The 72,089-nt window shown below is 30.5% G+C and overlaps 2 protein-coding genes across 2 annotated transcripts in view; both read left to right on the top strand.

Annotated features, from left to right (window-relative positions):
* LOC132751285 (BTB/POZ domain-containing protein 16-like) overlaps positions 1-2,716 on the top strand; it is a gene marked incomplete at its 5' end in the record, with an annotated part of 12,759 nt that extends 10,043 nt beyond the window's left edge. Inside the window, 3 exons of the mRNA XM_060741445.1 lie at positions 474-572; positions 1,405-1,593; positions 2,230-2,716. Of these exons, the coding sequence (XP_060597428.1) occupies positions 474-572; positions 1,405-1,593; positions 2,230-2,298 (357 nt within the window). The remainder of the gene's footprint in view (positions 1-473; positions 573-1,404; positions 1,594-2,229) is intronic.
* A 28,328-nt stretch (positions 2,717-31,044) lies between these two features.
* Positions 31,045-37,834, top strand: LOC132751286 (sushi, von Willebrand factor type A, EGF and pentraxin domain-containing protein 1-like). Its single transcript, XM_060741446.1, has 5 exons — positions 31,045-31,442; positions 32,579-32,645; positions 33,328-33,495; positions 36,453-36,629; positions 37,216-37,834. The coding sequence occupies exons 1-5, from the start codon at positions 31,122-31,124 to the stop codon at positions 37,233-37,235; spliced, it is 753 nt and encodes a 250-aa protein (XP_060597429.1). The 5' UTR covers positions 31,045-31,121; the 3' UTR covers positions 37,236-37,834.
* The last annotated feature ends 34,255 nt before the right edge of the window (positions 37,835-72,089 follow it).

Raw genomic sequence — 72,089 nt, 5'->3', positions numbered from 1 at the left:
CGGGTCACGGAAGTACTCAAATGATAGTTCTTACTGTTTACATGTTCTTTCAAATACCGCTACGGCAATTAAAATAATAGTAATTAAAGCATTTTTTCACACATTTAAACGCATACAAAGGCTGTTTGAACACTCGGCTGTGTAATTTACACCTGTCACTAAAGTTGATCGGAAATCGTCTTCGCGGCCAGAAAAGGTGTGAAAATGTCTCGAGATCGAACTTGTCAAAATAACCCAATAACTTCGACTTATTTGTGGTAAATATTACTAGATTTATTCCATACGGACCACGAAAAAACTTCGACACATCGAAAAACTCGACATATAAAATCTCGACTCATAGATAGGTTTTTATAAGGAATATATAAGGGAAAAAATCGGTACTTTCATTTTACTTCGACACATCGAGAAAATCGACTAATCGAAGTTCGACTCATAGAAGTTCTACTGTATTTACAATATTTCTCCTCCAGGAACCTCTTTACCACTCGGAGGTGTTTTCTCTTCATGGTTTCCATTTCGAATTGAAGGGAGCAGGATCTAAGGATGGAGTTTATTCTTTCTTTATGCAGGTAAATCAGCAAATTTGAAAAAGATGCATTATTTCAGACCAATGTATATAAAGTTAAGTGTTTCCCAAATGATAACACAAACTTTTTTCAGACTTGTTACTCACATCTTAAATTTTATCAGTATGTACATGTGCAGTCATATGACTAGCAAAAGAGAATTTCTTACATATATAAAGAAAATATTCTTTCACTCAACAATTAAAGAATTGCTATTGTCATTCCAACTTTCAAGGTCAAGACTTCAAATTCTGCAAACACGTCATTGTACTTAAAATATCATCAAAGAATGACTGCTTACTCTCTGACTCCATAGTCATGTTGTGCATTTATGTAAAAAGCTTTATTTATCCTTTAAGAATTAAGGAAGTTAAGAAATTGTTCATTTTTAGCTTATTTGAAGAATTAAAGCTTTTGTATGCACTTGAGATTTAGCTTCGGCATCATACATGCTTAGGTTTTCGCATGCAAGTTGGTATCTCTAAAACTACTGAAGAGAATAGGTTGAAACTTCATACACTTATTTGAGAGCTTAATAGGAGGTGACTCTCCAAGGCTTATAACTCTGCCATAAATTTTGACAGAATTATGGCCCTTTTTGAAGTTAGAAAATTCTTCATCATCAATCCATTGTTTTACTGTCAAGCACTGAGAATAGTCAAGAAAGCCGTCCTTCCGACAGCTCATGTTTGACTATGAAAAAACATACCCAAAAAATAAACATGATGGAAAGAGACCTTGTAGAATTGTATAATGCTTTATTTACACTCCAAGCTTGTATTGAATTATAAGTGTTTACAATGAAATAATGTAATGTTAATTAATATATTTGTAGAGACTGAAACCAGGTGACCCTATTTTGAGTTTCCGTCAATGTGAAAGAAACACGTTTTCTATGAGGGTAGACAGGGAGGTGAGATATTGTATAACAGCTCAGTACGTGAACAAGGAAGATAATAAGTCTGTTTGCACAGGTATAAAGAGTCAGAAGTTTGGACTTGGTGAGAAAACAAGTAAATCAGAGGTAAGCAACACATAATCATGTAAGGTGCATATTTGATAAAAAAAATATTTATTACATACTTACAAATAAATAAAAACTTGAAAGTATAGATGAAATAAAATGTATATTTTCATTTTCGTATTTTCAGTATAAATAATTAATTTTTCACTGCAATGAAACATATCTTCCAGTTTTTTTTTACTGGAGTCTTGGCAGATACTTTCTCCTAAATTCAGCTAATATACAAAATTTAAGGGAAAGTCTGTTAAAAAGAGAAAATGTATATAATAAACAGAAAAATTGAAGTTTTTTTCTATAAATACAGGATTCATTTTCATCTTGTGGAATGAAAATTATCTTTGTACACTCGTGGCTACTGCCACTAATGAAATATTTATACCGCTCTATGGAATAAATCCTGTATTTATAGAAAAAACTTTGGATTCTTTTATGTGAGGAAACTTTCCAGCCAACTTACGGAACTTCAGTGGTTCTGCTCAGATGCCCATTTGTGCCTGAAATAGTGCATAGTCTTCCCCTAACAGTAAAGCTGGAAAGTCACCATATAACCTATGTTGTGTTAGAGCTACCTAAAACCTTAACAACATCAACAAAATAATAAAATAGAATCAATCAAATTTTTATGTTGTATTTCAGATTTTACAGATGACAGATGTGAAGAAACCACTCTATGTCCAGTTTGCTTTGTTGTTTCCATCTTCATAGAATTACAGTTTGAAAATTAACTGCCAAACTAGTGAAAGAAGTGTCTGTCAACAAAGTTCTCCATTTTGTCAATATGACAGTGTTGAAATATGTTTATATATCAAAGAAGATAATGGGAATTGTTTTTACTTTTCCTATAGATATCTATGATATGATAATGTTGGAACCCTTTGGAAGTTTACTGGAAGGGATTTACTGATTGTTATTATTTAAGTTCTTATTTGTACTTTTGTGAATTATTAAAATACAAATTAAGCATTTCTGAACTTTGTCTGTAATTTATTAAACAAGAAATTCATCATTTCTGTATTTATGTCAAGTTTAATTCATTATTAATTGCATTATTAATTACATATTGACCCATAAGTTAACCATTTCTGATTTTTTATTAATAATGACATATGCATTCAATTCATTGACACATTAAATTAAATTAACAAATATTTTACTAGGCTCTAATAAATAATAAAAAACTTCACTTGTACTTTACACAGCAAATTATGAACACTAAATCAACACTATTTTTGTTTGACAGGGTATTTATTTTAATAATACACATAATTAAACTTTTGTGAAATTTGTTACTGCCAAGAGCTTGAGAACAAAATGACATTTAATTTAGATGAATAGTTTCAACCTTGAGCAAATTAAGGAGGGAAATCACTTACATGTTCACAGTTATTAAGACATAAACCAAATTCAGTATTAGAGCAGTATTTAAGAAGCATGCCTCCAGATTCATGCTAATTTTTCATGCAAATTTTGAAAATGTATTTAAAATTGAAATATTTTGAAATTAACAAAGAAAGTAATTTCCATATAATTACTGCAAATCAGTCATTAATTGCACATAAGATGTTGATTGTTACTTGATTCTTGAATCTTTTTTTTTCAAATTTTAGAATATTTTTCTCAAGTTTGACTTTCCTGAAATATCTTGTTAATCTGGAAGCATGGAGCTTTAAATTGAACGATAGATTCATTAGAGTTGTGTCCTGTGCCAAAATAATGTTGCAGTATTAAAATTAAGTAGTTTATTTATTAGAATTATTTGTATAAAATTATTTACCTTGACATGTAATATTTAAGATATTAGTTATCAAGTGCCATCAATATTTTTGTGAAAAACTTGATATGGATTAGATTAGAATTTATACAAAATTTACATTAGAAATTATGCAAAAACAATTTACTTAATCTTTAATCCTTAATAAAAAAAGCAATGTCATGCTTTCTTATTTCCATTTGTACTATATATGCTTTCATAATTATGTTCATTGTATTAAAGGTGAAAAGGAGATGTTGTAATTTTAAGTCATTAATTTTGAATTTAGGTCTTTAATTATGAATTAAGGTCAATGAATTTAGATGTGGTCATTTATTTTGAATTTAGGTCATTAATTTGAGTTTTGGGAAATAAATTTTGAATTTAGGTCATTAATTTTGAATTTAGTTCTAAATTTTGAATTTGGTCAAAAATTTCGATTTAAATCATTAACTGTGAATTCCATTTTAGTTTGGTCAATAATTTTGATTTAAATTTTGATAGGTGTTTATTGTTTTTCATTGAATCTAATAGTTTTGGTATCTAGAATTTTCTGTTTAAGTTTCTGCAAACATTATACTTGTTTTTATTATGCTGTTTGGCCAAACTGTGATAGGGCCTATGTGTATTTAAACTAATCTTAAATTGTTAATGTGTTTTTTGTATTGTTTTGAATAAATGGCTATTTTTTTTAAAGAAAACAGTTATATGTTTGTATCTACTTATTGTTGTTTGTTATTAGTGTCTGTTGTTTTTGTGTTGTTAGTAAATGCCTGCCTGATCAAGTGTGTACTTTACAATTATAACCCTTCATTAGCTCATTTTTATTTTTGTTGAAACTTATCAACATAAAACTGATTTTAAACAACTTTTCATGTATGGTTTAATTTTTTATGGTGATTTATTTTGTTGTTTTAGTTTACCATAGGGATATGATTTATATATATTTATATACATTATATGGGCACTAATTGCATACTTCTAACACTTTTTACATTGGGGTATGACATTAAAAGATGTCATCAGTACATAAATAAATACAGACTGATTTGTACAGGGTCAGCATAGGGGAAATATTTGCAGGTCTTATAAAAAGCTAAAAAAAAACAACAAAAAACGATAAATTTGACTGTTCACTGATGCCTGCTCAATATTAGTGTTTTGATTTTGAAATACCAATAACTAATAATGGTATGTTTCAATTTATAATTTGGACAAATTCATATTTTTACAAATTGAAGGGGTAAAGGTAAAAGTGTTAATCGGGGTATAGATCAGGTTATAGGTTGCAGGTGCCAAATTAGAAATAGAGTTTATGTAGCTTTATAAGGGTAACAATAGTTGTGTCCAAACTCTCAGGGTAAAAAATAAAGTATTTATTTAGTATTATATTTCAATCCATGACAAAATGAGACAATAAATTTATGCATTTTTTCCAGCCATTATTAAAACCTTATATATGTATTGTGATTTTATCTATATTTTAAATATTATTTGATTTGTCATTGCTCAACACAATCATTTCTGGTTTTTGATTGTTGTGTTTCACCAAATAAAAAGAATACCAAAAAAAAAATATTGTGTTTGTTTTATGTTTACCGAAGAATATTGATATACATAAATTTTTTAAATACTTACATAACCTCATGAAAAATGTACATTGATCATTGATTGCTTTGAAGAATATTAGAATATTGTAGATTTTGGGTATAATTATTTTACCAAATGGTTATAAGTTGAAAATTGTTATCATACAATATAAGAAATATATTGAATAGTAAAATGCGAAGAAGCACACCCGGACAAATGTTTACATAATGTTGATGTTTATTATTTGAGCTAATAATATTTCAATGCGTGCTATCATATATACTTCATTACTTTCAAAATGTTGCTTCAGTTGTAAAGTACAATTAAACAACATGCGGTATGTATAACCTGTTCTTGAATACAATCCGAGTCTTGAAAGCGAAGGTATTTCAATCAACAAAGTTCTAATGATGTAAAAGTGCCAAACACACAAAAAAAATCGACAACATCGAACATGTTGGTTGCATGTCAACTAAAGAAAATAGCACCGAATGTGAATTAAATTGAAATTAAGGTAGCAATATCTTAACATAATGGTATTTTTGCTCAGGGTTATGGACTCACCTTTTGGGAACTGAAGCAGGACAACAAAAATAAAAATTCTTTGAAAATAAAAATGATAGCATTTTAAGGAGTAATGTACTACTTAAGTAACTGGTATGAGCCGCGACATGACAAAACCAATATAATGAGTTTGCGACCAGCATGGATCCAGACCAGCCTGCGCATCCGCTCAGTCTGATCAGGATCCATGCTGTTCGCTTACCACATCTATTACAAGTGGAGAAACTGACAGCGAACAGCATGGATCCTGATAAGACTGCACAGATGGGCAGGCTGGTCTGGATCCATGTTGGTCGCAAACCCACTGTTAATTTTGCCATGACGCGGCTCAAATTAGTATCAATTATCCATCTACATACATAGATAACATTTCAATGTATTATCTACGGGATCACAGATGGGGACATCCTGGAAAAACAATGAACATTTCTTTGCAGGGGGCCATGAGTTAATTTAGTTTCTGTGCTTTTATGTTATTATTTTGCGGCCAAAAGGCATCTTTTTCTTTTGAAATTGTTTCTCGTGGCCATGAGATGAAAAAAATATAATCTCGTATGTCTCCCCTGTACAGTCATAAATTTCTGTCACGAAAGTACTTCCTATAAAAAATGTTCTTGTCAAAGATAATAAGAACAAATTTCTAAATATCACGTGCCTCTATAACATCAGTCTTGTAAAAGTTTTCCTCCTTCAAAAGCACAATATGAAAGCAGTAATCATATCATTTTAGGAAAGAAGAAAGAGGTTGTAAACGTAAAGTATGAATTTGCGTGACAAAATAAAAGGAACTTAAACGTAAAGGAATGATTAAGGCGATACAGCTGGCGTAAATAGCGAGTTCAATTACAATCAGATCTTGAATTTATCTTTTTACCAAGTTTCAAGTTTCAAGAGTTTATTCAGCATAAACATACAATATATTCATTGCCATACATATGATATAATGTGCATGTAATATGGCAAGAAAACAAACAAACAAACAAACAACAAAATAAAATAAAATACATTTGGTAACAATGAGAATAACAAACACACACACACCCACAAAAAAAAATATTATTGAGAAAAGTGTAAAGAAATAGTAATATGTATTTAAACAGTCAGATTTATCTCGTTTACATGTAGCTAGGTATAAATACTTTGCCAGTTTATTTATAATACTTTTTTGGCTAGATGTCATAATATTTCTAAATTTTTGGATACTAGGCCAAGAACAGTAATAATTAGGAAGGCAACGATATCTTATTTCTCTATAAAAGGGACACACTAATAGAAAATGATACTCATTTTCAACAACATTCATGTTACAACGTAAACAGATTCGTTCAGATCTTGGAATATTCCTGTGTCTACCTTCCTCTATCAGTAATTTGTCAGCAGAACATCTAAATCGACATAAAGTAGTACGATAATTTAAATAACTAACACATAACAAATATTTTTCCGCAACATGTTCATTTTTAAATATGCAATAAGTTTCTAATTTAGGTAAACTGTTGATTTCACTTTGCCATTGTTGTAAGTATTGATCTTTTATTCGTGCTATTAAAATATTTAGTTGATCATTTGTAATATTTTGATGATTCCATAAAAACGGAAAACCTAACTCATTCAACAAATCTCGTACATCACTGGACCACTTGTTTAATAAAACATCATTATCATTTCTCATACTATAAATTCTATAAATAAGTTTGTCGTTATTCTTAAGAATTATGTACCAAAATTTCAATATCCTTATCTTTCTATATACAATTAATGGAAATCCTCCTAATTCTCCATACACTGTTGTATTTACAGTTTGTTGCCTTACACCTAACAACTGTTTCAAAATTTCAAATGTACTCTTTCAATGTCAGGGGCTTTATGTAGCCCCCATATTTCTGATCCATAATTTAATATAGGTAATAATCATGGTATCAAATAATTTTAATTTATCTGGTATCTCAAAATTAACTTTATCAAATAATGCATTTAAAGAAACAAAGCTTTTAAAGCTTGATTAGCAAGCGATTTTTGTGCTTGATAAAAACGACCATTAGAAGAAAGCGTCACATGTAAAAGTTCTCACAACTTCTAGTTTTTCACTATCATAGAATATATCATAATCTTGAGTTCTGTTTCCAGATTTACAAACCATGACTACAGTTTTATCAGTATTAACAGTAATATTCCATGCTTTACAATACATGTTCATGTTATTTAACAAATTTTGTAGACCTTCAACAGTATATGAAAATAAAACAGTGTCGTCAGCAAATAATAACATAAACATCTGTATTTCATCTAGACTGAAAATATCATCAGATTGAGTCAACATACAATTATACATATCATTTATGAAAAATAAAAACATAAGAGGAGACAATGGCTCTCCTTGTTTCACGCCCATAAAAGTTTGGAAATCATCTGTCAAAGAACCATTCACCCTTATATATGATCTAACGTTGTCATACATAATTCGTAACATGTTAACTATTTTTGAAGAAGCTCCATTTGTTATAAGTTTATACCAAACACCGTCCCTGTAAACAACATCAAACGCCTTTTTAAAATCAAAAAAAGCTAAAAACAACTTCTTTTTTTTTTTCATTGTGTAATATTTTGTTTATGATAGAATTTAAAACAAAAATACAACCTATCGTACTTCTTCCTTTACGGAATCCAAATTGTACATCTGTCAATAAATTATTACTATCAGCCCATTTCCTTAATCTATTATCTAATAAAATTGAGAAAATTTTAGCAAAAACGCTTGTAAGTGTACCATTCTTAATAAAATAACACATTTACAGAAGAAATCGTTTTGCTCTTCAAGCCATTATGTAGTGTTTGAAACTGAAATCGTAACATGTTTCCGTAGCACTGTTTAAAACCATTTGTACTTCCGGGATAGGTTTTACACATTAAAAGTTTCTGCAATGCATTAATATAACACAATATTTTTTTCTCTCAAATAATAGTGTTTGTTTAGTAATTAATAATAATAATGTTTCTAGGAATGACAATCGCCTTTGGCAGCATGTATCGTTATATTGAGAAGGTGATTTGAATAATGGGAGACTTGTCGATAATTTGCCGGTCAGTCTTAAGTCTTAACATAATTTATAGCTGTGATTAAAAATGATTTGAATAAATAACTTACATTTTTCTTTTTGTTTAGTTTAACATTCTATTTATTTACATCAAATTTTTACGAACATAACCAATTACTTTAATGACATTATAATCGTAAATACTCTGAAGAAAAATGTAAGTTTTGGAAAATTATTATGAAAATTATTTAGTTTTTAAATTTAATTTCAAGTTTCAAGTTTCAAGTTTTATTAAATATATCTCAGTATGTAATATACATAGACATGAGAACAAATTCTAATAATACACGTAATCACAGAGGACAACTTTTATTTAAGATCTTGAAGGAATTTATACGAAAGTGAAAAAAAAAATCTATTCCGTAATTAATGATATTGATACCAGTCCATTCTAGTCATACTCATGGATTTTAATAATGCGCGACCCGGTCTGTAGATATTTTAATCAGGTTATTTGATTGGTCGATTGATTTACACACCGTGTAAACCCATTAATTATGTCATGTATAGGTCAGTCAGGTTATGCAGAAATTGTGTCATTGTGTCAGGTTGAGGTTAATATCATGGAAAACGTGGATTTTGTCTGTCTCGGACTTAATCACACGTAATCTGATTAAGGATAGAAGTTGACAGCTTCGTACTTGGTTATTAAATGTTGTCTGCGGTCTGTGGAAACTGGCAGTAATTCATTTTTGGAATAAATGTGAATCAGTGAACTGTGTCATTTTGAAATTTATTTGATGGATTAATTATAAGAGGGTCCGATTATAAGATGCTCACAATCTTCTGTTTGCATGCATAACAACTGTAGAAATAGGTAAGTGAATTTTATTTTTATTTATTATTTTTGTTGAGTTGTTTACACGTATAGGGATTGTGCATGCCGTCCAATTTAAAAGAATATTTTAGAATGGCAACACTTAATCTTAATTAATTGACTGAATCTCAAGTGTATGATCCTTTTCTATAAAGACGTCTCGAAAATGAACGAGTAAAAAAATAAATAAATAGATAAATGAATAAAATAAAACGAAATAAAAAAATGCCATTTTGGAAATAAGCATTTGATTCTCTATAATCGTAAACTACAATTACTTTTTGTATTTGATAATGGTGTTTCATAAAACACTGATAATAAGAAAAGAAAGAAATAAAGCATTTTTAAAATTCTTTTTCTAAATATCTTCAGGGCTTCAGTTCTTTGACCGGTTAATGACTTCTAATAATTGCCGTTTTCCACGTATAGTCTGCCTTAAAGGTAACCTAAAATTTCAATTTATATTTATGTGCATTTTTGTTGTATCAGCAAAATTATCAGCATTTGTATCCTTTTTTTCATCACTGATATTGTTCAAGTCTTCTCTAAAGTAGTTTTGTGTTTCTCTCATAGTGAGGTTTTGTTTTCCAAAGCAACGTCATTATTTGATGAAATACAAATATCGTCAATATAATTATGTAACTCTGGAGGAAAATAATTGTTAAAGGCACTTTATGCTCCAGAAATGCTTTTATTTCTCAAAAACTTTTATTTTGTACTTTTAAAGTGTCTAAAAAGTTACTCACTAGCCAATTACCTTAACCATCTTAATTAACTTAACAACCTCTTGCTATCATCTGGCAAATTTGTACTGTTATGTGAATTAGTATTCTGTATGGAAGTCAACATACTACTCTGTTTATATTTTGCTACTTTTATGACAAATTATTTCTCATTTATCGCTACTTTCTGATAAAAGGCATCTGACATGCCTTAAAACTATAAAATTCATGTTAGTCATTTCTGTTAAAGTTAAATTTTATTCGATTCTGAAGCATAATGTGCCTTTGAAATATGTAACATATTATGTTGATTAATGCATTAGTCTTTGCTCAACACCCCATTTCAAATTTTCTAAATAATAAATCATAATACTGACAAAATACATGTCATAGTAATGATTGTTTATCTTTTCGTTATTCGTGAGGTTTTAATGAAATATGTAACAAAAAAGACTTCGCTCACAGTAAAGTAAAATTGTCGAAAAATGGGAATTTTATAAAACAACCAAAGTGGCAAAACAGAAAATAATCCTGTTCATGGACGGTAAAGGTAGTGTTACAACGGTGAAATATTGAATTTAGAATCATCTGCAGATTTGTGCCCATACGGCGGGTTAACACGGAACCTTCAATGTAACATGTACGGCTTTCGAAATATACTAATGACAGAATATTTGTCAAATCACAATCAAGAAGGTAAAGTAGCTAATCTTTCCATTTCTTGCTTAAAGTCAAGATCTTCTACTTTATAAGTCTCTGTAAAATAGAAAATTAATACTGAATTCGTCGAACAATACTTTTTATAGACAACATGCACTCTTTTTGGAATTTCAAAAGGACATAGAACGTCAATCTTCTTGCTTTTTACAATGGCTTTTATGATCGAATGTGTGTTCAAATGCCCAAATGTTTTTCATGAGAACTGACATTGATAGACTTTAATGGTATCTGTGTTATACAATACATTAGTTATACTCCATGTTATTATGAAAAGTTCAACTAATGGAAAATATCTTTGTAACTGTCTATTATGAATAAAATTTCTCTTCCATCTTCCAGCTTTTAGTAAAAAAAACACACACACACTCACATTAAAAGTTTCCTATATGAATATATTGGCCCTTCGAAATTGCCTTCAAGAAATTTCTATAACTATTGTTCAAGATTTTTATTTATACAAAAGTTCTTCAATTATAAACTAGGAATGACAATCACTCTTCTAACATGTATCACAGTCAATCTTTCTGAAAAGTAAGTAATTCGCCGGGTTAAGATAAGGGTTTAAAGCTAACATCAAATTACATCAAAATGTATTTCTTTTTGGTAAAAGGTGATTATCTTACCGTCTTTGATCATATAATTATACATGTTTTAATAATAATAATCCTGAGAGGGCGGATGGAATAAGCATCGAATACATACACAGACCATGAATCTTTACACATCTCCAGGCTTGTTTCGGTTAGTGATCTCAAGTATGGTTGAAATTAGCGACAGTCGTGCTCTAGAGAATGGTAACTGAATAATAATTAGCAAATGTCTCTTGTCATGTCATGTTTCTGAAAAATTAGATAAGAAAATTGTTATTTAGTATCAATGTTTAGTTAAAACAAGATTTCTATCCTGTCAGACCTATATTATCAAAGTATCAGGCAGTCTGAATGCTTATATATATTTGACAAGGATATACAAAACTGGAGGTTGTTCAAAGAAATGTACTTTCAAAGAGTTTAAACAGGAAACGAATGCATTAAGATATTAAGTCAGAAGACTTATTTGGAGTTATTGTGTACTAAACGGACGCCAAAAACAAAATCATTACCGAGACTGTAAGGACACATCATGCTGTTGCCTATAAAGTTAGACAAATTCTGTATTGATTCTGATGTTTTCCTTTAGGCATATATATAAATAAATACATGTATGCTAATTCTACATTGAAAAACAAAGACGTTTTAAATCACCAAAAGATGGTAAAATTCTAACTAAGACATAAGCTGCATATTTTACGTTCACAGCTAAATAAAAATATTTTGACTAACGTTTAATTAAATTATTTTTGCACAGTTTTCATAATCATTTGTGAAGTGTTTGTTCACAACTGTGTCACATGCTTGCGCTGATAATAGAGTTATCACATGTTTTTATTATGTGATTTTTATTGCAGTACTCCATTACATAATATATATAAGTTAGTTCACAAATTCAGACGCAAGAGTATTTTTAAAGCCTAGGCATTAGTATAGAAATACAAAACATGTGACACAAAAAAAATCCCGTCTCATTTTTTTTATTTTAATAAGCATTGTAGGATGATTATGATTTATGTAATACGTGCATAAATGAAGCACATTATAACAATGCATGTTGTAATTTTTTTTCCCGCTCAATACGTAACTCATAGGATAGTTCCCAGACAAACGTGAACGGTGAAAAAATTAGCGAACACGACAACATTCCTTAGAATGACAAAGCCAAAGTATAATTCGATATTGTTATTGGCAGACTTGCATGCAAAATAAAAAGATGGCAATTATGTTAGTAATGCAACGTTAAGGCAAGCAGACAAAGATTCTAAAAGACATGAAAATATTTGCTGAAATAAATAAGTTTGAGGATTTTCATATCACTTTCTCTCGTGATTAGGTATCTTTGCATTATGACTAAAGTACCTGAGTGTATTGTCTTTCGGCAAAAGCTTTGAATTTTCAAATATTTCAATATAAACAATTGCTTTTAATAACTGATCATTCCGATGAATCAGACGATGAATCAGATGACAAGCGTATACGAAGAGATTATTTCATCTCAGTCATCGTAATTTACTTTTTATATCATAGTATTTTTAAGTACATGCCATTACTTGAGGTCCGTGCGCCTCTTTTCGTTGTTTTGCATGTCAAATACGTGTCACATTTATGAACAAATCTGCCTGAGTTTTTAAATGTAAATAAATCAAGTCGAACCGGAACATTTTCAGCATTTTGCCGTTTTGGTCGACTTCTAAGGTAGCTGCACAGGCTTAATTTTGTTTATGGTGGGTTTTACGTTGCATCAATACAGTATCGGTCATATGGCGACTTTCCTGCTTTTATTGGTGAAAGTAAATTAATTGGTTTAAACCAGAATCTCCCTTTTCGAAGAAATCTATCATAATCAGAACTAATGTGAATATCTTTGCTGTAATTTTGAAAGTGATCTTGAAATAACAAAATAATATATTTTTTTGTTGTATATACTTTTAAGCCAAAAGCAACCGTTTAACAAATTGTAAAACAAATAAAATAAAATACTGTTTGATTTGACATAGTCAGCGAATAATTATAATTTATATTTTTGTTGATAATAAAAGAAAAAGACACTGTCGTTTGACTGTGTTTTATAGTATGCTCACAGTCAAACCCACTGCTGTCTGAAGAATGGTTGGTAAGTCTGAAACGAAAACCTGTGATTTGTTGCAGCAATATTAAAAATGCTGTGCAATTGTTAAATTCTGAACTAATAAGATAAGAGTTCTGAATTAATTGAATGATCTATGTAGATTTACATATCTGTGCCTGTGAAAATAAATTCTTTTTTTTTCATGCATTATAACATCAAATTCTAAAATCAACACTCTTTTATTGAGGAATAGACTCTTTTCTGTTGCATACATTTTAAATCAAATATTACTAACGTGATTTATATAAAAATTATTCAAAATATTACATCAGTTTCATTAACCATTAGAGAGACCATTCTGGAGAAACGAATTTTACTTGTAAATGTAACGAGTTCAATATTTTTGACATGATCAAATCTTATCGATACAACGTTCTACTTTTAAAAGAAACGAAAACTTCAAAGAAACACAGAAATAAGGCAAGACAGAAATGAAATAAAGACACTTTTATGTAACTGACCCATTTCAAATTAGAAAACAAGATAATTGCGCATGTTATGCTAACTTTGGCATACCCCTTCACTGTTTGCTTTGGAATACCACCTTAGTTGGAACACGCCTCAATCTCTTGAAAATCATATTTCATGTCATTCTAATGAACAGTATTATCTGCGTTATTTCTAATAACCGTCTTAAATTTTAACGAAAATAGAAGTCTTAGATTCTTACGAAATATCAGTAAATCTCTTCCACTAAAAGCGCTCTGTCAAATATAATGAGAACAAATTTCATTTATCACACGTGTATTTGGAACATATTTCTTCTAAGAATAACTTCTTCTTCTAATAAATTCTTGAAATTTTACAGAAATAATTAATTTGTACATGGAACACAAACATTATTAAACTACATGACTGTGTAAATTTACTTTACAAACTAAATAACACAAAGATAAAGAAATGTTTAAATACGATAACTCAACAACATCACCAGGCGTGCGCGTAAGAACTAAGCCTTTACTCGCATTGCTTAGCAAAAATTAATTCCAAGAAGGGATTCGAGAGTGTGTTAATAAGCTTATAGCTTCAAACACAGTCGAAACCTGTACAAATTATTATAAACAAGGCAGTAAAAAGGTCAATTAAATCCATACATAACGGAATTTTTAAGGTAAACATGTTTTGAAACTATCTGACATATTGATATCAGCCTAAGTTGATGAACAACCTGCTTGGATCTATTTAAATGATTTTCTATTGCAGGTAGAATGAACAGTATATAATATTTGGCCCTTTCATCCGCGCAGGCTGGTCTGGATCCATGCTGGTCGCAAACCCATTATGTTGGTTTTGTCATGACGCGGCTCATTTATTTATTATCTCTGCGTGACATGCGGTTTAACCTGATGACAAGTAAAACCAAGCAACAGTATTTTCCAAACTTCACTGTCTGGCCTGAAATAATAGCTGTTATTTCAGTAGATTTGTAAAATTATATTCTTTAATCATAAATCATATGATAGTTCACAGACGTGAAAAATTGCATTCGTGACATTCTATAGATGACAGTCTATGTAGGCCTCTATTATTATTGAAAGAAATACTTATTCGCAACAGTGACAAATGCATAACATTAAATGAATTATTTCTACCTAGACTAAAATGAAAGAAACTGTGTTATACGACGATGTTATATGGTATTTGCTACTTGGTAAACATTTCAAATATGTTAATTCATTGTCTATCGGCACGGTTGAATGCAGTCCTTACAAATAGCAATTTGTCTTACCATCTTGAGCCGTCCGTGCTGTACATATACATATGCTTTAATTCATTTGGGCACGGCAGCTGTCTTGAGACGGCGTGTGTCCGTAAAATAGGAGAGAGCCGTACGATAATAAACGATTGGCGTTAGATGTTACGTTATAAACAGGATTGGCAGACAACATAAACAAGATGAACAAAGAAAAACATTCTGCAGGCAATGTAAATTATAAAGAAGTTGTTTTGTATATCATATCAGATCTAAATTAAAAGACAAAAAACAATGTAACAGATGCTTTTGACAAACATTGATGGAGTTTTTATATTATAGTTTAAGAATATCAACAGGGACATGATAATCAGATATGTCTGCAAATTTGAAAAATATCTTAATAATCTATATTGTCCGCAATATCTTTATTTGTTTAAATGATTGTGTATGTCGTTCCATGTTTACCATGAAAAAATATATAAAACATATATTAGTCATTCCATGTATCAAACTTCGAGTTATTTCATGAAAAGTGCATTGTGCCCTAAATTGTAAACAGTAGGCGGAGCTAAATATAAAAAGGAAACTTTAAGGGGATAGAAAGCTATGAAACGTAAAAATCAAAGACAAAATCTAAACACAAAAAGCAAGCAGCATATCACAATTGTAATACAGAAATTCATTTGGGAAATTCGGAATCACTCAACGAGAAAAATATTAAATAAGATGCGAGAAAAAAAAAAGAAAGAAAAAAAGGAAAAAAATGAACATCATTCTCTGAATGCTCTGATTGAATGTATGGGGTAAATAATCATCATGGCAAAAAATCGCTGATGAAACTATTAATGGCATACATGTAATGTAGGTTAATTTGAAATTAAATCTTTAGGAAAGATGTATTTAAAGAACTATGCCGTTATGTCTGCCAAATTGTCATTTTGCGCATTATATGTCTCGAATATGTACTATTTAATCTCAATATATAAAGCTGTAAAATATGTTTTATACAGATTACTTATGATACATTTTGAAACTTTTTGATTTCGACGGCGACGTTCCAGCTTTATTTGTGGAGGAAGACCTCAGATGTCCTTCCGTACATTATTTCAGGCACGAACGGGAACCTGAGTAGAACCACCGACGTTCCGTAACTAGCTTGATAGCTTCCCCATATGAAAGAATCCAAGGTTGCTATCGGAATTCGAACCCACAATGGTTTGAAGTCAATGAACTTACCACTCGGCTACGGCCGCTCAAAGATTTTAAGAATAGAAGAAAGGAAGTGCAAGATTCAAGTAATAATATAATTTTGGTTTGTGCAATTAACGGCCGATTATTCAGTATAAATCAACATATTACTTGCTACTGCTTGACTAACGCAGCAAGGACTTTCTGCATATTTTTACCTCTTTTTAGCAACTTACGTGGATTGTTACCACAGTTTGCAATGTGTGTACCTTCTTTGTACAATTTACATGGTTTTACTTCTAAATATATGATTTTACTTTCAAATATATCAAATATATAAATTGTCATGAAAAGTAGCATGAGTTTGGAAACATGATGCTTTAAAACGTCGTAATTATAAATATTGCAGGAAACAATTTGTATTTGAAGAAAGAAAAAAAGAATAGTGTCTAGTTGCCACATTTCATATCTTTTCACCAGTCTGGCCATAATCATAATAAAATAAAACACATATATTCTTCTATTATGGCTTCTAATTTCTGTCTGCAAAGGCTTTAATGGTATTTAACTTTGATATTTTATGTTTGTCAAGCCCAATTTGGTTATAGAACCTTATCATGATGAATATTGTTATACAGCCTTTGTGACGTTATAGGAACCTTATCCTTTGTTATACATGAGGTATTGTCCTTTATATATGTATGTATTTTGTCAGTTATAAAATATATATTGAACAAGTAGTCATAGGGCCTACGGTTTCATGGTCAAGCTTATGCTGCTATTTTAATTTCTTTTGATTTTTTGTTGTTGTTGATGTTATTATTTATTCTTTTGTTCTTGTTGTTTTGTTTTTTTGATAATAAAAGAACATTGTGGAAAATTTAAAAAAAAAATGAATAATTCAGTGAACCGTATATTATATTTTTTGGTAAAGATTTTCATTAGGAAAGCAACAAAAGAAAAAAAATACGCTCGTGTCAATTTAGTGGCACTACAGGCAATTTATTTTCGATCTACTCATCATGTGGTCCCTTTTTGTTGCTTAAGATTACTTTTAATTGTCCAACACGCAATTTGTATAGTTCTAAAGTATAATTTAAGTTACTTAAAACTTGGACCATTTTTTGTTTCATGATACTATCTTTAGATAATTTAACAAGGTTAATGAAAGTCTTATATTTTGTTTTCAAGAATTATCCAAGTTTAAACTTTGAATCTCATCTGAAACGCCATATTATGTTTTACTCGATTTTAGTACTATAGGGATTTCCTTCAATCTTGAACGCGTTGTTTCACGTCATACATCATGTACATGTATGGCAAGGTTTATTACACATTTCAAAATCATCTGTCCATGAGTATTTCATATATCGATTGTAATTCTGCACTTTTTTGTTATGATAATACAATGGCGGCGTGGCCGAGTAGTTGACGCGTCGAAATAGTAATCTAAGCATTGCTGGTCGCGAGGGTTGGTTCCTTAAGCAAAAACACTTTACACTCATTGCTAAGTACTGGTTGGTTCCAGGAACGGATTCGAGAGTGTTTCAATCAGTAAGCTTATAGCCTTCAACACAATCTAACTACAATAAAATAGTATAAATTATCATAAACACAATAATTCATCATTGAATGATATGTACTCTAGGCTTTTTTATATTAAAACTTTGCGTAGAAAACTGTCCCTATTTCCTTCGGTAGTAAGGAAGGTCACTCTTCCCTGACACTAATATCTTAATTACAAGGGTCTATATTTCAAGAATTATTCCCTGTTTAATTTACATGAATTTACAAATTCTTTTTTATTCCCATTTTAATATATGCATTTTTAGTGTTGTGCAATATTTGGAAATGCTTTTTTACCATATTTCATTTTCTCCACATCAATATTTAAATCAATATATATGTACTTAAAGATTTTCATAAATATTAAAACTGTTTGTTATCATCTGCAGAAAAGGGTTCGTGATATATTGCATGTCTTATATCCTGTCCGTTTGTCCCTCAATCGCACAAATCTGTCCTGAATGTCACTGGTACATAATTTTAGACTTCATTGGTGGATTGGTCTCATTAAGAAGAATAGGACAGAAGTTTTATTACGATCTGTACAAAGTACATCATCTACAAAACATTAAATTCACATACATAATAGCTGCATGAATCTCATCTTAAAAAAAATTGGATATCACATTCTTCATATACGATAGTTTCATGACACTACACAAACACGCGTATAGTTACGGGAAAATGTGCATTTACTCTATACTTTTATAAATAAATAAGATTAATTATTGAAAAAAAACACATTTGGAAAATAACATTGATTTTAATTTCAGGCTTGAATAGTTAAAAGTGTATACAAACCTAATGAACAGAGCTTCTTTAACATTTTTTTGATAAACGTATAAGCTCATTTTTATTTTTTGAATTTGATAGTTGAGTGATGGATTTCTGTAAAAGTAATCTTTTAAGCCTTATTTTCTTATACCATCATTACATTTAAATATACAGCTAAAATGGTATTCATCTTCAATATCTAAATAATGGCAACACAAACAATATCTTTACTTGCTAAATCTACCAGCGGAAGACCTTTCATTCTTAATCTACAAAAATAAAATCTAAGGTAATGTATTTAAAGAACAGTCATATTCGTAACGAAATTTAACATGTCTATATAATACATAAAACATGACTTTTTTTCAAGATTACTTACCCATTCTTGTTTGAAGAAATCATGATGACGGCATTTAAAATTCGGATAAAAACATAACCTTGTCTATATTGTCACACTTACTAAAATGTATGAAAATCCATAATTATTTATAATATTTCTAGTATTAGAAATCTAAGTTATCGCCTGTAATTGCTATCTTCAAGTGTCTAAGTGTAAAGTGTTTTTGATATTATAGTGTTTGAATTTTAAAGTTTAAATCAGAACTTAACTATTCATACTGTGAATATATAATGTATATCTCCCAAGTGGACCATAGATACTAGTATTACATGTACAATGTACACGTACTTAATCTAATTTTAAACAACATTATACAAATTTTGAAAGATATTCTTTCAATTTCCTTAAATTTAGAATAACCCCAAACTCACATGAATCATTTAACATTGGTGTAACGAGGGCATCAAACAACTGACATAATGTTTTTTGGACTAAGATCATACTATTTCCATTTACATAACAGCATGTTTAATGATTTAAAGGCTTTTCCCATCAAATGTTCTTGATTTAGAATAAATTTACCAGTATATTTAAAAATAGTACCTAGATAATTGAAATCATTAACAGCTTCGATTTCTTGGTCATCAAAGGTCCAATACTAAGAGGCTTAAAGCCATCATTTACAAAATACCATATTTTTGTTTTTGTTTTTGAAGTATTTAGGCCCCATGTATTACAATTAGAAAATAAGAGATTCAAAATAGTCTATATTTCATTTGGATTCTTTACTATAATAGCCCAATTTCATCAGCAAATAATAAAAGTATTTCAACAATGTCATCTAAAGTAGCAACCAGCAACCACGTGACGTCAGACTGACGTCAGATTTAAGTCAGATTCTGACGTCGGATGACGGTCGGAAAAACGGTAACCGTTGTATTTGAAAGTTTTTTTTGACGTCATAATCTTACGTCAGGTAGACGTCAGAATCTAACGAGTTTTTGGCCTTTTTTCCGACCTCAATCTGACCAATTTCCGACCTGAATCTAACCTTAATCTAACCATTTTCAGACATCAACCTTACCATTTTCCGACCTAAATCTGACCATTTTCTGACCTCAATCTGATCATTCTATGACCTTAATCTGACCTTAATCGCATTATTTAAGCGTTTCTTGCCTCAATCTTATTATTTTCCAAATCTTTCAAGTTTTTACCATCTTATAAATATTTTCTTGCCAAATTGAATCCTGATTTGAGAAAATTTCATTTAACTCTTTCTATCAAGTAACTTTCACTCATTTGACAAATGAAATGTATAACAAAAAACTTAAACCAAAGTTATGTTTATATGTTTTTTTATTTCAATTCATATCTGATACATAGTTTTAAGGCTAAATACCTTTCACAAATTAAACAAAATAAAACATAAAATAAGTTAATAACAAAACAGAAAGTATCACAAAAAACAATGACATAAATGAAACTAAGGAAACATATATACAAATATTAAAGAACAAAAAAAGATTTTGTACATTTATATCAAAGTTTGCCTAATCAAACAAAACAATAAAAAGATTAGAATTTTAGGAAAAGTTAAAAGATTGAAGTAATTATTTACATGACTGTTTCGTGCAATTATTTATTTAACAATATTTCTACTGCATTACTAACACATTAAGTGCTACTTTTGCATATTTCGACCTCTTTTTGATAATTGTTATCAATAATGTATAAATTACTTTCATTTTGGTTACTTGACAAAGTTATACTTTTAACTATGTTTCAAAAATATTTCACGCAAGGAGGATCATAGTATATCTTAAAAAAAGTATATTGGTATGTTTTATTAGGTTAAGTTTAAAATATTTACTTACATGATTATCTACAACTTTAGATCTTTACATACATTTATAGAATGTATTGTAATAAAAGTTCAATAATACACAATGAATTACAGCGGCTTTCAGCTTTTATTTTCTTCAGGAAAAACAATTCGATGTACTTTCAAAGTAAATTAGGCAACAATTCTATCTTACTTAAGTCAGAGATGTAGATAACCATGTCTCTGGAAAAGTGCATCACCACACTGTAAGCCTTCCTTAAAACATTATCTTATATTCCTTTGATTTGACATTTATTTGAAATGATTAATCTAAAGATAACGTATCTAACCTTTAGATAATCTGAAGGTCGCTTTAAAACTCCAGTTTAGTATGGATTATAGTATGTAATGAAATTTACAGAAATCATACTTTCCCATGTTTCTCCAACCTTTGAGAGTACAGTGCATGTCCATCTGAAATAAAAATTACGTTCTCCTTATGAAATATGATAGTAATGTAAGACTTCAAGTTTCAAATTAAAGATTTTTTTAATATTTGTTGATGATAAATGTATGTTTATGTTCTATGTTTTGTTAATTATGTTTATGTTCTGTTCTGATTGTTTGATTACTTTTTTCCAACTAGTTTAATGTAGCGTCATTTTATTAAAAAAAACATTATTAAATAATCAATCAGCTAGCTCTTTCATTTTTTTCCTTTTATTTACTAAAATGATATTAAAATTCTGGTATCAAACAAATAAGATTTGTTCTGAATTAAAAAATGGGGGCGATTTGGAAAAAAGCCGAAATATCTAAGGGCCGAAACGTTTTGGGTACTTTGGGGTCGAAACATCTTTGTACGAAATGACTCGAAATCCGTCTAAATTTATTCTCATTTCACTGATTGTTACGGACAAAAACATCACAATTTAACAAGAAAATGAAAATTTAGCACTCTCTTTGGTAGTGCTTAAAGATACACTATTAACTCTTCACGTATATAAAAAGAGCAGAATTTAAACATGCCAAATTTTAAAATGATTTATGTTCAGACATCATCGCGAAAATGTGTAACATTTTGCTTTAACAGTTTATATCATTATAGTTAAAGTTAAAAATGCTTGCAATCACGCAATTATATATCAAATATAACGTAGAACTTAACTGAACTGAATTTTTTGTTCAAGAAAATCTAGAATATCCACCCGAGTCCCGACTCTGTAACCCTGCCAACCGCCAAAAACGTACGAATTTATTTTGCCTTGCAAAGGCATCTCATGCCAAATAACAGTTAAAAAAATCTTAAATGATTACAACAGCAAAATCGAATTATTTGCTTGTTATTTTTTTTACTTACCTTCAGGTGATCGACCAGAACCTGACGTCTAACAGACATCGGTTTTATGACGTTAGATTTACGTCGTAGTTTGGTCGCCGACGACGCGACCAAAATCTTACGACAATCCGACGTTATTTTAACGTCACGTGTTTGTTGGGACACCTACTTCAATTTCTGACAGGAGATAATACTATAAGTCAAGTTCTTCTACAAGAAGAGAAAACAAAAGAAGAGACATTACTTGCCCTTGACGTAGACCTACAGCATATTTATATAAAATAATCAGGATAGCTAGAAAATGACTTAACACAAGAGACATATCACGTATTACACTGAGTTACTTCCCTTGAATTCTGCAATCAAAGTACATTTCTGTAAACAGAGTCAAAAAACATTTCATCACATCAACAAATTTAAAAAACATTTTTTACTATTCTTTAAATATTTCTAACTAATGAATTAAGAATAAATATAGCGCCTGAAGTAGATCTTCCCTTACGGAATCTAGTCAACCACAAGTGTAAGAACTGAATTTCCCGATACGGCCATTGATAATACGTATACATGATGATTTACAAAGATCTAACAGTTGAATACTACAAAATATAATGGACCTTGATTAAACATAGACTGCATACATACATGTACACATTGACTACACATAATAATATTTTGTTCTAGAACAATTTATAGAAATGTAATATTGGACCATGTATCTCAAACGTACAAACAACATTCTTTCGTATTTTTATGTCATGTTTTAAAAAGTTAAATATTATCAACATACTTATTAATGGTATTATAGACCTTCCATTATAGACCAATTTACGTATAAACAAAGGATGATACCACTTTAATATTATGAAAACGTTGAGCTATTATTGTTGTTTATTGGGCTCTTGCAGCCTAAGTGGAAGTTCAAAGTTGATATTTCAAACATTTTTCGAGTTATGTCCCGTCAAAAATTAACAAGTGAATCTAACAAAGGACAATAACTGAAAAAAAACGAAGGTAGAGTTACCATTCTGATACCCTTTTATCCGAACAGAAATGTGGGACGTTAGGACGGACAGATGTTCCAACATTTAGTGTTTCAAATCTTTACTTTGATGTTAATGAGCTTTTCTATTTATGAGATTCCTTCTTTTTGCAAATGATAAAATTGTGGACGGTAGAAGCTTATAACCTTATATTAAGCTTTTTTTAATTGAATATTTGCCTTGAAGGACAAACGGAAGGGTCGACGTTCTTACATTTGGGTTTAAAGTGGCTATCCCATTGTTCCTTTAAAGGTATATGGTCAAAATTGCATATATTTTACACTTTTTTTTTTATAAAATTTAATACGTAGATTTCAAAAATCATTTTGAAAAAGGGTTTTGTAAGCTCATTTTGTTAAAAAAAATGTGATTTAGTAAATCTTTTTCTTTTTTTTACGCGATCGGTAATTTCCGCCATCATTTCCGGTGATGACGTAGGAATATCCCTGTCGATCCGTGTTGAACTGCGCGACAGTCATTCAAACATTTCCCGCGTATCCATCAAAATAGCGAAGTGTCTGCTGTGTATACGTATTGTGTTATATTGCGTGTTTTTGAAGGTTTTGTAATAAAGGAAGGTGCATTTAAAGGATTTGCTTTTGTTTTATTTGATAATTTATCACAGTATTTCGAGTTCGTAACGAAAACATGGTGCACTGTGTGGCATTTGGATCCCTTAACAGAAGTGAAGGTGGAGAAAAGGTTTCTTTCTATTTTCGAAGGATGAGACTTTGAGGAAGAAGTGGACAAATGCGGTTAGATCGTTGAGAAATGTAAATGGAATGTTAAAGCCATTTGTGCCGACGAAAACGTCACGTTTTTGTTCTAGACATTTCAGTGATGAGTCATTTGTTCATCCACTAAGTATAATGAACTCAATTTGATTGAATTTAAAACTTTTAACTGTTGCAGAATGAAAAGTTTAATTACCCTAAATATAATATAGCCGCGTCAAAAACAAGTACGGAAGAACGAAAATTATTGTCATACAGAAGGGAAAATAAAAGAATAAACTAATAAGTGAAGCTCTGCACTCAGGATAATTTATTTCAAGATCAGTAAATATTTATATTGTTTGTCTTTTTAAATATTTGAACAAAAATATCGCTTACATTAAGTTATACCCGTGGAGTAGTCTCTTAATTTATATCTATAACAAAAGGAAGCGTTTATTTAAACAAAAATACATGAAAGAAAATGATATCAATTATATCAGCTGTTTGCAAATACGCTAACACTTGTTGTAATCAATTTAATTGTATAGACTTGTTTGTTCCCGTATGACAATGAAGAGAAAAAACTGTATTTGGTTTAAAAAAGACATCTGGAGACATTCCATATAATGTAAGGCATGATCATTGAGCTAGGATCCAAATTCAATATAATTATTCTACATTTATTGGGATCTTTCCCAAGCTTAACCGTGTTATCTTATCTTTTATTCTAGATTTATTAATGTAGCAAGAGTAAATACACATTTTCGCAAAGATATAAAGATATTTTATATATGGGATGTCGCAACATTTGGCATAAAGGGTATACATAAGTACACAAGAACGGAAAAACACAAGTACAGTACTTGTGCAGTACACAAGAACCAAGAAATTGAATTTATTGATTACATCATGCAGGTTAAAAACTTTGTTGGTATATCTATTTTGAGAAAAAATCATTGCTACAAATTTATAGTCCTTTGACTTGAGATTCTAGAATGCAATTTTAGACTCATTTTCTCTTTTCAAAAACATTTTGAGCGGGTAAAAAATGACAAATTAATTCTTTTTTAAAAATCCGTGTAAAATATATTTTTCTTCAAAATATCACAAGTTTGAAATAAATGAAGGTATTTCATGCCGAACAAATAAACTATTATCATTTATGGTAACGCTTCAGTGTGTCTTTCCTTAAGAATGTTACAGGTGTCCAAACTAAGTGAAAATGGAGTTATAAGCAGAGCTGCCGATGACGTCAGAAACGCATTGAAAGTGGATAACACCCTGGCAGAAAATCAAGTCACAATTTATATATTACATGTAATTTCTTTATTTGTATCGTAAATTTATCCACAATTGAGAAAATAAACTATCTTTTGTAATATTTTCTCATGCCAGAAATGATATCAATGCGGTAGGTGCATAAAAAAAGCTTTTTATTGACACTCATTCACTATAATTAAAGAAAGACATTAGCATGAAAACATTTAATTTCCAATGTATATAAGTAAGCCTTATCAACATGTTCTGTCATCCACTGTTGAGTTTATATACAAAGGGTTATTCTTGATATTTTATGTAATGTTAACTTGCACTGAAATGATATAAATTACGTTTACTGTGTGTCATTAAGATATTGTTTCTTCGATGCAACCATAGCATTTATCAATAACTTTTCCATCTTGAGAAAATATTATAAATAATATTTTTATGATATAATAGTATAAAAATATGATAACTGTTACAGAAACATTTTACGCAAAAATTATAGGGGTCACAAAGTCCGTTTTTAGTTACCTGTCCTTATTTGACTTTATTTATTTTTTGTGCAATTTTCGAGTGCAAAGAAATTCACAGTCAAGGTCAGGAAGGTCTTATTTTTCTTAAGAAGATGACTTTCTTTTTAGTGTTTGGTTTGATTACACTTTGTTCTTTACCTAATCGTATGCCAATTGTTTCAAAAATGTCTATTATTAATAAATATTTACTCGGTACTTAACCAAAGTTAACATGAAAAACATTGACCGATAGCAAACATAACGTTCGTTAGACATATGTAAGTTATCTGTCCTTAAAAAATGACCTGAAACAGCAGCCAAACTGAAGGGCATATAATTCGACTTGGGTTCCGCTTATGTTACTGTAGCATATGCGTTCAATATTTTTTCAAGATGGAAGAGTAATCAATGCGAAAATATCTTGTTAATGACACACACATTAAACGTAATTTATAATCGAACAACGTTCATAAATGTAGCGCGATTTTACATTATATGGAACTACTCTATGAACTCAACTGTGAGCGCCAAAACCAATGACTTGTATAAACATTGGAAATTAAATGTTTCATGTTAATTGCTCTATTTATATATCTATTTTATAGTCGTAATGAATGTAAATGGGCATCAACAAAACTCTTTTGGGTGCACCTACTGCATAAATATTTTTTTTTTCTGTCATGAGAAAAATATTACAAATGAGAGTTTAACGTCTCAGTTTTAGAAAAAAATGTACACTAAGAATAAAATGATAATAAAACAGTGGTCTTGATTTTCCGTCAGAATGTTAGCTCTTTATACAGCTGTCCTGCATCATGGACAGCCTCGAAAAAAATTTATGCTTACAACGACAGTTCTTTCTCTTCGACCTGTTTAGTTTGGACGCCTGTAACATTCTCAAGAAATGACACAAAGGTTTGATATTTGGAAAGAGTGATCCAGAGTGAGTCAAAATGATCATGAGCTCCTTCTTCTTATTTAAAACTTGAGATATTTTGAACAAAAAGAAAAGCAACAAGCATTTTCACGTTGTTTTTTTTAAAGCCGTCCCGCTTAAAACATTCTATGAAATGCGGAAGCGTGTCCAAAATTACTTAATGATATTTTCCAGTCAAAAAAAAATGCTATAGCAATTGAATTGAATTTATTTGCATACTGTAAATATACCAACCAACTTATAACCATTAAAGTTTATATTTTTGTCATCACTGCAGCAAACTGTTATCAATGGCGCCGGTAATACGGATTGGGTACTAAGCAATAAAGTTTCTTACCTAAGGAAATTACGACTTACCGCTGACGGGACTTGAACCTACACAGCCAGGAATCCTTAGATTTCTAGTCTGACGCGTTTGATCAAAAGAAATTATATAAATAACACAACTAATAACAACACTGCACCTTTACCCTCCTGGAACCGATATTGATTAACTAGTATACAGCCAAGCGAGGCTGAACATCCGTGCAGTCTGATTAGGCTCTGCACGGCTGATTTACTTGTTCTATCTTAACTACTACAATGTTTTGCAGAAACATCCCAAGATATCGCCCAGCCAGTGTTACACCCCTGTAACTAACGAGTATCATATACATGTATATAATAACTGTTTTATCACAATTTTATCGCAAAGTGCTTTGTAACAGATATAAGCAAAAAATTAATATATTCTGTGCTTTGCCCTCTCTTGTCAGTTTTTGTATTTTCTGATCGCAGATCAGGAAATGCAATGCTAACATTTAATCTCCTTACGACAAATCTAACAACAAGTAGTTCTCAAAACAGCTTAAAACTAGCGATGTAAAAGAAAGAAATATTTTTACAAGAATCCAACAAATTACAACGCATTCAAAGTTGAAAGGTAGCGTTGGCTTATAGAATTGTCAATAAATGCACAATCACAAATTACGCGAAAGAATATCATGTTTATCAATGAAAATCCTATTGTTAGCGATGTCGATTACCGAATACTTCAAATAAATCTGACTGTCGAGTAGTGGAATATATACATGCGAGAAGATTTTCGCTAAATTATTTACATCAGTGTTTAATAATAGGTTTATCATGAACAAAATGCCTCAAAATTAATAAGGATTACAAAACCTAAAATGGAAATTCTAAATTTAGAATTATTTTATTTTATTCAGGCTTCTTCGTATAACTTAACGCGCTCGTCTAGGGTGTGAGAGGTCTGGGGTTCAAATCCCAAACGAAGCAACTAATTTTTTTAATATTTGTTTAAGTGTCTTTTTTAAGGGAGTAGCCACGATATGCAAGGATAAAGCGTGGCTGTCATAAAAAATCAACATAAATGATTTTTTGATGCAACTCTAGTAATGCAAAATTCCGTATATATGAAACTCAAACTGTTATAGTAAAAAAAATCTAAACGCAGTCTCGGCATCTCGATGCCCTGCAAGATGAATTATAGTATATGAAAATAAACTTGCACAGGAAAATGCATACAGATATACAGTACGATTTAGATTGCAAAGATCAGAAAATACCACAGAGCTTGCAGCATTTTGATTTCTTATGTCAAATTAATCCATGAAAAAAATAACAATATTATACAGTTCTCAAATCCTTAGTGGAAGTATGTTGAATATAATGGTTAGCAAGTTACCATGAAAAAATAACAACCTTGCGATAATTTTGATGAGTATAGGTTTCAATTGAAATAGATATTATTTTTTCTTGCATTATTATACAACTATTGACTAGTGAGCCATTGAATATGATGTGATATTCAGCGGTAAATGTCAATATAGCATTTTACCGGTGAATATCACATAATAGTTATTGGATCATTAGACAATGATTGCTTTATTATATGATCAGCATAAGTTTAAAAAACACACACAAAAAGTTTTAAAAAAATCTGGAAACAAAGTGATCCCTCGGAAGCATTAATCACAGCAAAAGAAGATAAAATGGCAGACTCGGTTTGATTAAGTCTGTACATGAGGGATAATGAATAGGTGCAACATCCCCCACGCTTAATATTAAAAACAAGTTTTTAAGGTAATTTTATTACGGTTTTACTTTTACCTATCATAATGAAGTAAATATATTTTTAGAACGAGAAATATGCCATAAAGAGCAAAATGAAACAATTTTAAATAGTCTATGCTGTATGGTTATTGAATATGAGCCGGCTTCTATTTAAGATTAGAGAAATTTAGCCAGTAAATATGATACTACACTTAGTCATAACCTATTATGTATACTATTGTCTGTCTTAATAGATGCTTTTCTCATAGCAATTATTATCTCCCCTGGAAGCCAGTTTGAACCTTATTTAAAATATATGCGTATATTTACATTAATTTTGACCTATTTGTGAACAAAAGTAAAAAAAATAAATACCTTTTAACAAAAAAAATTAAACTGTCACATCCGAAAAATCACGATCTAATCCTCCGATGTAATATTTCGTAAAAACGGATTATTATTTCGTTAAAACGAATTGATATTTCGTAATAACGAATAAATATTTCGTAAAAAAACGAATTATTATTTCGTAATTACGAATTAATATTTCGTAAATACGAAATAATATTTCGTAAAAACAAATTAATATTTCGTAATTACGAATTAATTAATTTCTTTATTTCTTTCTTTTTTGTGTCTTATCTTAAATATGATGTATTTAATGTGGTTTCATTTCTCGTAAATGTTAAACTGATTTATTATTTTATCATGAATTAAATATACTTTACAATATTTGCAGAATACTGAAACAAATCTATCCTTCTAATTAGAGCATTCATATAACCTAAAATGTGCACATCCAAGTTTGCTTGAAATGGCCAATATTGGCGATAAAGCCGAGTCGTAGAAATCATGGAATACAGTATGGAGAAAACAAATAAAAATTAACAAATGAGTAAAATGACGTAAGTCAAGATAGCAAAGATGATATTCATTCGTGTACATCAGAATCCCTAAAAATCTGCGAGAATGCCCAAAACCGACCGGACAAACCAGTGCATTTTACTCAAGGGTGTCTCTAAATATCAAAAAAGTCATTATCTCAATAGAATCGAAATTCCTGATAGTCTGCAAACCTGATAGTCTGCAAAACAGTACCTAACTATAGTCGCAGACCTTGGTAAGGAATTACGGAGTGTTGCGAGGCAACAAAACTACGGTAGTCAATTCGATTGGCATCGAAACTAGAAAAAGTCTGGGAGAATATCATAGACAGTCGAAGACCTACATGTTTGCAAAAGTCTAGGAAGAGTCTTTATAAGTTTAAACATCATTTTATTCCATGAGGAATAAAAGAGGTGAAATTAAAAGTGAGAGTTGGGGCAACAATGAATTAGAGATGTATAATAGATTCAACAACAACAACAACAACAACAACAACAACAACAACAACAACAACAAATATTGCTTTAATTGATTTCATTCTTTCACAATTAATATCCAACGTTGATGACATTTCCCTCTTTTTTCAAATTTTAACGGCTGTGCAATAAAGCTATTTAAAAATTTCATAAATGTCATGTGAAGTTCTTCTATTCGAAACTAAACTCCACATAGACTGTCATTTATATACAGTGTAACTTCTGAATTCCGAAACTTTTAAAATCCGGAAACTTCTGAAATCCGAACATTTTTCAGGATCCCGAAATTTCTCTTTCTAATTTCTATTTAATTAATACCTCTAATTCCGGAACTTCTAAATTCTAAATTTCGAACGATTTTCTGGTAAAATTTGGGTCTATATCAGTTTGAATTTATTTTCAAAATCCTATATTAAGACAACACATGTATAATGTTCCACTTTCATTGTGGGTTAGTACTCTGTCCTCTTGATACGTATGATGAACAAATTGACACCCGGCAATGTTTTCTAATTTGTTCTGGACAAACTATTAATAAAGCAGTTGTTTGTTAAGTAAACACAGCAGCACAAGATAACATGACAATTTGAAAACATACTTGAGTCTTTGGTCTTTCATTCCTGACAGAAGAATACAATGGAGAGCATTTGAAAATAAATATTTACGGTTGCTAGTAAAAATATTATTCCGGTGAGGATCCTGCAAAATATTCAGCCACAATTAATGGTTTTACAAAGATATCCAATTTACATGAAACAAACTTTTAGGAGAACCCTCTTATACCTAACCGATACATAAAAGCGTGTCTATAAAACGCACGTACATTTCCAAATAACACTACTCTTGCGTTGTTCCGTTTTGAAAGCTGATGTCAAGAAATTGAATCATATCTCTTTTTCATTCATATTTCACAAGTCAAAAAAAACAAAGAAACATGACTTTAACTGCTAAAATAGTCCGAGTTGTAGTACTTTTATTATTTGTGACGAAGTTTTGTCTATGTAAAGCAAAAGCAAAAAATAAAGAGTTTTGCTTAGATGATGACGCTGTGATACATAGGATATTAGATTTATCTTATGTACAATGTCAAGAAGAATGTGGTAAGAGGCGACATTGTAAAGCAATCAACTACAGGCGGTCATTTAACCTGTGTGAGCTACTGGGGACCGATAAAGAACAAGGCAGTAAAGCAGACAAAGTCCAAAGAAAACAAGCGTGCATATTTTTGAAGAAAACGGAAATGTCAGATAAAGTCGTAAGTTGCTATCCTTTATGTATCTTTAAAGTTTCTTTTTTTCTGATTTATCACATACCCGTTAGGAACTTGCGACTCCGTAAAATGGTATTGCACGGCCGTGCATATATTCTTACCTTACGTCTTTTGCTTGATACAAACATAGTGTTAGGACGCACTAAATGTTAGCGTTATACATTGGGCGCGTCAATGAAAAATGACTTATTTTCACTTTAAACGTTTGTTTTTTAATTTTTGGTATGTGATAAATAGAATATTTAATGCGCGTAAGTTCATTATTGAATTGAATTTATTGAATTCGTTGGCTCGCATACTATAATTTTATCCAGCTCGTTCAATACATTCAGCATTTAACTTACATTCATTCAATATCCTCTATGTCGTAGAGGGTTTGGGATAGCATGTTGGTTAAGACATTAGTAGTAACTCATAGAAAGGTCCTTTGAGTAAATAGATAAAATGAATATCAACTTTTTTTAGTGCGCTATTAATAAAGACTTGTAAGAACCGTTTTTTTTTTCATTTTAAAATTTGAAAAGTTTGTCTTGAAATAACAAAAGGGTAAAGTAGATGACTTTGCAATATGTAAAAATAACGGAATTCAATCAAGTACCCCAACACTTTACTTATTATCATATTTTCAAAAAAGGAATTTAAGTACCCAAACACTATATATACTTATTATCATATTTTCAAAAGAGGAATTTAAGTTCCCTAACACTATACTTATAATCATATTTTCAAAAAAAGAAAAATCTAAGTTCCCTAGCACTATGCTTATTATCATATTTTCAAAAATGGAATTTAAGTACACTAAAACTATACTTATCATCATATACGAGGTAAATGTCAGAAATAGATAAATTAATTATTAATTAATTACAAGAATAGATAACGAATTCGTTACTTGTTACTCTGTGCACTTTTTTTATTTTAAGAATATCATCTTATATTTTGTCGATCACAGAGATCTTGTAATTTTCAAAAACAGCTTCTTTGATTAATATTCCGACACCACTTAAAATTTTAAAGCATTTATATGAATATGTGTGCGATCAATTCGGCGTCCATACTGTTACGTTTAAATCATTATATTTAAATGTTATTTTTCATTTTGAAACATCTGTTTTTTACAGATTAAGGGATGTGATTGTCCTGACGGGACGACCTGCAATCCGGTAACAAAGACATGCGTAGTAACTGGTTAAGTTATATTTTAAAATCTTGATGAACGACCTGTTATTTATGTTTTATTTTGTTATTGGTGGTGTTGTGTTTTTATGCCTTATTTCATTTCCTTTTTTCACCATAATATTCTTAAAGCTGAACCTTTTATATGTTTTATTTGTAACTTTTAAGTTCCGGACTTAAAATACAATACCTGTTTGTTTATTTAATTGAATGGTATTAACAATTTTTTTTATAAAAAGGGGACTGGCACCATGTTGCATGCCATACTAATATCTTTTTATGTCGAATTATTTTGACGGAATTTAATGTTATCAAAGCATATATATATATATATCTGAAAAGAAACGGAAAATGTCAAAGTTTCCTGATTCTAAATGGAAAAGAAATTAAAATACCCCCTGATGAAATGAAGTACGAAATATTCGATTACAATTACAACATACTGCCGAAATTGACTTGTTTTCTTCATATAGTTCATTATAATTGTTTACAAACGGGATCGGAATGGTTTGCGAATTGCACAGGAGATTCGCTGTTCTTTTTGTAAAAACATACTCTGATAATAAAACTATTTATAAATCACATGAATTCACGGATGATTTATATAAGATTATCAATAAATTACATTACTTACTTTATTAATTGATTTATTCAAAGATTGTGTTCACCAATGCTGAACTATTCATTTTTTTAGAATGCTCGAAGATTGTGGTAACCAATGCTGAACTGTTCGGTAACATGCACTCTATCGGTTCACGTGTGAGATTCAGGTGTAACAAGGGATACGTTGATGTGTCGAACGTAATGAATGCTGTTTGTGAAGCATCCGGTCAATGGTCATACAAACCAAACTGTATCAGAGGTGACGTCACATATTAGCATATTTAAATGAGGTTGTTTATAGGTACCATCTGAAACTCATATGATTCTCTCCTCTTACAAAATACCCCCCCCCCTGCATTCAATATATAATAGGTGTTTTAATTTATTTGATTATCTTAACGCAAACAGTGCAAAAGTATTTAAGTTTTTGTTTGATATCACATTTTATTGGTTATGCCAAGTCGGATCTCAACTCCAATTAATGCCGCAATTTTTAACTATTAATTGGTGCGTGCTTCAAAAGCTGTCCTTACCCACCTTTATATTGAAGAGACAAAAAAACAACAACAAAAAAAACAAAAAACAAAAACAAAACGGCAATGGCTCTACTCAGATGCCCTCATGTGCGTAAAATGTATGTATGTATGTGTGTGTGTGCGTGCGTGTGTGTGCGTGTGTGTGCGTATGTGTGTGTGGACTATGATTAATGAGCGTCCATCCGCCTGGTAAGACACAAAATGCAGCTTTCACTGTCGATTAAGGGCCCAAGACATTTCACCAGTCACGCACCCTAGTACCCCATCCTCGTGGACTCTGCCTACACTCCCCTCGGCTTTAGTCAGGACACATCGGCAGTTAACTTCATGCAAGCTAGGTCGTGCCGCATTAAACGTAACTTCGAGCTATAGCAAACATGCAAACTTGCGGTCTTACACGAAACATTGGTTCTTCCATCATCTGCCGATGCCCCGTGTCTTCGTCATCTGCCATATCCCCTTTCAAAATTCCATTTTATTTAGTTCCGCCCATTGTTTTCTCGTTTAGGGCACATGCATTTTTTTACTTGGGGACCATATGCCGCTTTTCATGGAATGGCACTAACGTGTCACATTGAAGGTTCCATGATAACCGCCATATGAACACATCTGCGGATGTTTCAAAATTCTAAATTTTACCAGTTCATATTAAATGTTGAATTCTGCTTAAGCCGGTGCTAGGGGGCGTGGACGGTAGTTTGCACTTGACAGTACCGTCCATGAACAGGCTCAATCAAACCGAGCCTGCAACATTTTCAATTTGCCGTGTTGGGCTTTCTTTAGGGATTCTTATTTCTCTCTATTTTCTCAACGACGTTAAGAGAGAAGGTATAACGCACACGGAAGAGCACCTAAGGTCTTTCTCCACCAGCAAAGTTGGAATATGCCATTTGACCTATACTGTATTGGTGCAACGTAAAACCCCAAAATATCTTGTTTGTAACTCATTCGCTACCACAGATTAGCAAAAATGTTAATGACATTTTATTTTTAGAATTTTGCTGAACAATATTGCATTTGTGAAAAATGCTATGCCACCGCATTAATACAACACTAAATAGTAATGTAGCAACAGAATGTTTTTTGTTTCTATACAATTGAGGAATAATTGCCATAATGCATAGATCACTGACCTATCTAATTCTTATTATCAGACTCGTGGTTAAATCTATTGTTTTTCAAATAAAAGATCAAAGTAGGAATCTATCAATGCAGATGAGTCTAGTGAATTTGGTGGTAAAGGTCACATTTCACATGGCCAAAATTCCATGACTGTACATCAAAGGACAACAGAATAAGGCACTTTGTCAAAATCTAGGCCAGCTGATATCAAAGTTTACTTTACATCCTACAAGAAACCTGATATCAAAGTTCAATTTTACAACTAAAACTGTGCACATAGTCCAAATTTCGTGGCTGTACATCAAAGGACAAGAAATAGGGCAAGGCAAATTTTGACCCTTGAGTTTAATTCAAACAATTCTGATACAATTCAGAAAACATTTGTTTTAGTTTCTGTTTTTATTATGTGCACATAACGAAAATCAATGCCCCCTGGCAGGTCCACTTTTGACACCAGGGGAAAAATTTGAACAACTTTGGTAGAGGAACTATGGATGATATTATAAAGCAAACATCAAAGCTCTAAGCCTTGTACCTTCAGACAAGCAGATTTTTTATTTTTTTACTATATGTACATAGTGAAAATCAATGACCCCCGGGAGGGGCCAATTCTGACACCAGGGCTATAATTTGAACAATCTTGGTAGAGACTTACTACACAAAGTCTCATGCGAAATATCTAACCTCTAGCCTTTGTCAATTCAGAGAAGAAGATTTTATTTTATACATGTAAGGAAAACTAGCAGGGCAATTTTAACACTAGGGGCATAATTTAAACAACTTTGGTAGAGGACCCGTAGATGATATTATATACAAAATATCAAAGCTCTAAGCCCTGTACCTTCAAGCAAGAAGATTTTTATTTTTTTACATGTACATGTGTAAAGTGACTGAAAATCAATTGCCTCCTGGGCTATAATTTGAACAATCTTGCTAGAGGTTCACTACACTATGTTTCATGCAAAATATCTTACCTCTAGCCTTTGTCAATTTAGCTAAGGTTTTACTATATACATATAAGGAAAACCTATGACCCCGGGGCAGGGCTAATTTTGACACTAGAGGCAAAATTTGAACAACTTTGGTAGAGTACCTGAAGATGATATCATATACCAAATATCACAGCTCTAAGCCTTGTACCTTCAGACAATAAGATTTTTTTTAACTATATGTACATAGTGAAATTCAATGAACCCCGGGGCGGGGCCAATTCTGACCCCAAGACTATAATTTAAACACTCTTGGTAAAGGTTTACTACACAATGTTTCATGAAAAATATCTTACCTCTAGCCTTTACCAATTTCGAGAAGATGATTTTCAAAGTTTTTTTACTATATACATGAAAGGAAAACCTATGACCCCCGGGGCGGGGCTAATTTTGACGCTGGAGGCAAAATTGGAGTACCTATAGATGATATCATATCTAAACTCAAATCGCTATATGCCACCGCATCGCAGATGATGTGGTAGATAAAAAGGCAATAATTGTCAACACAGAAAAAGTAAAATAAAATCTTTTAATAAATCGATTTTACTTTTTTCTCTCCTCCTAAAAAGATTGCGGTACAGCCCCAAACATTGAAAACGCTCATGTGATAAGTGGTGGTGATATAACGACAGAGGGCGCAGTTGTTCAATACCAATGTTTGTCAGGGTATACATTCAACGGCAATCCGGGTACCTTGACGTGCACAGCAGACGGAATATGGTTTGACCAAGCTAATGTCGTCTGCAGTAAGTAACTAAGTACATGGTTGTATTGTTTTTGTTTGACTATGTCATTTTGTGGTAATCCAATACGTAATAAAAAAATCATAAAATATGCTAAATAGTCGATAACCAGTGAAGGGCAGGATCCATATTTTTACATAGGAATAGTATACATATGGACCTTTCCGGTTTTTCGTAAGGGGAAATTTAGCCTAACCTTTTCCATTGCTAGGTCAACTGCTCACAAACAGTATCAAAACATACCCACGTGTCTCTTTGTGCAAACCAGGTCAACCAGTGACCATGTATTATCTCAGTGTAGCAATTGGATAACAAGTTAGCCAATTTACATAAAACTGTAGACTATGGAAAGGTCCATTCTTTTATATAGTTAAAAATGTACCAATGTAAAATGACAACGCGTAAATATGGAATTACATCATAAAAAACTGGTAAATAGATTTTTGAAAGGAAAAAATATAAAAATAGCAAATGACTTTCAGGTTTTTAAGTTAAAAAATGATGATACTTGTAGGAGACGTTCATGCAATTAGTTTATATAGATTACAATATTTCTAAGAAGTAATTATTTTCCTGCTTGTTTTTATAGATCAAGAAGAGGACGATTAAGAGATGGACGATCAACAATAACTTGAAAAGGAACAATACACACTTTCTTTTACCATTTCGGGTACATTTTACGTCTACAAATTCTTTACAGATTAGAATTCACAGTACACCTAGACGATCTTTCGCCTTTAAATTTTTCATCTGTTCATTCATTTTATATTCCACGATCAATAAACTCTAATATTTTCAACGCATTAGACTTTCCCCTATAAAACATACCATTCTAAAGAAATATAATATCACTCATACAAATTATCCTCATATATCATGAGTGTATACTTCTAATAATATGTGTAATTCTAAGAGATGCGGATGTTGTAACTTTTTATCGCACAGATCTACAAATAACCTCTATTGTCAATGAGAGAACATTTAATATTATTTTAAATACAGATATTGACTGAAAAGCAACTCATTTTGTTTATGTTTTAACTTGAAACACCCCTGGGTGCGGCATACAGTATGTTGGTCAGACAGGACGTTCTCTTAAAATTCGATTCCGTGAACGTTTTTTATAAAATGAGAAATCGCACAAAATTTACAACTTTTCTATATTAACATTTTCGTAAAGATGGTCATTCATTTTAAAAATGTTTCAATTCAACCAATAAAACAAATAATTTATGATTCTGATGCTTCTGCTAATTTTAAAATTAAAGTTAGACAATTATCAGAATAAAAATGGTTCAAGAAAATAAAATATGATAAACAAGATCGACAAGGAAAGGCGGCTTTCAATGAACGCAACCCCCACACGACTCAGCAACAAGAACCAGTGGCAAGGAGACCAGACGGACAAAAAACAAAAACAGGACAGGGCACAAGGCAGAGCACGGACAGGCTAAAATGATAAATATTTGTAACTGATAAGGAATTCAAAGAAAACTAATCAATGATTGATAATTTGTAACTGACAAGGAATTCAAAGAAAACTAATTAATGATTGAACAATAGGGCCACAAAATTAAATAGCACAGGGAAAGGGAACAGAAGTCCCGGGGGAGGAGGGGGGGCAGGGTTAATTAAAGAAATAAAACTAGGGGAAAAGGGGAAGATACAAAGCGTAGATGGGACGACACAAGCAAACAGTATGAAACAACATAGACATACATCTAAGGAACACAAAGGGGCACCGCCTTGGAATGGTCAGCAGCACATGTACTGCTGGGGTGTTTAAACCGGTTAATGGCGCACAAAACCTCACTCTTAGCCACATCATTTTCCTATAAACAAGAAGGTGTAAATAAAATGATTTCCCGCCAAGTAAAATTTTAACAGTTTTTATGGTTACAAAGGTTAAATAAGTAAACAACAAAAATGATCATGTAGAAACATATAAAAGTACACTCAATGGCCGAAACAAATGTACTCAATGTCCTAAAGGAAGACAAAGCAACAAGAAAATGACCTTCAAGGGCCCGACAAAGTAAGGCAGAAGACGAACATAAAGGCAATTCAGTCCCAAAGGGCTTTAAGAACTGTATCATAGAGTCTCCCACTTTGTTCGTCAGATGTAATCAAAAGAGGAAAGCGTAGTGTCCAACTGTAAAAGGGTTGAACACTTAGCGTGCAGTATGTCTTAAAATAGTATGGCCGTAACCTCTTACAATAAAACGTTTAATGATTTTAGTAAAAACAGCAGAAAAATTACCATGACCCAAAATCTTACAAAGTTTGTAAATCACATCGCCATAAAAACTAGACTGGCTAATCCCTTGTCGCAGAGAGTTTTTTAAATCACTATTGAATTTTGAAAAAATTAAATCAAAATTACGATTGTAAAATTTTATAAAATATTTCCGTCATTTATGATAGCGGCAGCCCTGTTTTAGAAGTTTGTTGGAAATGAAAATATTCCGCTCGTTGAAATCCTTTATGTTGCTACAAGCTCTAGTGAATCTTATTAACTGAGAAACATATACCTCGTAAGATATTGCATGGAATATGTCTCCATCTAAATGTGGATAATTAACTATACAAAACTCAAAGTCATCTCTTTTATCATAGAGTTGTGTGTGAATAGAATTTTGTTGATAGTAATATGAAGATCCAAAAATGATGTACTTAAACTTCAAGAGTTCGTTTTATTAAGTTGTAGTTCATGGGGATAAATGTCATCAGGTCCAACCCCCATGTTACTCAGAGATAATTAAAATATTGAACAACAAGATTAGTTAACTTTCATAATGTTTCATAAGTAATCGGTATAAAACATATTTTACAATTTTATATATTCTTTAAGAAATTGTCATTCAATGAAAGAAATTATTTGAATAATAGAAACCGTAATTTACTTTCATTTCAATAATCTAAGTTGTTACCCAGGAATAAACTTAAAAATCTAATTTACAAGATCTTCTTTCTGTTTTGTTTCATTATAAATTTCATCCTTCCTTTGTTAAAATTGTATTAATCAATGTTTGTTAGACCTGAAGTCTCAATCGCACTTTTCAATATCGTCGTATTAAAACAACTTTTAATAATAAACACTAAATTTCATCTTATATGATAGATATGGTTTCCTGTAGCAATATAATCAACACTATCTGAAATCATTCCTTCACCATAAACTTGCAGCATGATTGTCTTGAATAAATTTATAGTTCTGACTGCAAAATAATTTTGTAAAAACGATGTTGAAAATAGAATAACAGCGAGGTCTAAAATAAATGAAACAGCTTCTTTTGTTTCCTTAAGACAATTGTCAACCAATAATCTTTAATTAGATCTAATCTCATATCTTAATTGTTTATCTAAAGGGAAAGGTTTATAATCATAAACAGACACGTTAAACGTAGTCTAGAACAGGAAACACACTAAATAATGTTGTATGTCAAAGAGCTATTTCCTGAACAGTCACGATGTGTCTATTTACCCTTCATGTCAGGAGACATAATGTACTATTTATTTAGATGTTTGTTTATGATGTATGCTCAACAAAGTTTTGAAAACAACAACAAGATTAACAACAACAACAACAAAACCCCTAGTGGTTAACGCATTGGAACGTAAGCTTTTACGCTCACTGCTTGGTAAAAGTTGATTCCAGGAAGGGCTTCGAAAGTATGTCTATAAGCTTATAGCCTCGAACACAATCGAAAACATTGAACTCATTATAAAACAGACATTAAATAGGACTTTAAGGGTTAATACACTTTGAAACTATCTGACTTACTCATATTTGTAGTATTTGAAGTACAGCCTGTTTGGGTGTATTTAAATGATGCTATAATAAGCAGTATAAACAGAATTGATCTTTTCAATATTTTAATTATATCTGAGTAACATGGGGGTTGGACCTGATGACAAGTAAAACCAACAAGACTGGTTAAGATAACAGGACTTCCATGTGTGACATTTCATAAGCAGCCTGGAATGATAGCTGTTATTTTAGCAGACCTGTAAAATATATTCTCCACTCAAAAATTATACGATAGTTCGCAGAACGTGACAATTCATATAATAAAAACTCTATTATTATTGAAAGAAATACTTATCCGCAACAGAGACAAAATAAATAAAGTAGCATTATTTATTTCTATTTAAACTAAAAGAAAAGAAACTGTGTGATACGACGTTGTGATACGGTAATTGCTAGTTGGTAGAAATTTCTAAGATTTTTAAAAAAAAAGAAAAAAAAAAAAAAAGACAAAGCCCTACGAGAATTAACGGTGGGCGTTAGATGTTACTTTGCAGACAACATAAAAGAAAAACATTCTGCAGACAATAAAGACTTTAAATAACTTGTTTTCTATATCCCATAAGTTCTTTATTAAAAGTCAAAAACAATCTACCAGATGCGTTTAAATAACATTCATGAAAATGTAATATTATAGTTGAAAATACCATCAGGGACATGTCTGCAAATTTGAAAAATATCCTAATAATCTATATTGTCTGCAATATTCTTATTTGTTTATATGACCGTGTATATCGTCCAATGTTTACAATTGTGAAATACATAAAAAAAGTATAAGTCATTCCATGTAGCAAACGTATTTCATGAAAAGTTCATGGTGCCCTAAATTGTGAACAGGAGGCGGAGCTAAATATAAAAAGAAATTTTAACGGTATTGAAAGCTATGAAACGTGCAAATCACAGACACAAGCTTAACATAAAAGGCAAGCAACATATCACAATTGTAATACAGAAATCCATTTGGGAAATTTGGAATCACTCAATGAGAAAAATATTAAATAGGATTAAAAAAAGAATAAAAAAAGAAGAAGAATATCTCTGAATGCTCTGATTGAATGTACGGGACAAATTTTCACAAGAATTACTGATGAAACCATTAATGGCATACAAGTAATGTAGGTTAATCGGAAATTACATCTCTAGGAAAGATGTATTTAACCTTTTTGTCAGGGATTTTTACTATTTTCTGGAAAATCTTCTTAAATTTAATTTTAAAGAACTATGCCAAATCTGTTATGACTCCCTAATTGTCATTTTGTGCACTATATGTCTCGAATATGTGTAATTTAATCTGAGTGCACTTTCTCTAAGTAGGGTGCTTCTGCACATGAACAAATCCGAAATCCAAAATCGGTGGTGGGATTCGAACCCACAGTGGTGAATGGCAAGTTGTCTGATATCAGCCATCGTTACCACTCGACTATGGATGACAATTCCAGTTTATACCATAATAAAGAAGATTTATCGATTTACCTAGTATATTTCGTGATAAACGTGTAATTGATTCAGCTTCTTTATACTTAAAAAACTCTGAGATTCCAATTATTTGCTATAAATATAAGGAACCTGTAAGAAATATTATATTTAATTATAACAAGGCGGTATCTGACTAAGATGTTCAGTCTAATACTCCAACAACTTGAGACTGCAATACTTCTTAATTGTGGTATTCAGATTTTGGCCATGTAATCACTGGTAATTTTGATATAATTCTTGAAAGGACCTAAATGCAGAATTCCTTCTGAGATTGATTTTGCTTGTCGTAGTCAGATTACTGAGTCTATTGAGGATTTTTCGGTCAAATGGTGTCGCCGTGAAAATGCGGATAGTAATGCTCTAGTTACATGGAAACGTAACATCTTTAAAATTATTGATTCACGTATTAATTTTTATCGTGGTAATGAACATCTTCTTCCACCTAAACCAAGACTTACTTTAAGACATCTGAAATAGAATATTCTAGCCTTTCATTCAAAATTTGTGTTGGTGCCAGCGGACAAGGTGGCTAATAATATTATATAGTGAATATTTGTTGTTTGTGTGTAAGATGAAATTTTATTTCATCGACAGTATACTCTCAAGTGGGAGACTCTATGATGGACGGTTCTTAAAGCCCTCTGGGACTGAAGTGCCTTAATGTTCGTCTTCTGCCTTGCTTCGTTTGGCCTTGTATGTGATTTTTTTGCTCAGTCTTCCTTTAAGACATTGAGTACTTTTGTTATGGTCATTGAGTTTACTTTTATATGTTTCTATATGATCATTTTGGTGTTTTACTTTGTAAAAATAACGTCCGTTAGAATTTCACTTGGCGGAAGGTTCATTTTATTCCCTGCGGGCCGGAGCCCGCAGGGTATTGGTACGCGTTTAATTTTTGAGGCATGGGGGAGCACGTGACCTGTTTTCGGTACATGGAGGAGCATGTGATCTGTAAACCGTACATGATTGGTTAATTGACCTATTCAAAAACCTAGCTAAATACCGTTGCCCGGTACGTTACGGATTTACCTCTAGGGAATCATTGTATACAAATGACCGGTGTACACAATGCTAGGGAATTAGTCCGAATTACACCTAATTAAGAACATAACACTATTACGTGATATTTCTAATTTTCTATTATTATTTTACCGTTTAAGGTGGAAAAACTTGCATGATGTGTTTGAAAATTATAATTGTTTCTTTAATATCTATCTGAAATTTTACAGACAATAAATTGTTTATAGTGAAAATCCTTTGAATTAAAACATTCGTTTGTGGCATCTGCCATAATAGATAGAGATATTTTCTGCGTAAACTTGTGTGTTTACTTTATTTTATTTTATTATTTTTTGCACGGAATTATTCATACAATGGTATTTAATCATTTTCTTAAACAGAAATATTGTTTTATTTTCGACCAAGACCAGACATTCTATTGATCGATTATTGTCAACTATATTCCTGATACAAACGTTAATTTTTTCCCCCAAACCATGTTGAAAATAGTTAAATGAAATATCTTTAAATCTTTATAAATGTTCCCCGCAGGAAACCATTTTACTTGTTTATACTGTCTCGTTAATAGGAACATGGTAGGGCTAAGCATGAGGTTTGGTGCACCATTAACAGGTTTAAACTCCCCAGTACTTATGTTGCTGGCTGTTCCAAAGCGGCGCACCTATGTGTTCCTCAGATGTATGTCTTGTTATTTCATTCTGTTTGGTGACTTGCTTGTGTCCCTTGTTGTTTTCTCGTCTCCGGTAAGTATCTCCCCCTTTGCCCCTAGTTTTATTTCTTTATTTCGCCCCAATCCCTTCCCCAAATTTCCTATCCCCTGTGCCTTTTACTTATTGGGCCTATTTATCAATTATTTATTTGTTTTCTTTGATTTCCTTGTCGATTACTATTATTTCTTATGTATCATTGTAGTGATAAGCATGTCCGTGTTCTCCCTTGCGCCCTATCCTCTTTTTGTTCATTGTCCCACTAGGCTTCCTCCTTGCCACTGGTTCTAGTTGCTAGGTGGTGTGCCAGTTTCGTTCATTGAAAGCCGCTTTTCCTTGTTGATCTGGTTTATCATATTGTATACAACTTAAATAAATATATATATAATATAACAAATATATAACTGAAACGTGTTAATTTTTATAAAATTTCTGAGTAAAGAATGAATTAAGTAAAGAATGAAAATAACAGAAGTTATAGAACCAATTAAGTACAATTTACCATGATTATACTTTTTTGATATAGCAGATAGAAAAAGGGTTGCACAACTTTGAAGATTTAGTTACCTGGATAACATAATAATGTATTTAAATACCGTGCGACTTGCATAAACACATAGTATTGAGGTTGACTATGTTATATCAATAATATGGTGATGATTCATTCAAAATTTGTCTTTATTATTTGCATCTATAAAACTAAAGGCCATGAAAAGAAAAAATATATATATTTATGAATTTAAATTTTTAGTTTTAAAACAATTATTGAAATATATGAAAAGATAGAACCCAGATCCATGCAGTAATACCCCATTTGCGGTATAACAGGGCTAAACGTAATTTTTTTTAAATATGTAATTTTCCTCACTAAAATACCGATTTAACAACAGAATAATAAATTTTAAATTTGACAATACACATAATATTTAAAAGAAATATTAGGACACAAGACTTTTTACAAAACATTTTGATTTACCTAAGTTTGTCTTTCATTATATTAGTCTGTTATTTCAACCTATTTAATAATTTCTATCCTTGTATTATAACATAATAATCCTAATTATAATATTTGTAATAACATTTATGGTGTTTACTGCGTTCTATGATTTACAAAGCAGCACATTTTTTGTAATAGCCATATCTTTTGAAAGTGCGCTAATTATTATATTTTGTTCAAAGATTGTGCATTGCTCTGTTGCAGCTTGAGATGGCGAATAAAGATTTTGTGTTTTTACTTATATAAATTTAATGTTTATAACACTCAAATACTGCATTTCTTATTAATACTGTAGTTCAATCTCTGCGCCTGCTATATTGTCTGCTCTTGTGAAATATTTCTTCAGTTGGGAATTCAATCTGTTTTATGTGATAAACAAAACAAATAAATATATAATGACTGTAGGCTGTACGCTGTTAAAATACTAGATCTATTAGAATGAAACACATAATCTGTCTGACTATGTCTCCTTCTTCATTATGTATGGTGATATACTTGGTGTTATACTCATTATATTTTATAAATAATAGATTTTGTAGACTTTGAGGAGATAGGAGGTAGAAGATGCACCTATAAAATAAAGATATTTCTTATTCGATGTTAAGAAAGTATCTAGATATAAAACAGCTTAGTTTATGAAGATTTTTAAAAGTTATTATTTGGAATTCAGAAGGACTAAGACATTTGAAAGAAATAAGTAATTTGTATAAATATAAATTTAATCTGAATAATAAATTGAACTGTACGAGGACTGTCCCAAAAGTCCGTCACAATTGTTAAGACGGTAGTACATAACAATTCTCTTACATTGCCAACAACTTAATGATTTAACATTTCAATAAGTCATTTGTCAAAAATGTACTACTGTTAATTTTAAATTCTCATTATAAAAGACACATTGTGAATTCTTGGCGCACATCAAATTATCTGTATTATTTATTTGTCCCCATGTTGTCCAATATAAAACAATATAAAATCAATTGCACCCAATGCATATTAATACATACAGTTATTTTGTACTGTACAATCCATTGTCTTCTTTAATATGGAATGTTTATTTTTTAATTTATAAAGAATTTTCCTCTATCATATCATAAAATTATTTTAAAAAATCACTTTTATTAAAAAAAATTAAATCTTTCTTAAATCAACAACAAACGTTACTTTTTTCCAAACATTTCATATAATTATATATTCTTATTTAATCATGTCAATGATATAATGTAAACTGCAATTGTATTATAACTGTATTCGGATAGGCATACTGCCTTTGTATAAATAAAGTTTATCTATACATAACATAGTTTTGGTGAGCCTTGAGTAAACAATGTTTTAAATATCTATATAACTTTTTAAAAATGATACATTTCGTTTCTTGAATGCTTGGCGTACTCGGACTTTGCATCACATTATTCTGTCAGAGAACTATATTTTCTCCACTTATTAATCAAGTCTGATAGTTTTAGTTTTAGCAATTCACATATGTAACATATTTGTGTAATATGTCAAAAATTAAATAATTGTTACTTTAAATACACAAAAAGTTGTTAATATACTAAAGGCACAATATTCCTCGGAAATCCATATTTTTTTTAATTCTTTAGAAATGTCAAACATGTGTTTAGTAATGATTTAATAATAGATTAAGACCATATTAGATGTTTAGCTACTGAAGAAAGTAGTGCTTAGCGTACAGTAATGTGTTGTAAAGGTAGCAAAATGTAAACAAAGTACTATTCTGAGTTCCATATAAAAAACAAATTCACTATAATTATACCAATTGCCAAAAGAGAAAATTAATCAAAAGGTCATTCATGTATATGGCAAATGAGTATATTTGGAAACTGTAACAAGATACCAAAAATAAAGGTTTTTTGAGGAAATTTAATGAAAGCATGAATGAGGCATAATGGGCCTTAATCATACAGCCCCTCGATCTTAATACGAATTGATATCTGATAAATACGAGTTATGATAATGACTCTCTCAATGACGATTTATGAATAAAGATAATGTTTTAATCCCCTGTGCGCTGTTATAATTGCACATAGCTGCACCTTTAATCAATTTTCTTTACTTTTTATGTGATAAATAATGAAGTAAAAACAGTATGTTATGATGAGGCCACTGCAATTTTTAATAAAACCAATAAATTAATTCTATAGAGGAATTTTGTAAATTGGAACAGATGGAAAGATCATCATTATCATCGACAAACTAATTACTATGTTGGATTTAATTTCTACTTTGATGCCTTCTTCCCATCGGGAATTGCACTTTATTTTGATTTATTGAACAATTAACTTTAGTTTAGTGAATAGATCTTGGTTTTAAGCGTGTTGTTGTATAATAGTGCTCGGTATGGAGGAGTTCAGACACGTAGTAATTTAATAACGAAAGCCTTACGTGACTTAAATGTTTAAAGTAAGGATAAACATAACCAATCAGATTTGATTAAAGAGCAACAAACAGGTGGACAAGGGTTCGTTTATTTGAGTTTATGAAAACAATGGACAACAACAAGTTTCTCTCAAGCCCGAAAATAATTTATTAATAATACCGATGTATTGACTTTTAAGTGTATTGCTTTTTGCAGTTCAATTTCAGAGTCTACATCAATAAACAGGAATATTTAGCTTGGGAATTTCGTAGATAATTACAGTACACGTATTTACACGAGACAGAAAAGGATATTTATGAATAGTGTTATTCGAAATGATGTTAAAGGCATTTATTTGACATTTTATCCCAACCTTGGGTCATGTGTTTATATGTATAAAGTCAAGTTATCATCTGAACTGACAAAAGCTAGAACTTACATATTCGTGAGTATGAAACATGTCCGGTGGACTGCTGTTACCAAATATCTCCAAATAACATTCTTGTGGTAAAAATTGACTCTTCCAAGGTGCTAGTAGGTTTTTCTGACATGCACACAGTATATCGTTTGTAGAACAAAGGCAAAAAGGTGCAATTCAGTTTTTTTTCTTTAAAAAAACTAGATTAGACCAAATAATATGAAATACTGATTAATGCTATATCTGTTTATGGCACTCGGTATTTTATGTCCGTGGCTATACAAACATCTCCGTCTGTTTTAAAGTACACATTGGCAGGAACAGTGATTGTTTATTTTTCACTCATAATATGTTTATTTAAAAGTGCTGCATTTTATAGTCAACTAAAGTCATTGTTTTCCTTCCAATATTATGTGATGTAATTATATTATCAAAGAAAGAATTATTCTATACATGTTTATGAATGTAAATTGGAATATTTACAATAGCGATTTATTAATGAACTTTAAATCTAGGATTATACCCATTTAAATGTGAACTATGATCGGAAGATTTAAAAAAAGTACAATAATTCGAAGTTTATAAAGTCATATAAAACATTAAAGATGTCTATCTCTAATGCAAATGTCTCTGAATACTTTGGGAAACAACGACTATTAACATATAAATAAAGTATTTAAATTCAATCTTGATGTCTGGTTCAGATGATAACAAAATAATCATGTGTACTAAAATAGAACATTAACTTTACAATTAAATCTTATTGTAAGACGCAAAATGTGATTTATGTTACTAATAGTTAAATAATGGAAATAATGTGAGGGGAAAGTCCTGCTGCATTTTGCGTTAAAACTTATTTTCTTAAGTGATCATGATAACAAAATAAAACAATATGCAATACTCATAACTCTTTCATAATGGATACTTTCAAAATCTTCTATGAATTACAAATTCTTCAGATAGTGCGTTCTTAGTGTACAAGATATAAATTTTACATAAAATCGCTTACAATATTTTGGGAAATATTTGATGCATGTATTCTATTGAAATTGATAAAACTTTTTCTAAGAATACGTATAAGATCAACTATATTTTATAGCAAAGAAATAAAATGTAACAACTTTACAATTGTCAATTGTGAATAGTTACAATTTTTAGGTGCAGAACAGTAATTAAAAGACTTATTATTGAGTAAAGTCTGTGAAAACTACTCTAAGTAGATTATGTTCAGTGTTTATAATATTGTGTGCTTATTGATGTGGTCAATGGATATAAATAATTATTACCTTGGACAGTGACCTCAAATTCTGACCCCGGAGACATAAGTGAATACCTCAGTAGTTTTGAACATTGATAATGCAAGCAAAACTTTAACAGGCCCATAATTTTATTTATAAACCTTCGGCAACCTCCTATTTTTACAGGCAAATATCATAAGTGGTTGATGAGATACGACATTGTACAAGAAGTTGTACGTAAAACCATATCTAAAGTGTAAAAGTATATAAAGAAAAAACACATTGTTGGCATATTTAATAGACAATATAGATAAATAACTAAAAGATTAACAGCAATGACAACAATAAAAACAAATAAAAACAACAGAAACTTTCAAATTCAGCGGCTATCATCACTACCACTATCCTCAAAACTACGTCTGAATGACCTTTACAGTTACTACTAACCAGCCGTTAAATGCATCTTAACCTCTTTTTGTACATGTACTTATTTTTGCCATTGTATTTTACACAAAACAACAACAGCAACAACAACACCCTCCGTGAAATCCCATTAAACAACATTATTATTCAAGCAAGAGTTTTAATGTTCAAGTTAAAAAAGAAAAAGCTATTCCTTGAGAAGATATAACTAGGAAAACTTTGAAAGGACAAAATAAGATTTTGAGGATTCATTAAATTTTGTTGCAAAAGGTTTTGATAATTTTGAATAAAATTCTAGACATTTAATTCAATTTTCACGGAAGTACACGGAAAACATCTAATGAAAAAAGACGACATTTTGTCACAACTGGGCTTAATTACCTTGCACTTCTGAGTTTTCAGAATTTGTTAAATTTATTTAGTTATCACTTTTTCTACGAGACATATCTTAACTGGCATAAAACGAACATAGGATATCAAAATTGTAAACACTGAAAATATTTCAAGACGGAAAAAGCGTTGTAGAAATCGGAGAATTTTTTTGAAATTTCCTGGAATAAGTCTCTTTTCATGCATTTCTTATATGAAAATCACCAAATAAAATTCATATGTAAATGAAATTTGTAATTTTAAAATATTACGTTATGCTATAATGATCATATTTCTTGATTATTTGTTTAACAATGTTTGTGATTTTTCGCCTGTTTACATAAAAAGAAGATAGATACAATGTTTCAAGCGATATTTAATTGAATGCTAAAATTTAAAATTCACATCAAAAGACTTTATAGCTCTAACGTGCATAAATGTTTGCTGATTTTTATTTCTATTGCAGAGTAAATATAAGATCTCTCTCAATATTAATTCATCAATTTTAGTTTGGTGCGCAATCTCTTTTAAATTGATGGAAGATAATAGATACCAGGTCATATCTGATATTCATTACTTTGAAATGTCATTAAAATAAATATTGAGCAGACTGAAATAAATTCAGAAAACAAGATTTGTTTGTGGCAATTCACTAGGACTAATGTTTAAAGTCTTTGCACTCTATTTATAGATTTCGAGCGTTACACTTGGCATGCTATGCTACTAAATACACTAAAACTTTACTAACATAAATTAAAAAATGAGTTCAATTTTGAGTTGAATTCTGCTTAAGCTGGTGCTGGGGGGGGGGGGGCATGGACGGTGGCTTGCGCTTTCCGTTGCCGTCCGTGGTCGGGCTCAGTCGGAACGAGCATGCGGCGTTTTCAATTTTGTCATGTTGGGCTTTCTTTGGGGGTTCGGTTTGTCACTATTTCAAAGGAACTCGTCAACAGTTACATTAGCACTTTTTCCTTAAATGTTTTACGTCTTTCTCTAAATTAATCTTATATGACTACTTTATCGTTCTTTCCCTCTATGTTAAAAATAAAGAATTCCTGAACAACGTCGGTAACACAACTCAAAGCCTGACCAATTAACAAGATAAAACACATTTAGAAGATTTAACGAGTGAAAGGAAAATAATTAGATATATTCCTTACCCTCTACATCTGTCTAATTGACAAATTTTCTCTACTCCAATATGCATCTGCTCCTTTGGGTACTTCCTTCGGTTCCGAAAATACTCTTATCTTTTTGGGGGCTTTGGATTGTTTTTGTTTTGTTTTTGTTAACAAATGTATAACATAAGTACCGATTATATGTTTATGATTTTAAAGTATTGAATAAGCTATAATAAAAAAAATGAAGAGACTGTATATTAAGTCTTTTTTACGGAGGTAAAGATATTTTATTGTTGTTGTTTACATTCTGTAACATGTTACCAATTCATGCAAGTCTAAATGTAAAGATAAATAATGAAGTATAATTTTAAAAAATGAATTCACAAATACAATTGAGACACAATTCCCGTGAAATGCAGCTTTAAGAAATTGATTTATAACTTCATCAAAACAAATCAGTTCTCACAATAATTCTCTTTATCAATTTCAATGCAAAAAATCATATTTCACAGTAATGGCTAGGCTTTGAATATCTACTTCCTGAAAATTAAACAGTTTCTCGTCTGTATGGAAAAATAGATATGTTCGAAGACGTAAGATCTAAAAGCACGTTAGACAGAGAAATGCGTTTTTAAAAAGAAATCTTTTTCCATGAACAAGTTCAGGAATATTTCAGTAGATTTTAAAAGAAATAATTGTTTCATTGCCAATTATGTTTAAAACGATTTCATAAGTGTGTGCGCAATGCTTGAAATTGTGCATCATTCATTTGTGTTTGCGATTAAAATGAGGATGCTTAATACTCAAAACGGCTGATATTATAATAAGGGGATTTGCTCAAAATTTCCCTAATTGGGGGTAGTATACGCGATTTTAGGGTCATCTTATTTTCCTTAATTTTAAGGAGGACTGGTTGAATAATGCTCAAAATTCTAACAAAATTTAAAAAAAACACAGGCATTAACTGTTGCGTTAATGAAGAAGAAACAAACGATATACAAGCTAAATTTTATTGTAAATAATTTCAATAACAGTTTAAGGAGGTATAGTCCACCCCATGTTTTGAAACAAGTACAAAATAATGAAAATCAAACGCTAGAAACGTTAGTCCTTATTACCCTGTAAATCCAAGCGGATAAGTTGATTAATCTTTCTTTTGATTTACATTAGAAACAAAAAGCACTCTTACCAATATCTATATGCACAGTAAAACGAAAAGGAGGACTAGTCCGCCCTTTTCTATGTAACTCAAACAAAAGACTGTACTTATTCAAGAAGTCTAAAAGACGGATAAAAAAATCATCCTTCTTCCTAAGAACAACAATAGTATCTGAAAAGACGGATTTATCCACCTCTTTTAATAATCAATCAAAACTATAATTCAGGAAACGGGAGGACTAGTCCGCTTACAAAAAAAAACAACAAAAAAAAACATCGAGCACACAAAACAACAATTATAACAAAAACAACCACCAACAACAACAAAAACAACACAAAAAAAATAACAACAGTACCTCCTCTATAACAAAGGATGATAAGGTTCCTGTAACGTCAGACAGACTGAATAACATCATTTATCATGGTAAGATTGGGTTTAAATTAGAAGAACAAGACAAACATAAAATATCAAAGTTAAATACCATTAAAGCCTTTCTAGACAGAAAACAGAAGCCATATGATAAGAAAATATGTGTTTTATTTTTAAATTTGAGACAGACTGGTGAAAATATATGAACCGTCATTTATTTTAACACAAATCTTACTGTTTACTGCAATATTCATTGTAACGACGTTTTAAAACAGCATATGCTTCCAGATTCATGCTACTTGTCATTAAAATTTTTGAAAATAACTTTGAAATCAAAATTATGTGCATTGTTTAAAGAATTGCAAACATTGCACACTGTACTTCCACGTTAATTTATAAAAAGAGGTCACAGTATGAGAAAAACAAGCAAACCTTTACTGTGTTACTCATGCAGGGGAAGTATGGTGAAAAATACTGCAATATTTGTATGTAATTGCACATGTCATGTACATGTAAGTCAGTACTTTAATCCTGTACATGTTTACTTTTCTTAAAATCTTATAATCATATTCACAAGTTTGATTTTCTTGAAATATTCAAGCTCACGTGGAGACATGCAGCTTTAAGCTTTCATGATATATCTTTACAAAAAGAGAGATAATTATGTGTATATATTTTTTACTCTCTTGTAAATATTACAAATTTACATTTTTTTTAATTCTTTTTGAGTCTTATTAGAAATCAATGTAACATAACGTACAAGATTAATGTAAGTTTCGTATAATGTCAAAATAAAGAAAATATTTTAATGATAACAACCATAATTTATTTTCATTGCAATTACAATGTATATCAGTTGTGACCGAGGAATAAAGATAAACTATGTTTTTTTCGCTAATACTTTTCAAGTTTATTTACCACGTTTTGTGTTTTGTTTCATATTTTATTTCATTCTGCCTATGTTTGAATTGTATTATATCAATGCATATATTTTTTACGTTGTGTGTTGTTTTTGTATTTAAATAAACACATGCTAAGTGTGCTTTACCTTGACTAAACACATTGAACGTTCATTTTCAGTTATCTTTCGAAACGGCATTTTGTTTTTTGAGCACATTGTGCTTCAGAAATGTATCAATCTTTCTTTATTTAGAAATGGCAAATACGTGTTTTGTGATGTTGTAATAAAGTGAACATGTGAGATGTCCTATCAACAGTAGAAAATTGCGTCGAATGTTAAAAAAATGTGATAAAGTTAGCGAATTGTAAAGTGGTATTTTGACACTCATACAAAATACTCAATCGATTGCTAAAATGCCACAGAAGCAAGCCAGAGATGACTCTGGTAAATGACCGGGAGGGGGGGGATATTTCTTTTGGAAACTATTACAGAGTTACAAACATTGAAAACCTTTTAAAAAATATATGGCATTTTAGGCTTAATAAGGCCTTAACACAAATATTAGTAATTTATCTATCGTGTATTTGTTCGTTTAAATCCATTGGTCATAAACGAATTTTCAAATATTTATAAATAAGTAGTTTTCTCGAAAGCATAAAATTATCAATACCTGCAACGGAATCCATTCTTATAACTGAAGATTGGTTTAAAAACTTTAACTCTTTAGGATGCAAAAATACTTTTAAAAAAAGTTATCCTTATCGTAATATATATGTCCGCCTGTTTCATAAAGCATTTACAAAATTTATTATAAGTACAACACTGGCGTAAAAAACTCGAATAAAAGTCGCATTTTACTACATATATATATATATATAGATATATATATATATATATATATATATATATATATATATATATATATATATATATCGATAAATTCAATTGCAACGGTTTTAACTACAAGCCAAAATTCTAATACATAAAATCAAATGGATGTTAACTAAAATGTCATGTTGTTTACCAATCATCAATATTTAAAACTTCAAAACGTGATCAGACTAACGATAGAAAGTGAAATGTATCTGGGAAAATTTATAAAATTAAATATTTAAATCATGCATTTCTTTCTAAGAAATATTCAAGTGAAGACATAAAAAGTACTTTAATATACTTCTAGCGTCGTGACTGTGTTATCTGGCAAACTGACTGCATATGAAATGAACTAGTAAAAATCGCATTTTCTCTGGATTTTAAGTGACATTATGCCTAATTTTCCCCGTCATGTTGAGCTGAATTAGCTGAATATTTCAGAATATTGTCAATTAAAACAGAAAATGACTAATAATCAAAAATGAAAAATGTGAAGGATAAAATTAAAATATGTCTACAATATAAGATAAATTACCCACACTTTTTAAATCACTTGGTCGTTACGTGATAAATAAATCAGGTTATAGATAGAAATATTTGTGTGTCATGTATGGTTATAAGGTTATTGTTTATTGTTAACAAGTATTGCAAAGTTTAAAGTTTTTTATTTTAACAGCACACTTACTATTTACGCTTAGATGGGAACAATGTAAATAAATGTGTAAAAAAATGACAATGCCTTCTCTTATATTATGATATAAACACTTTCGTTGAATGTAAAAAAAATCAACATTTATGATTTCTTTAATTAAAGTATCAAAGTAATGTGATATTTATGTTTTTAAGAATAAAGGTTATCAAACATTATTTCCGAGCAAGTATTAACTATCTAAATTTAAAATTTTATTTTTTTATCTTGAATTTATTTACCAGTTATTACGCCACAATTTGCAGCGAGCTCATACTGAAACTACATGTATATGTTAATGTTACATTTGAAGATGCTCTATGAACTTTTATTGGACTTGAAGCCATACTTTCAAGTTTCAAGTTTTCAAGTTTTATTAAATATATCTCAGTATGTAATATACATAGACATGAGAACAAATTCTAATAATACACGTAATCACTTAAATGACAGCTAGTAATGTGACCGTGTTACAAACTGTTCACGAATATTGAATTAAATATTTATGTCAGAGACTGCTTTTATTTTTAGACAAAAATATGACTTTTTCAATTTTGCATAAGGATCGTCTATAGATATCAATAGAGAAAAGAGTTTCAATATTTTTGTTTCAATGTATTCTTAAATCGTCAAATGCCAAAGTCTAATAAAAATAGTCTAAAAAAGAATTATAAAATTTATTCGGCCCTGAAAATGTATGTTACACTACTTTCTGTTTAACGCAATCAAGGCATTTGATAAAACTTCTTTTTAAATTATTATCAAGAATTTTATAGTAATGCATTTCAGATGTGGGCAATTAAGTTTGTTTTTTTTTACATAAAAAATTTTGGTGGAATTACTTCTACTTAAGTAGTACCGTAAAATGATTGGCAAGATCATTTCCGTTTCAAAGCTTATAAATTACTTTTATAAACATTCCAATTCTAAAATCATTTACAAAACCAGAAAATGTGTGCAAATTTTTTTCTGTTAAATTGATGATAGTTCTTAACTACAAGATAACATTTGATCTTTATTTGATTAAGGTGAAGGAATAAGAAGTAAAATGTTAAATTCGAAGTTGACAACAAATTATTCAAAATAAAGAATCAAAAGCAATTAAGGAATTGACACAGTCTGGTATTGTCTTCTTAAAATATTATCACAAATGTCAGAACTTGTAAACAAATTGATACATTTTATTTTCATTTTCAGTAGAAAACTCATTAAAATGTGGACACCTGTTGTTCCTGTATCAACTAATTCTTTTGCTAATTATTTTGTTGTGTTGATAGAAACGGATAGAACTAGTAGCTCTTAGTGATATACAAATAACGCACCTTGAAGCTATTGAATTAGTTTTGATAAAGCAGAATATGTCGAGAAGATGGTAAAATTCGTAAAACACCAATTGATAGTCTCTATATGAACTACGTAAGTAACCGAGGTATATCGAGTGAAAAATACGAGTTATTTCCCTTATATTCGTGTAAAACGATATCTCTAACAAATTTAGCCGTTTTTAAACCGCTACTTTTGGCGATTATATGTCCGATTTAGAAATTCATTACACCTATGACAAGCTTGTGATCTTTGCTTCGTCCAACACATCGTTTGACACTTAAAGTATTTAAATTTACGGTTAAAGCTGCCACAAGTCAGACCATTTTACACTAGTTATTTTTATTCGCAATTCTACTGATAAGAATAGCCTGTTGTCTGCTAGTTCGAAAACTGTCAATTGGGTGTATTCTGGCAACCAAGAATCTTGGTCTTGTTTCATTTATATATATTTAAAAAATGGGTTGAAGTATGAAAACAATATTTCACAATATTAATGTTTTTTTTTATATTTTTAATGTTTAGTATAAGTCAAATTCGCCATTCACATTTAAGGCAATACACTACCATATTTCTATAACACAAGCATCTTTGAAGAATTCTTTTTTCAAATTTAAACAATAATTTTTGGAGCAGAAATATATCTTGAAATTTATGATCAGTTTCAGATTTATTCCTAGGTATATATTATTTTTGAAACAATTGTATACATTAATTTTGATACATTTGTATATATCAATAATGAAACAATTGTAAAAAATAATTTTGAAACAACTGTATACAGTAATTTTGACACAAATGATATTAAACATTTAAATTCAAATTTTCTGTCGCTATACTATAGTTTCAATATGTTTCAATATTAACATCTAATACTTATTGCTTTTATAATAACATTATTACATTCACATTAACGTATTACTATTGAAACTTATTGCTTCTATTTTTATCACGCCAATTGATATTTAATGATGATAGTATAGATGTTCTTGTGAGGAATATGTGATGGATGTATTACTTGTGCTAGACTAGAATAGAATAAAATACTTTTGATCTAGCGGCACATATAATGAAGATTTTTTTACGTATCTTTGACAGATAAAAATTACGATAAAAATCATATTTATGTGTTGTGTCATATTAAATGGAGTTTTGGTGTAAGCATAACTGCTATTTTAGTAGTAGATATTAAACTGATCATGAACTGTAGAGAATATCATTTTGGAAATGTTATGTTAACAATGCATATATATCTTTGCCACAGACAGATATTTCTAGCTGTACTGTTTGAAGAATAAAATTATTCAAAGAACAAAACAAAATGTTTCATTACAGACATGACTATAATAATTTAATTACAATTGTTACATTGACCTATGCATGATATACATCAATTCTGTCACAAAGTGTTTTTTCTTCATTTTTACAGTTGTACTGTAAGCGAATCATCAGAATAATTTTGTGTCGCATAAAATTTTATAAAAATCATACTTGATAGAAGATTTGACGAATTATTATTATAAGAATCTGCGGGTTCTTAATTTATAAATATGTTTCTGCACAGTAAAAAGTAAGTAAGATATATTCAGGAGATATATCACATGGTGTTGGTATGTAGTAACATTTGAATTTATTTTAATATTTATACAACTGAGACGAATTTGGTCGATATTAAGAAAAGAACATAGAAAATATAAAATTTCATGACCAAAATATGCAAATTTATTATGTGAAAATAAACAATTTCGTTATTCAAAAAAATACGATCTAATTTAAATGGAATATAGAAATTCATTAATGAGCTTTGTAAATTTCTTTACAACCTTGGACGCTGGTCAGACTGCATGGATCTGCATGCAAGAATCTTGAGCTTGAGTGACTTTCCTCTAGTGAAAATATAAAAAATACACAATGTCGTCATGACAAATAACAATTTTATTCGAGGGTCTCTATTTTATCAACTTAAACATTGTTTCTTAAACGTGAAATATGTTTATGCATAAACTAAGATATACACACATCACATTTAAGAAACTACTCTCAAACAAAAGAAAGACAAATAAAAACAGTATTTCAAAATAAGGAGCGCTCAAACTCGTTTCAAGGTATTTTAAACTATAAAGAAAATTACAATCATTTTGTACAGAAGTAATTTTGCACATATTTATACTAACCATTACATCTTAAATCTAGTTATTATTACAGTGCACGGTCATATTTTCATATTTATTGTAATAATAACAATAATAATTCATCAATAACTGATGTATCTTTGTAATGAAATGTTTTAGTTCATATTACCTTGTCAAATTTACATTACATGATAAGAACCTTTTATAGTCTAAAAGCAGAAGATTGCTAGCCTTTTAAGTTATATGTAATTTTGGAATGCTTTTTAAGATGTATGTCCTGATGTCACGTTAGCGTCTAACTTAACGTCTTGTGTAAAATGGTTGTTGATGAACTCGTAAATTCAATGGAGTCGCCCGTATTGGTTTAAGAGCACAGTCATGTATTATAAAGGATAAAAATACATGTGTCAATTTACTTTTTATTACGAGGTGCCGAGCAAAGTGTTGGTTTACAAAATGTATGACTTATATTAATTGATACATGTACTTATATTAATACATATCTGTTGAAAAAGAACAGCTCAGTAAATTAACATTCAATATGTAATCACACTAACCAGAGATGCAGATAACAGAGATAAAAAGGAAAACAAATATACATTAGAATAACGAAATATAGCAACCTTGATAAAACTGATGTTTTTTTTATAAGGCAAAAGACATAAAAAGGCAAATAATTTTTTATATTATACAAACATAGTACTGATAATCAAAAGTTTGATAAGACTGTATCTTAAAGATTTATCTCTGGAAATTTACTACACTTTCAGGCAAATGATTTCCTGTAGAAAGTCCGGTAAAGAACATTTCCAAACGCAAGACAATATCATTTCTTTTATAATTGGCATCATATCAAAATGAAGTGGAATAAATATGTCTATCTAACAATGTTCTATATCAACATTTTTCAAATACAAAAGTACAAATTTCTTGGAGTACATTGCTATCTCACGTAAGCAATAAATCACAAAAGTAATTGATCTTACTTGAGCAAAGACCTGAATCTATTTCTAGTGTAACAAAAGATATTCTGTCGTAACAAACAGCAATGATAGCGACTTTTAAAGATGTTTTTATTCAACACAAAACCTTATAGGCTATAATGTACAATCTGTAAAAGATTAAATCGGCTGTTTATGCCTTATTCTCCAATCACTCTTTATTAAAAGACATGTGCTTAGTGTCATTGAATATGTGATAAAGTGGAGCAAACCTATTCTGTAGTTTTAGAATCATATAAAATGTCTGCTATGAACATATGAGTAGCTAACTGAATGAATTGTTACAGTAGTTCTTTTTGAACGAACAGTTAAGTTTAATGATTGTAATTGGATCATTACAAACCCATAAGCTACTAGGAAAAGTTAACTTTCAAATCATTGATTGGATTTTACAACTTTATAGAGCAATTGTGTTGGCATTTGACGTAATTAGTTATTTTCAGACTGCTGCAAGTGTCAATGTAATTTAGTACTAAGGTAGTTACAAAGCACAAATTGCATCAAGTTTTATCTCTATACTTCCCGCATGTTTTGATTGTGTAAAGTGATTGTATCGTGTGTAGTACGGAATTCACAGTATCTCATACAAATTTAAGTGTCAATATCATTATTATGATCATGTAGTGAAAGAAGTAAGACTAGCTATAAATCTACAAATTTGGCAGTTAGGTAGCTTGCTGATTGTTTCATACACTGTTAAAAAATGCAATCATTAAAGAACAACATTTTTTCATGCTCTGTTTGGTCGAGCTTATTCACAGATAGTAGCGATAAATGTTAGAATCAGACCAAGGGCTTTTCTGACGGTGAACTATAGACAGTATCGCATGTTACGAAAATTCCAAGACATCATTAACAGAAAGAATAAAATAACACAAACCGAAAAAACTACCATGACATGCGGCGTCAGGCAGATATATTCCTTAAGCTAGAGTTTTGCACCTTATATTGAAGTTAAAACGAACATCAAAATTAATGTTTTCGCGAATTCGCAACGAAATCAGACCAAGGGTTTTCTGACTGTGATGTGTAGAAAATATTGTTGTTTTTTAACGAAAAGTCCAAGAATGTATTGACAGAAAGAACAGATCGCGAACATGAAAACGGCCATTTTATATCGGCTGCTGACATCTTTTTTCCTTGGGCTAGAGTTTTCTGCTATGATAATAATAATAATAATAATAATAATAATAATAATAATAATAATAATAATAATAATAATAATAATGATGATGATGATGTTGATGATGATGATGATGATGATGATGATGATGATGATGATGATGAAAATGATGATGATGATGATGATGATGATAATAATAATAATAATAATAATTAGAAACTGAATTAGGTCAATGGGTTTCTGCCGATGACAGAATATTGACTATTGAGAAGAACGTCTCTCAATCTAGTGTGCAAATTGTGCGTCTGCTGCATATATTGCATTATATATACAAATGAGGTTCAGGGTAAGAATACACGCTGCAAACTGTCGGAATTATTAATTTGCTTTACTAAGTCCAAGACTTATCTTACAATTTCAACGAGATTGTAGTCTTTCAATAAAAGAATTAAAAAGATCTCCAGAATAAAATTAAAGCTGATGCTCATGTGATAAACCTCATGCACATAATTTGATAATGAATCTCGATCCATAATTTGACTTTAAACACAGGTAGATTATAAAACTGAAGATCATTGCCCTTAGTTTATAGTCAGGAGAGCCTCTATTTATATTCTTGGCGATATAAATGTATTGTAAAACATTTTTTTCACTTAGATTTTTAAAGGTAAGATCTACTTATTCATTGAACAATATAAGAAGAAAAAAAGCATTTGAGGCAAATTTGATGCGGATTTACCATTATTCTAATGATTGGGGATTGAAAAACAATATAGGATTTTTTAAGTGCCAGAGTCCTTTTGACTAATAGGGACAATTTTTGTGTGATTTATGTTTACTTAGTATTGTCTTATTGACGTATTGTGTGTCGTTGATTCACGTTCAATTAACGATGTGAATTGTAGAGGCAAAATGTTAAAGTTAATTCAAATTTCGGTTTATCTTTAATTTTAGGTTAGATTAAATCTAGGATAGAAAATGTAAGGATAGAAAATGTAAACTAGAAGATTTAATCACACGTAAAATATAGCTATGTTATCTGTATGCCGTACAAACAAAGTGGTTGCATAATTATTTCTTCAGTAATAGGCAAACAGGGTTGCTCTATTAAAATTGCAAGAATGAAAATCTTTTTTTACAAATGCATGTTGGTCGCTGATTCCTTTCAGTACTAGAACAAATATACAAGTAGAAAGAAATTCATAAACTTATCATAAAACTCGTATACTGTGATGATTTAAATTACTTCCAAAGTACAAATTTGATGTTATAAAGGCAAATAGAAAAAAAAGTAGTCAGCTGCAAATTCTTAAAGTTCCCTTAACTTTACCAACGTTTCGACTGAACAGCCTTCTTCAGGGTACATAAATCTTGTGATTAAGGTGGAAATACAACCATTTCTTTTTTAGCCATGAAACTAAAAAAGAGAAAATAAGAATTCCTAGAGAAAGCCCAACACATGTTGCAGGCTCGGTTTGATTGAGCCTGTTCATAGACGGTACTGTCAATTGCTAACTACGGTCCACGCCCTCTAGCACCGGCTTAAGCAGGATTCAACATTTAAAATAAACTGGTACAAATCGGAATATTGAAACATCCGCAGATGTGTTCATATGGCGTTTATCATGGAATTTCAATTTGACACGTAAATGTCATTCCATGAAAAGCGGCATATTGTAAAAAATGTGTGTGCCCTTAACGAAAAAACTGTAGGCAGAACTAAATACAATGGCATTTTGAAAGGGGATCAGAAAAAACAAAAGTCGCTTTATGCATGTGACAAATTCAATTGTATAATACATTTTGCTGTGTAAAATACGTTCATACATGTTAACTCAATTGAGCAACAATTTAATGTTTAATGAACACATTAGCATTATGATAGGTTTATGTTATAACATTGACTCATTTCACATGGATAAAAGTAAAACGTTTTTTGTTGTTGTCTATGAATGCTAATTTGTTTGTTTTTTGTTTTAAGCCACACCAACAAAGGTAATGTCAAATAGCGCCGAAATAGGAAAGATGGTTTTGGTTCACCTCGGGTGTTACAAACTTAATAATGCACGGTCAAAATGGCACTTACAATTTTAGCGCTTGGACTTACAGTTTACCGTTTTAATTATTAGTTGTACATGTTGCTGACGGGATATCAGGCAAATATCGCCTAATGAGTTGAATATGACATGAGACGCTACTTTTTGGGATGATATTGTTGAAAATTAAATATTTTGCTTTTAAATTATAAAAAATTGTATTAATTTCGATTTTCACATTTGTCAGTTTTCCTTAGAAGCTAAGAAAGCAGAAAGAATTTTTAGTGATGGTGGGTGTATACAAGTATGTTCAGCGTAATCTGTAGTAAATTACATGGTAGAAATAACGATACATTGTCCTTATTAACAATATAGATGAATGAAAGCAGAATGAGATTGACCTACTACTGATCAAAACTACAAATGATCGACCTACTACTGATCAAAACTACAAATGATCTAATACGTTTGATATATTCTAAAACTAATCTTATTTGCCACTTTTTCATGAGAAAATAAATAGTTAAATAGTAAATAATTTTTGTCGAATGGTTCAACTGAATAACGAATGTATGCTTATTTGAATTTAATTTCTGTTCAATGGATAAATAATGAGAATCAAATGAATGTCAAGAATTCTTGTACGGCAATGCCCTATTTCTTTAATGGAGCTATTTTCATGCCAAGAATAATCTTTTAAAATTACCAAGGTTTCAAGGTTAAGCGAATAACAAAAGACTTTCAATAGGAAATAAAAGGTAAATTTTTTTTCCCCCCCTTTTTTTATAAATGACATAAGTACAAAAAAGTAAAAATAGAAAAAATTTAAATACTATAATTTAAAAAATACATTTCATTTCCTGTAAATAAAGCATTCCAACCAAAAATCACAAATTGTTTGTTACTCCTATATATTATTCTGGGAAAATTGGATTTTAGTAAATAACCTACACCCAGAAGACACATAAAAAGACCGGAAACCCTTATTGTTTTAACAAATCTTTCATTTTTTTAATTGAATGGGCCTTTAAAGTAGAAAAAGATAAAAAATGTTCTTTATTAACAACAGGATTGACAAAAGATTAAAAAAAATAAACAGATGATTTTGTATTTCAAAGAACATTTTTTGGGAAAATCGACATTAATTTTCTAGGTATGAAGAATTTTTTGGAGGTTCATGGGAAATGCTTCAAAATTTCTTTCCAACTTTATCCCACTTAAAAGTATACAGTAATATTGAGCATTATATAACATACCCAAACGTCTGAACCATTCTGTGAAATTAACTTATGATTGCCGTTTTAGTTAAGTTAGTAGCAATGGCATGCAAATATTTTGTGCGTTCATACTGTTCACTATCCCATAATATCTCGAGGCAAATGGATAACTAGAAAAGTTAATCTTTCTTGCAGTATATAAAGTTTACATTATTAAAGTCAGTATGACCATAAGGGGCATAAAGTAAGATTTACAATTCATGTAAAACTGAACAAAAGTAGTTCATCCTTTACAAACGTTATTTTTACTTTCTTACAAAGAACGTATACAAAAACGTCAAGACAATTAAAGATTTTACTTAGTCTATGAGCGTACTCCCGGCCACGTTCTGTTTGTGATTTTTGTTATTAAATATAATTAAAAGCGAAATAATGTCTTGAGAAGTGGGGTTACACTTTAAAGTCAAAATAACTTTAGAGTTTCCCATAACTGTTTTAATTTTAAACTTATAGCCTTTTTGTATTTTCGGCCGTTGCTATATATAATCTTAAAGGTTTTTACAATCAATTATCGGTTAATGACTACATTTAAATAGTCAATCATTTAAGAAATATAGCCAATTCAGTTCTACAGCCAAAAATGAGCATTATTAAACTTTGATTTAAAACACGTCTATCCATTAATCATTTTTTTAAATCTAACTAAAGAGTAACTGTTAAGAAAAATAAATCATTTTTAGCAAAAGAGAAAGACTCTAATTGCCAAGTGTTCGCTAAGCAAAAAGGTTAAAAAAAGTGCTGCATGTTTTAAAAGTGCATAAAGGCAGATGCTATCTCAAACAATGAATTCTGCTGATAAAACTCATTCGTTCTTTTGATAACTAGAATCTAATCAAATATTTTGAGTGACACGAAAACAAATTACTTCATGGTTGGCTTCATAAAAGCAGTTCATTTAATTAGAAAAAAAATCTGCGAATCAGGATTATCAGCTGTAGTGGAAAAGTTTTGTCATTTTTTCAGTACAGTAAAAAAATGCTGATATTGTAGCAGTCAGCAACCATTTTTTTTTAAAAATATGTTTTCAGTCTTCATTTTTGTTTTCGGTTTACTAATTCACATAGTAATGTTTGCCTCTGCTTTATTTTTTGTCTCATTATTATTTTTTCAGCGGGTGTTTTTATACGTTTTTATCAAATGCATTTGTTCCAGTGCTTGCAATTTATAAATTACTGAAGTTATTAAGGGACAGCATCATTAATGCTTAAAAACAACAATATTTTTTATTTATAGGTAAAAAATGATTATTCGAAATTAACGGCGGGTGCGTGGACACTAGTCATTGACCCGATATATTTGAACCAATCACATGAATTGAGATTCGTTCAAATGTTATTCAATGTTATAGTAACTGTTACGCAAGGAAAGAATAGTGTTACCACAATATCTAGTAAGATGTTGGTGTATGAACACCTAATTGTGAATAATTCGTTTTTGTTTTACAGAAATTCAATGCAGCAACTCTTAAAGGCCTTTAGTTCCACAAAAATGCTATTATTTTTATTTCTTAAAATATTTCTTTTGTTTTCTGATGTAATAGATGTGCTGTAACAGTTTCATAAAAGTTACTTATTAGTCAATTATCTGAACCATCTTTTGCTTCCCTTTCTGTTTGTCTTTTAAAATTTTAAAACCCAAAAGTTTTTGGGTTTATATTTAATGAAAATTTAAAAATACATGTTGCTTTTTAATAGGGAAAAAAACAATTGCCTTTGATTAAAAAAATTTTAAATTTCTTTATGCAATTGATATAATTACATATAACATTTTTACATGTAATAAAACTCATTTCGCCTTTTCTTGAAAAAGTGAAAATTTATTCGTTTTTGCGGCAAAATGTGCCTTTGAATTTAGATTAAGAACATTTATCTGAGAACTAGTTTTATTTAGACAAACGTTTATATAGGCGAATGAAATGCAAAAATAAACTAGAACTGTGTCCAAAGGACACGGATGCCCCCACTGTGCAGAATTTGCTCGTAAACAAGAATATGCATATCTGTATGTAAGATTTTTATGTGGAACTTTTTATTAAAATCTGCCATCCGGTTTAAAGGTTGCGTTCACAAAATTTTTATAAGGTATATAGTGAAAAAATAAAAAAAGGGGGGGGGCCATATAAAATTCTCCTTAAATTTTGTCGCAGCAAAAAATTCCTTCCTTTACTGCCATCTACACATTAAGGTTGTTCATCCCTGGAAGTTTAAGCAAAAATCTGCCATCCGGTTTAAGAGGAGTTTGCGTTTACAAAACTTTTACATAGTATATAGTGAAAAAAATCAACAAAGGGCCATAATTCTCTTAAAATTTGGTCGCAGCAAAAATTCCTTCCTTTACTACCATCTACACATTAAGGTGGTTCATCCTTTGAAGTTTAAGCAAAATCTGCCATCCGGTTTAAAGAGGAGTTGCGTTCACAAAATTTTACATATACATGTATATAGTGAAAAATCAACAAGGGGGGCGGGGGGGGGGGGGGGGGGGGGGGCGGGGGGGGGGGGGTGGGGGGGGGGGGGGGGGGGGGGGGGGGGGGGGGGGGGGGGGGCGGGGGGGGGGGGGGGGGGGGGGGGGGGGGGGGGGGGGGGGGGGGCGGGGGGGGTGGGGGGGGGGGGGGGGGGGGGGGGGGGGGGGGGGGGGTGGGGGGGGGGGGGGGGGGGGGGGGGGGGGGCCCGGGGGGGGGGGGGGGGCGGGGGCGGGGGAGGAGGGGGGTGGGGGGGGGGGGGGGGGGCGGGGGGGGGGGGGGCCGGCCATAATTCAGTTTAAATTTAGTCGCAAGCAAAAAAATTCCTTCCTTTACTACAAATCTAACACATTTTAAGGTTGGGTTCATCCCAAAAGGTTTTTAAGCAAAAAATCTGCCATCCGTTTAAGAGGAGGTTTGCGTTCACAAAATTTCTTACATTTAGTATATATTGAAAAAATCAACAAAGGGCCATAATTCTGTTAAATTTGGTCGCAGCGAATATTCCTTCCTTTACTCCCATCTACACATAAAGGTTGTTCATCCCTGAAAGTTTAAGCAAAATCTGCCATCCGGTTTAAGAGGAGTTGCGTTCACAAGATTTCGGGACGTACGGACGGACGGACTGACTGACGGACGGACAGACAAGTGCAACGCTATATGCTCCCTCTTTGTGGGGGCATAACAAGCTAATGCATGCATGATCGAATTGACAAAAACTCATAAAGTATAAGCTTTCAAGAACTGACAAGGCAATAATAATAATTATACAAGAAAAATATAATTCCATTTTCAAATGCTCGATATGCCCTAACTATCCAGCAATTACTATGCCGAGTCTTATTATTATTACGCTTATCAGTTGTAAATAAAATGTTTATTGTAATTATTATCGATATAACTTATCAACATTGTATTTGTAGTGATAAACAAAAAACTATATTATATTAATTAAACCCGTTCGCCCGATTAGCTTAATATGTAGAGCATCTGATTAAAGGGTAGCTGGTTTTATTCTATAGGGTAGTGGAATTTCTCCAAAGGCAAATATATTATAACAATCATTATGGCTTGATGTGTTGAAAAGTGATGAAACATTTTTGCTGCTATAGTAGAAATATTTTAGCTATGAATGACATTTTATTCAAGATATTTGATATTTGAAAGTTGCATGTTGACAAAAAAATCTAAACAAAATTAGTTCGGCCATACCAGTGATTAAAATTGCAAAATATTAGATAACTAACTTCGGTATAATTTTGTTTTAAACTATGATTATGTACTTCATATGGTTCAAAACATTCGATGAACGTAATGAACAGACAAAATTGCTTTACTAAGCATAAAACGGTTATATATGTAGGTGATATGATTGCAAACGTTTGAAGAAGCGTCGAAATCAATTATGTAACATGAGCAAGACAAGGAATTGTGCTGACCTTAAATAGAAACTGTCAAAATTTTGTCTAACGTTTCCTTATACATGTAATAAATATCACATCTCACTTCAGCTATATTAATTCTTTGGCTATTTGTGAATAACACATTCAAGAGATACGGCTTTAGATAAATTACTTTAATGACCATCAATTTTTACATTATTACACTAATGCGATCTTGAACATAGTTTGTGGTTAACATATGGTGAAATTTCTCTAACTTTTCTAAAATATATCAACAGATCTACAAACGAAAAGAAAATTACTTTTCGATATAACACTTAAAGTATTTATTGCTAAAAACATATCCATGCTCAGTGTAGAACGTCTATGTGTTTAAAATTGCTATGTTATTCAAAAGCATTTGAAACAATTACTTACAGATTTTTATACTGTCAAGTGGTGTGTGGCAGCTGCAGAAAGTTGTCCCGTACTTCACTTCAGTGTTGTTATATTTTACTGGTCAGTAAAAAACTTTATGTAGCTGTTTTGTTTAATTAAACTTGTATATCACATTGCTGTATTTGTTGATGTTGTTTTGTCTCAATTGAGCTGATCCTAAAATTATCAACTATTCAAAGGACAAATAAAGTGTTTAACTTACTTACGACTAGAGAAGGAACAGTGCAATGTTAATATATTGCCCTACTTTAGAAGGAGTAATGATGTTAATATCCTGTCTAGACAGTTTATCTAAGATGGAACAAGAAAATGTGAAAGTGTGCTCGCCATTTATTATCCAGATAAAATTGGTCAAAAATACGAATAATGTATACTGTGTTTGACAAAATGACTTCTAGAAATTTGCCAAATTAACTTCTAGTTTTTGACATGTCAGTTTAAAAATAAATACTTTTAAGAAATAATTGCCTACAGATAAAGTATACTTAAAATTATTTTTCTGTGCACAGAATGCTATTCTAGAGTCATATGTGGACAAAGCTATATCAAAATCCACTGTGCTTATATTTATTAATAGATTAATTCGAACAACACCGACTGCTATTTCGGATCTGATTAAGAGAATCAACCGCGCAAGGCACCGTAATATACTTTGTTCTACCTGATACCAGATACGTGATACCAGAAAACTATTGCATAAGATGGAATATCGTACATTTAATTATGAATTCGTTATTGATTAAAGGAATATTAAACAAGATAATTTCTCAAATACTTGTAGTTTTTGGTGTCATGTTACATTTTTCAAAATCTACTTATCTTTCAAATTAAATACGGTGGATTTTTCAAATTATATTGGCAAGTGTTATTAATAGCAAAATAAAATCATTACTTGCAAGCGATTAAAATTTCTGGTTGACATTTGTAAATAAAAAATAGGCTCGTTACGATGGTAATTAAACTTTATTACCCATAAATAAATGCCGCTTTGAGTTAATTTACTCATATGATCATGGCTGAGTAAAATGAATACATTAAATATGCACTTTAGTAGTTAAAAAATATTGATTCACTCAACTTTTTGACGAATGAACTAAAATAAAGCACATTTCTTTTATTTCTAGTTAAAACTAGAGACACTAGCATGAACAGCCTATTTAATTTTAAAATTGAGGTTATGTTGTAAAGATCAAAGACTTTGCAGACAAAAACACAAGAATCGAGATGGTGTTATATAGTATAATAATGATATGTAATATTGTATGTGTCAAATCTATTTTAGAAAGTTTGAAAATATTGACGTGCCTCCCTTTTTGTTGTTGAAAGACAAATTTTTGTATGCATTTTTTGTTATTAAAGAAAGATACAAAATCAATGATTTCACAGTAAATTATATTGAATGCATGTTCACCATTAATACAAAATATTTGGATTATTGCTTGCTTGTCATTTTTTCTATGTCATGACCTGATGTGAATATAAGGATTTTGGACTGACTTGACATGGTAATGTATCGATCGAAAACTTCTTAAAATTTTCGCGTTCATTGCTGTATGTCAAGATAGCACTAAAAATTGATCCAGGTCTTTGCTGTTATCAAGAAATGTTGTATCTCTAGTGAAATCAATTCATTTTGTGATTGATGGTCTGTCTATATAAAATAAAAATGTACTCAAAGGATATGTACTATTGTGATTGAAAAAGGTTATTGTGAATAAAAATTGCTCCAAAAGACATTTATTCATTAAGTTTTCTCTGGACATTCTGAAATGATGCCAATTACGAAAGAAATGAAGTCTTCCTTCCTTTGGAAATATAGTTATCGGAATTTCTAAAGGAAACATTATCATTTGCTTGAAAGTAAAGTAAAACAGATTAATGTTTAAAGTATATCCTGATCAAATTTTTATCAGTATAGAGCTAATCTGTTTTAACAAATAATTGTTAATAATAGTTACAAATTATATAGGTATTAACCATTCAGTGTAACGTATCTTAACATGCAAAAATCTTTTCATGCTAATAGTAACTTATGCATGTGACGCTGAAACTCATTTCTGATAAAATAACTTATTTAAGATAAACAACAGATGAACAGTTTGCTACAAATGTTCGCAAGACAACTTTAAATGCCAGAATCTTAAGAAGATACGTTGAGATTAGATCGATGTGCATTAAGTATACCGGCTCTTCGGATCTATGTCTGTCCGTCCAATGCGCAGCATATTTAATTACAGTGGTTATTGTTTCAATCATTTTATTTTCATTCAAAACTGTCCACGTTATATACATTCAGGAAAGCGCGACTCAAATAGTGAAGTAAACAATTATTAAATACAAATAAGCTATTTTTTTCCCTCAACAAAAACAACAACAACAAAACAACATTGTTCTATTTTAATTATTCTGATTTGGTTTATTCGTATGCCATGATTGCCCATTACGGGATTTGAACTCGCGCGGCAAGCAATCTTTAGATACGTTCGACGCATGCACCAACATCTACAAGGTAATGGAAATTTCCAGTTCATAGGCGTGAAATGTTTAGTTCGTTCTTTTGTATTCATTGCCAGGTCACCTCCTCTCTAACAGTTTTACGAACAAAACCATATGTTATTTTGTGTAAACCAGGTCTGCCATTGTATATCTAGGTATCGTAATAGGATATTTTTATATATAAATTTGCATAAAAAGCTTTAACAAGGAAAGGTCAATTGAAATCAAGTCAAAACTTTTTCTGCACTTATGCTTTTAAAGTGAGTAGTAGGTATAAAATAGTCATGAAAAGATCAATGAAAATATCATTAAGATATTACTAAAGATATTGATTAACAACAACAACAACAACAACAAAAATAATAATAATAATAATAATTATTAACTACACAGGTTATGCCAAGTACATGTTGTTGTTTTTTTACAAAACAAAACAACAAAAACAAACGAACAAAACAAAAAATCAACAACTAAAAAAAAACAAAAAACAAACAAACAAAAAAACGAAGTGATTTATTTTGAAAACATGCATTTTCTTCAACCTTTCTTAAAGATCCTGTATGTTTTGTAATTGAGATTGCATACCACTCTTCATTGAATTATATATGTATGTAATTAGGCAAATTTGTCAATTTTCAAACATGGAAGAATATGTAAAATATGTATTGCAAATATTTGTACATATTTAAGGTAATCATTAAATTATATGCATTCATTTCTTATTCGAAAAATTGACTTAGAATTTATAGAAAACTAAATTCTGATTACCTCCCTTTATTTACATGAAATATTAAATTCGGTAGTATCTTTATGAATAATGTTTTTTGAAACTTACAATATCGATAAATCTTAATTTGAGCATCATAATTTGTATATAAAACCATAAAAATAATGTGATACAGGATCTTTAAAATGTGTATATTTTCAAATGCCATTTGCGTCTTGTATGTATCCTGGAAATCTAAAGATGTTTTCCCTTTGAACTACTCATTCATTTTTTTTTCACTTCTTTTTTCCTAAGTTGTAGCGAACCATTGTTTTCAAATGAGAGCTTTTGTTTTCAAAACAAGCTTAATTAAATATATTGTGCTCAAAATAATACATGCCTCATTAATACTTTCTTAAAATGTGAATATTTTCAAATGCAATTTGCGTCTTGTATGTATGCTGGAAATCTAAAGATGTTTTCCCTTTGAACTACTCATTCATTTTCTTTCACTTCTTTTTTCCTAAGTTGTAGCGAACCATTGTTTTCAAATGAGAGCTTTTGTTTTCAAAACAAGCTTAATTAAATATATTGTGCTCAAAATAATACATGCCTCATTAATACGTTTAATATAATGACTTTCAACGTTAAGGACTGTATCGACTTTATGATATTCAAATATTTCAAATATTGAGTCATTTAAGGTTTCTAAAATGTACTAATTAAATGAGAATAATTCGTATTGTATTGTCATAGCATTTAATTGATTGGTGGGTGGAAAAGATTCACCACTAAATTGTTACATGTTCTAAAAAATGTTTTGGCACGTCTGTTGCAAATTTTATATTCAATAAAATACAACAGGCAAAATACATTCTTAGGCAATTGGGAAAACCTCTTTTGGATGCCATAATATGACTTTCCAATGTTAATGTCATTTTGTGTCTGGTAATTCTCTAATCAAATTAGTGACAAAGAAATAAAATTCAATTTATTTTAAAACTTGTCCAAATAGAATTATGAATAAACTTGGGAATTGTACTTTTCATTTTGAGTTAATGTAGATATCTCCAAATATTGAAAATAACACAATATTTTTGCTAAACACGATGAAGTTTTA

This window comes from Ruditapes philippinarum, unplaced genomic scaffold (genome assembly GCF_026571515.1).
Source record: "Ruditapes philippinarum isolate M1 unplaced genomic scaffold, ASM2657151v2 ctg4612_1_1_1_1, whole genome shotgun sequence".
In the NCBI taxonomy this organism is placed as follows: Eukaryota; Metazoa; Mollusca; class Bivalvia; order Venerida; family Veneridae; genus Ruditapes; species Ruditapes philippinarum.
The sequence above is the reverse complement of the archived record's forward strand: the minus strand, read 5'-3'. Positions and strand labels throughout refer to the sequence as shown.

Excerpts from the sequence above, each read along its gene's own strand:
- LOC132751286 (XM_060741446.1), top strand. The coding sequence starts at position 31,122 with ATGACTTTAACTGCTAAAATAGTCCGAGTTGTAGTACTTTTATTATTT. Across the intron at positions 31,443-32,578 it reads CGGAAATGTCAGATAAAGTC|ATTAAGGGATGTGATTGTCC; the intron begins GTAAGTTGCTAT and ends TGTTTTTTACAG. Across the intron at positions 36,630-37,215 it reads CCAAGCTAATGTCGTCTGCA|ATCAAGAAGAGGACGATTAA; the intron begins GTAAGTAACTAA and ends TTGTTTTTATAG.